Source organism: Schistocerca piceifrons, chromosome 7 (genome assembly GCF_021461385.2).
Source record: "Schistocerca piceifrons isolate TAMUIC-IGC-003096 chromosome 7, iqSchPice1.1, whole genome shotgun sequence".
In the NCBI taxonomy this organism is placed as follows: Eukaryota; Metazoa; Arthropoda; class Insecta; order Orthoptera; family Acrididae; genus Schistocerca; species Schistocerca piceifrons.
In genome coordinates this window covers 359,370,940-359,443,028 of record NC_060144.1, presented here as the reverse complement: position 1 = coordinate 359,443,028, position 72,089 = coordinate 359,370,940, and positions in this window count along the sequence as shown.

Genomic DNA, 72,089 nt, shown 5'->3' with positions numbered 1-72,089 from the left:
CAACAGCGAGTGTATGTGTCTCCATTCTATTCGCTGTTGATTCGATTCGGGCGCGATATGCGAAACCCATGTTTCGTCTCCAGTTACGATCTGACTAAAGAACCCGTCACCTTTTTCGTGATGACATGTCTAGAACTTCATCGCATACTCAAATCTTTGGTTTTTGTGGTACTCTGTTAGGAGTTTCGGGACCCAACGGGAGCACAGTTTCCTAACTTTAAGTGTTCAGAAACAATGTTGTAAAGCACTGATCTCGACACGTCAGGAAATTCGTTTGAGAGACCTATTATTGCGAAGCGCCTGCTCTCGCGAATCCTCGCTTCAAATGAAGCCAACAGATCGTCTGTAATCAAAGAAGGGCGACCGGATCAGTCCTCATTCTGGATATTTTCAGGGCCATCTTTGAATTCTCGTACCCACTTACGCACTTTGCTTTCACTCATAACGGTATCACCGTACACTTCGCAAATCTGTCGATGAATTTCTGATTCCTTACTGTCAAAAACCGTATCACTGAGCGAACCTCACACGTGGGGGGCGGGCGAGTTGATAGTCTTACACATTTTGAAACCACATAACAGAACCGTATAGGTTAGCTACAGAGCTGAAACTGAGCACAGTCGTTCCGGAGGCATACCGGTACACGACGCACGCGATCGTTGCGGTATGCGCGCGATCTACTAGTACCTACAACAAAGCGGACCTTACTTAAAAAACACGCCTCGTATTTATCGTAGGTACTAGATGGACACTACTCCACAAATTACAGTGGTTTGATTTTCATCAAGTACGTGTGTAACGCACAGTACATCCGTTTGTCAATTTTAGAGAGTTCCCCATTTAAGACAATCAGTTACTCACAGTATATTAATAGTTTTCTCAAGTTTATCTTTTATTAGACTTGCGTGTATACCATATTTCAGTTCAAAAGATATAGATGCCTGAACTGACATAATATTATTATAGGCTTAATCGTAGAGTTCCCAACCTATGTAGCCTATGTTTTGATCAATCGCCACACCTTTTTTCTTAGATGAAAATGAATAGCTCTTACGGCTCTGTTACAATATTAATTGTTCAATTCACTTTTGCAGAGCAATACTCCGCTGAGTCATGTTGTGAATATATGAAATATGTGTCTGTACTATCTGACCCGCTCGGATAACCATGCTTGTTGAAGAGCAGCATCCAGGATCGGAGGGTGTGCCAACATCGGATAAAATCCGCCTTGCGGAATAATTACGAGAGAATGTGAGCTGGCCAGCTTGGATTTAGTTCGAGGCAGTTTTCCACATCCCACTACGTGAATACTAGACTTGTAACTCAAGTCCAGACTCAGTTACAAAATTCAAAATCATACAGAGAACATTCATTCCCCTCCACACAAATAACACTCCCCAACAGACACCTGGAGTACACGTATCTCATTCCACGTGGTAAATGGGTCGTGACGAGAAGGACTTACAGCGAGCCCTTTAATTCACCGTGCCAAATCCGTAAATAATCATGCTGACCCTGCCACTATGTGTGACAAAATCAAAAGGAAAGGATGGAAGAAGAATACGCATCTGCACTATCTGATAAAAATTAGTCGGAAATCTATTATTGGACATTATTGTCCTTCGTGTCACCCTTCGTCTTTGTAAAGGTATGAATCCTACTGGGGATACTTTCAGTGAGTGAATGTCCGTATGTAGATGTCAACCCATTTTTCCTTAAGAGCCGAATTCAGACGGGGCAGTGACGTAGGGAGCTCGGGTCTGGAGAAAAGTAGACGTTCTAGTTCATCCTACAAATTTTCCGTTGGGATCAAGTCGGAACTCAGGTCAGGCCGATCCATTTTAGGAATATTATTGTCACAATTATATGCCTCAAAGACGCTGCTCTATGAACGGCGCATTCTTATTCCGATACAAATCATAATCCTTTCGAATAGCCAAAAATGTTTCAAAACGTGTTCATATCCTTTCTTAAATGCTATGAGGGAACCGTACACTAACCGTGTAAACCACCCCAAGATCGTAAAACCGCCTACTCCATACTTTGCTGCTGGCACTACACATGATGTCAGGTAAAGTTCTCCAGGAAGTCCCCAAATTCAAACGGATCCATCGGACTGCCATAGGATACAGCGAGTCTAAACTCTTGAAATCTGTCGCTTTTTATCATCCGCTGTCGAGTAGTTGCTTACAACACCACAGTCGTCTCTTGGCATTGATACCAGAAATGTGTGGCTTATGAAGACCTTCTCGACTACTGTACCGCATTCACCCCATTCATTTTAACTCTCTCTCGGTACATTGTTCTAGTTGGACTGCTGGCAGCCTTTGCAACTTACGACACATTCCTTCCGCTGATTTTATTCAATTTTGTACAGCCACACTCTAGAATGCTCGATAGTCACCATCCATCAGTACATGATATATACCTGGTCTTGGTTTAGCTGTGGTTGTTGCTTCTCGTTTCCACTTCACAGTCGCATCACCAAGAGTCAATTTTTGTAGATGTCCCTGATATATTTGTTACTCAGGTGGCATCCAATGATACGTCCGGAGTTAACGTACCCTCCAGAACGACCCGTTCTCTTGTTACTCTTCCCTACTTACATCGACATCAAAATATTGCTCGCCTTATTTTATAAGTATCCGGTCACGTCATCGTTAATTACAGTAGCCTTTTACGATGTTCGGATTCATTTGACCAAATTGTGTGTTCAGTAAGAAGCTCAGACAATACCAGGAACTTAAGTTTTGTACTAGCTGACTGTCTAACCAAGAACTTCATCTACACTAGTAGCTATTAAAATTGCTACACCACGAAGATGACGTGCTACAGACGTGAAATTTAACCGACAGGAAGGAGATTCTGTGATACGCAAATTATTAGCTTTTCAGAGTATTCACACAAGGTTGGCGCCGTTGGCGACACCTACAACGTGCTGACATATGGAAAGTTTCCAACCGATTTCTCATGCACAAACAGCAGTTGATCGGCGTTGTCTGGTGAAACGTTGTTGTGGTGCCTCGTGTAAGGAGAAGAAATGCGTACCATCACGTTTCCGACTTTGATAAAGGTCGGATTGTAGCCTATCGCGATTGCGGTTAATCGTATCGCGACACTTCTGTTCGCGTTGGTCAAGATTCAATGACTGTTAGCAGAAAATGGAATCGGTGGGCTCAACAGGGTAATACGGAACGCCGTGCTGGATCACAATGGCCTCGTATCACTAGCAGTCGAGATGATAGGCATCTTACCCGCATGGCTGTAACGGATCATGCAGTCACGTCCCGATCCCTGAGTCAACAGATGGGGACGTTTGCAAGACAACAACCATCTACACGAACAGTTCGACGACGTTTTCAGCAACATGGACTATCAGCTCGGAGACCATGGCTGCGGTTACCCTTGACGCTGCATCATAGTCAGGAGCGCCTGCGATGGTGTACTCAACGAGGCACCTGGTTGCACGAATGGCAAAACGTCATTTTTCGGATGAATCCAGGTTCTGTTTACAGCATCATGATGGTCGCATCCGTGTTTGGCGACATCGCGGAGAATGCACATTGGAAGCGTGTATTCGTCATCGCCATACTGGCGTACCTCCAGGCGTGATGGACTCTACATTTCAGCAGGATAATGCACGACCGCATGTTGCAGGTCCTGTACGGGCCTTTCTGGATACAGAAAATGTTCCACAGCTGCCCTGGTCAGTACATTCTCCAGATCTCTCACCAATTGAAAACGTCTGGTCAATGGTGGCCGAGCAACTGGCCTGTCACAATACGACAGTCACTACTCTTAATGGGTATCGTGTTGAAGCTGTATGGGCAGCTGTACCTGTACACGCCATCCAAGCTCTGTCTGACTCAATGCCCATTCGTATCAAGGCCGTTATTACGGCGAGAGGTGGTTGTTCTGGGTACTGATTTCTCGCGATCTATGCACCCAAATCACATGTCAGTTCTAGTATAATAAATTTGTCCAATGAATACCCGTTTATCATCTGCATTTATTCTTGCTGTAGCAATTTTAATGGCCAGTAGTGTATTACAGGCTGACTGAAGGTTCCCATATAACATGACAGCCACAAATCCATCTGTAGCTAGTTATTCAACACATAACAGCCAAATAAAAGTTATACATTCTAAATGTGACTGTGAAACTAATCCGAAAGTGATTGAATGCTGCAGCTTCTTACAACTTATTTATTGTTGCATTTCAGTATTCCTAAATGTTCCGTTCTACATACACTTTGGGTCATGAGATATGACCAATATGTCTTTTCCCTTTCGGTTAAAACTAAACTCTCAAGGCTTGACAAAAGAATGACAACAGTTCATGTGTTGAAAACCGAGTTTTATAATCACTTTGAGGAGTAGCAGGTCAACATTGACACTTAATTCTCTGTGTCACCCTGTACACGAATACTGCTCGATGAGTGACTTTCCTGATTCAGTAGCGAGTATCGCTAGACAGTGGCACACTCCACTTCAAGCGATATCGCACTGTTAGGATCGTTCCGAGAAATCAACAGGAAACAACGTCGACGTTAATACAGACCTCTGCGCAATATCTTAATGACGATACGATGTGGAAATTCTATAATTTTGTGATTGTCTTGGAGACGAAGTATATGTACTCGTAGTAAACCACATGTCATTTTGTCGGGGAATTATTATTTAAAGTTCACAAGAAGGCGGTCTGAAACTAAATATTTATACTCACATATATCGTTGTTCTTTATCCGATGTAAACGGATACGTTTCTCCATTACATACATTTAGTCTTAAACATTTTTTTTAATACTTGACCATTCGAACCCTACAATGTGGGGAGAGAGGGAGAGTTTTAGTTTTAGTGAACCAATACTTACGAAGTAAATAAGTACTTTTTATTTATCCGTAACGATTTTCCACGTAAAAATGAGAACATGGATTTTCTTGAATTACGGCGCCAACTACCAAGAATAAAAAAAAAGGTTAAGACAAAATGTTCGTAGTTCTTTATATAGAATCTGATTCTGCAGTAAAAAATGGGGGTTCCCATTTGAAATTTTGAGGTTGCCTCCCGCCTCACCCCTAGGGGCTGGGGTGGCGGGCTAATATTATCACCAGCATATGTCCCCCTCGAAAATAATCAACTTTGGATTCTACACATTTTTTTTGTGTGAAGCTTATTTTTCGATTTATTCTCGTTTGTCAACTTAAAATTTACACCCTGTATTTGAGTGCTCTTTGTGAGTTCGGAATTCGGTGTGGTGCAGCATCTTGCCTGTCCTTGTCACTTACTACATTACATTCTGTAGAATTATACCACATCTGAGGAGCGCTGCAACATATGTAGCATAATGACTCATTCTACAAAACTCATAGAATTTTCGTGAAAATGAGCGCCGGAACGTTAACCGATATACAGAGTTTGGAAGTTCATCTGGCAGCGATCCAGAAATTACATGGAATACTTTACTCATTAGCCCATGAAATCTCCACGCAGTTCATCATCTTAAGTATATACCAATCTGTGGGATACAATCTGTTTGATATGAAGCACACAGAGACGTATCCTCGAACGAAGGAATATGTTTCATTGGCGTGTGAGATGATAACAGGTTTCAGGTCCTACCCAAGTAAAGTGCCGATTTTTGGTACGTAGCAATGTTGGTGAGGTCAATACAAGACTTGTCTTCTGTGTTTAGGACTCAGTTTCTTCAGCAAAACATCCACATTACATCTCCAATTCACCTACTTTATGAAAAGCAAGAAACAGTTTTTGTGTAATTAAACAGATAATGATCCAATAGATAATTTGAAATGCGATGACGCTTGACATACTCGAATTTCCTTCGTTATTTTATCATTCTCGGATCGTTAATGTTTATTTATGTTAAATTACATCAAATTCAGCGACATAAGCCACGAAATAATGAATCGTGAGTAAAATGCTCACATACCATAAAAATTAATGTGCATATATATCTTTTATCCACATGTCCTACTAAACGACTGAAATGATTTCAATCAAACATGGTACACTTATCAATTACTACCTGGAATGAATCGAGGTGGGAATAAGAACCATCCGTCTACCAAATGGGTTCTGTTGGGGGTGAAGAAGAAGTGTATCCCACGACGCGCGAATATTCGGATGTTATTCATCTAGTATTAGACAATGACAACACTTACTGACTTGCAACATACCTTAGACACAATTTCAAGCCTTTGCGAAACCCATATCGCTGGCAATACATACAAAATGATGAAAGCAAAAAAATTCTTTCGCTCACCGCATTTTCGATCGTTGCACGACACATATCTCAGGAGATATGACGTCATAAACACTGAGATGAGTGGAAAACTACCACAGCATGCACGAGATTTTAAATTTATTACTTCTTTGCTCCTAACTCTATTCGCAACACATTTCTCAGGCATTATTCACGTATGCAGCTGAATGTACCTACAAAACTATATTATTGTAGACACATAGTTCAGGAGATATGACGTCATAATCATTGAACAGCGTGAAAATGGGCATAACAGAGGATAAAAAACCCTTCTTAAGCCCCTGGATCGACATCAACCAAAGTCAGTACACATATTACTTACTACCTGGAGATAAATTCTATGGGTGTAAAAACCAGCAACTTCCTATTGGCGAGGGGTTGATGACGTGGAGAGATAGCAGGGAGGGTGGAGTTGGACAGACAGAGGTGGGAAATCAGAAGGCAAATATGGGGGAGAAGGAGATGGACAGCAAGAGGAGAGGACGAAATCGACAGAGAAGGGGATGAAGAGGATATAGAGACAGAGGGGTGTAGGGAAGGATCAGTAGAAGGAAAGAGAGGATGGCAACAAGGAGAAGGATGTAAACAAAGAGTGGAGAGTAGGCGGAGATTGGGTGAGGGGAGGATTGAGGGGCTTAGAAGGAGATAGACGGTGAGGAGAAGAATGATCAGATGGACAAGAAGGGGAGAAGCAGATGGAGACAGATGGGAGGAGCAGACAAAGTGGGTGAGGGTAGCAGAAGCAGGAGAAACAGAGAGATGGACAGAGAGGTGAGGGGGTCGAGAAGACGTACAGAGATGTGCCCTAATACAGTGTTTCTCAAACTGTGGACCGCAGAGACTTGAGCGCCTCATGGCTTAACCAAGGGTCCGTGACGCATAAAAATTTAGATGTGCTGTAATAAAATGGAGCTCACAGTTGTTATGCAAATGTTTTTTTTTAACTACCAAAAAAAGAAGCTAGAAATTATAGCTGCGTTTCTAAATTTAAAGTTTTTCCTACTTTACTAAATTTCTGCCTTGAAGACAGTCAATCATTATATAGGACTAATTCAAGTGAGAGCAATTCCTTTTTTTGCATGGCACTTTTTCAGAAGCAGTTGTACGTTAACTACACAAAGCTTTCTAATTTCACGGATTTCATCTTCAAGTGGCGGAAAGCTCCCCCCCCCCCCCCCCACTACCATCAAATCCAGCTCTTTTCTTTTCGTTTCTTTTTTTTTAATAGGTTCTATTCATTCCTACGCTAATAAACATTAATATTACTCTCTCCCAGTTCTGTGATTTCTAGCAAAACTATGAGAAAATGAGAAACATCTCACGAAAATACACTACTGGCCATTAAAATTGCTACACCAAGAAGAAATGCAGATGATAAACGGGTATTCATTGGACAAATATACTATACTAGAACTGACATGTGACTACATTTTCACGCAATTTGGGTGCATAGATCCTGAGAAATCAGTACCCAGAACAACCACCTCTGGCCGTAATAACGGCCTTGAAACGCCTGGGCATTGAGTCAAACAGAGCTTGGATGGCGTGTACTGGTGCAGCTGCCCATGTCGCATCAACACGATACCACAGTTCATCAAGAGTAGTGACTGGCGTATTGCGCCGAGCCAGTTGCTCGGCCACCATTGACCAGACGTTTTCAGTTGGTGAGAAATCTGGAGAATGTGTTGGCCAGGGCAGCAGTCGAACATTTTCTGTATCCAGAAAGGCCCGTACAGGACCTGCAACGTGCGGTCGTGAATTAACCTGCTGAAACGTAGGGTTTCGCAGGGACCGAATGAAGGGTAGAGCCACGGGTCGTAACGCATCTAAAATGTAACGTCCACTGTTCAAAGTGCCGTCAATGCGAAGAAGAGCTGACCGAGACGTGTAACCAATGGCACCCCATACCATCACGCCGGGTGATACGCCAGTATGGCGATGACGCATACACGCTTGCAATGTGCGTTCGCGGTGATGTCGCCAAACACGTATGCGACCATCATGATGCTGTAAACGCAACCTGGATTCATCCGAAAAAATGACTTTTTGCCATTCGTGCACCCAGGTTCGTCGTTGAGTACACCATCGCAGGCGTTCCTGTCTGTGATGCAGCGTCAAGGGTAACCGCAGCCATGGTCTCCGAGCTGATAGCCCATGCTGCTGCAAACGTCCCCAACTGTTGACTCAGGGGTCTAGACGGGGCTGCACGATCCGTTACAGCCATGCGGATAAGATGCCTGTCATCTCGACTGCTAGTGATACGAGGCCGTTGGGATCCAGCACGGCGTTCCGTATTACCCTCCTGAACCCACCGATTCCATATTCTGCTAACAGTCATTGGATCTTGACCAACGCGAGCAGCAATGTCACGATACGATAAACCGCAATCGCGATAGGCTACAATCCGACCTTTATCAAAGTCGGAAACGTGATGGTACGCGTGTCTCCTCCTTACGCGAGGCATTACAACAACGTTTCACCAGCCAACGCCGGTCATCTGCTGTTTTTGTATGAGAAATCGGTTGGAAACTTTCCTCATGTCAGCACGTTGTAGGTGTCGCCACCGGCACCAACCTTGTGTGAATGCTCTGAAAAGCTAATCATTTGCGTATCACAGCATTTTCTCCCTGTCGGTTAAACTTTGCGTCTGCAGCACGTCATCTTCGTGGTGTAGCAATTTTAGTGGCCAGTAGTGTATGTTCCTAGATCTTCCACTGCGAGTAAATCTTGACTCATATTCGGGGCGGTTAATGGAAAATTGTCATGTTAGATACATCGCAAAAAATGGTTCAAATGGCTCTGAGCACTATGGGACTTAACATCTGTGGTCATCAGTCCCCTAGAACTTAGAACTACATAAACCTAACTAGCCTAAGGACATCACAAACATCCATCCCCGAGGCAGGATTCGAACCTGCGACTGCAGCAGTCGCGCGGCTCCGGACTGAGCGCCTAGAACCGCGAGACAACCGCGGCCGGCTGATAGATCGCAACGGAGGAATAAGATCGTAGTTTTTATTCAATAAATTTTCAAAATAATAAAAATTTTAAAATGACATACACACACCACATTGGTTTTTAACCGCTTCCTTTCCAACCAAGGAGAGAAAAGCTCTGACACAATAACATTTCACTTTGGTCTTACTATTGCTGAAGTAAAAATTTGTCCGCTTTTTTAATTTTCTATGAGTGATCAATTAAAAAGTAAAAGAAAGACAGTAGAACGTGGGACTTGCTGTATTGTTGAGCAACAAGAGAAACTACACTCGATGCTGTTCTTTTTTCATCAGTACCAAGATCATGTGATTAGATACGAAAAGCATGATTTAACTGCCCCCCACCTTTTTGAAGGTCAGTTTCAAACTCTGGTGTTTTCGAAGCTGGATACAATAATAAATTTTATTATGCGCATTATCTTTGTCAAGTTAACTCAAGGGAAATTTGAGCGCCAAAGAAACTGGTATAGACATGCGTATTCAAATATAGCGGTAAGTAAACAGGCAGAACACTGCGCTACGGTCGGCAACGCATATATAAGACAACAAGTGTCTGGCGCAGTTGTTAGATCGCTTACTGCTGCTGCAGTGGTATGCTATCAAGATTTAAGCGAGTTTGAACGTAGTGTAGTAGTCGGTGCGCGAGCGATGGGACACAGCATCTCCGAGGTAGTGATGAAATGGGGAATTTTCTGTACGATCATTTCACGAGTGTACCGTGAATGTCAGGAATGCGGTAAAACATCTAATCTAAGACTTCGCTGAGGCAGGAAAAAAGTCCTGCAAGAACGGGAACAACGATGACTGAAGAGAATCGTTCAACGTCGCAGAAGTGCAACCCTTTCGCAAATTGCTCCAGTTCTCAGTGCTGACTCTTCAACAAGTGTCTGCGCGCGAATCATTCAGTGAAACATCAACGATATGGGCTTTCGGCGCCGAAGGTCTACTCGTGTATCCTTGATGACTGCACGACACAAAGCATTACGCCTCACCTGGGCCCAGCGACACCAACATTGGACTGTAGTTGACTGGAAACATGCTGCCTGGTCAGAGGAGTCTTGTTTCAAACTGTATCGAGGGGATAGACTTGTACGGGTAAGGAGACAACCTCGTGAATCCATGGGACCTGCATGTCAGTAGGTGATTGTTGAAGCTGGTGGATTCTACGTAATGGTGTGGGGAGTGTGCAGTTGGAGTGATATGGGAGCCCTGATAAGTCTAGATACGATTCTTACAGGTGACACGTACATAAGCATCCTGTCTGATCAGCTGCATCCATTCTTGTTAATTGGGCATTCGGCCGGACTTGGGCAGTTACAGTAGGACAATGCGATACCTCACCCGTTCATAATTGATACAGAACGGCTCCAGGAACACTGTTTTGAGCTTAAACACTTCCGCTGGCCATCAAACCCCCCGGGCATGAACATCATTGAGCATATCTGGATGCCTTACAAAGTGTTGCTCAGAAGAGGTATGCACCGTCTCGTAATCTTACGGATTTATGGACAGCCCTTCAGGATTCATGGTGTCAGTTCCCTGTGTGTCACTATTTCAGACATTAGTCGTGTTGCGGCGCCTCTGCGTGCAGGCGGGGGCCCTACACACTATTAGGCAGGTGTACCTGTTTTTTTTTGGCTCTTCAGTGTGATCATGACGGCACCAGACACACGTCCAGCGCTTGTCATCTTTTTCCCCTTCAATCTTTCATCAAACTAAGGACGAGGGGAAACGTTTCATTCGATAAAGTAGATATTACACGCAGTCTTAGATGTCGCGTATTTATCGCATGACACATGCCACGTGACTGTAGAGGGATAAACAGCAGAGATATACACAATGATTTGTTATCAGCCATTTGTCTCTTGAGTTGCTCAACGTTCTCTAGTGTGGCGATATTGGTTAAGTTCACAATGGATCGACGGTTGCAATCGTGTCCAGTGAAATTAAAGGCTGTTGGTGATGTTACGTCCTACAATGCTTCTGAAAGTAAGCCTTTATGTTCTCAAGCTACTGTAAGTAACGTGAAGGAAAGATATGAAAACTACGCAGTATTTCTGTGACTAGCATCATTATGGATGTACACACGTAGGCAGTGATGACTGTCAGAAGCCTCAGTGTGTCTTGTGTTATGAAGTACTGAGCAGCGAGAGCATGAAACCTGTAATTCTTCGAAGACATTTGGAGGAGAGACGTGAGGGACACGTTGGTAAGTCATACATTTTTTGAATAAAGACATTCAGAGAGATGAAACACAGTAAAAGTGTAATGTCAAAGACTGTAGTAGTTGGCAATACTAATGTGAAAGCTACTTTATCGTCACATCATGTGTCATTGCTAATTGCAAATCTGGGAAACCCCATACAGCTGCAGAAAATTTAATCCTACCGGCTGCGGAAGTTATGTGTGAAATTATGGTAAGTGATACAGCTGCTAAGGAATTAAACTCAGTTCCACTTTCCAACGACACAGTTAAAAGATGAACAGGCAATATGTCTTTCAATGTGAAAGAACAATTAATTTCAAAAATTTAAGGCAGCTCATTTTCTTCCTTACAAGATGATTGTAGGGCAGAGTTAGATGGAAAAGCAAATCTGCTGGTTTACAGCAGTTTTGAGTGTAAAGAGACAATTTGCAAATCGCTTTCGTTCCGTACGGATATTCTTCGAACAACAGCAGATGTTTCCAGAATGAGATTTTCACTCTGCAGCGGAGTGTGCGCTGATATGAAACATCCTGGCAGATTAAAACTGTATGCCGGACCGAGACTCGAACTCGTGACCTTTGCCTTTCGCGGGCATGTGCTCTACCAACTGAGCTACCCAAGCACGACTCACGCCCCGTTTGGAAGGTAGGAGGCGAGGTACTGGCAGAAGGGAAGCTGTGAGGACGGGGCGTGAGTCCTGCTTGGGTAGCTCAGTTCGTATAGGCCTAATGATTCGTGTGAAAGCCGGCACGGTATCTCAGCATGTTCGGTCTGTAATAAAAAAACTGAGTTAATGGATCAACAACGAACTGAAACGGGTGTCTTTCGACGTCCGTCCAGAGCAGATACAACGAACGAAAACGAACAAAATCAGATTAAAAAAAGAAAGTTTTTAGAGCACTTGCTCGCGAAAGGCAAAGGTCCTTAGTTCGAGTCTCGGTCCGGCACACAGTTTTAATCTGCCAGGAAGTTTAACAGCAGATGTGTTCTGTTCACTTTACGAGTTCATGTTAAACAACAATATTAGGTGGGATATATGTGTAGCTAACACTCTGGACGAAGCAAGTACTTTTACAGGTTTGAAGATAGGCCTAATGTTTCGTGCGAAACCTTTAGCAGAAAAAATAAAGTTTACTCATTGCTTCACACACAGAGAGACTTTAATGGAGACAAAAATGCATCAGGATATGAAACGTGTTCAATATGAAGTTACAGAACTTTTTAATTTCATTAAATCACGTTCGCTAAATTCCCATGTTTTCACAGTTTTATGTGAAGAAGTTGGCAGTGAACATGCTCAACTTCTTTTACATATTGAAGTGCGGTGGTTGTCAAGAGGGGAAATACTATGTCATTTCTTTGTGGTGCGTGATGAAGTGCGCTTGTTCCTTTTAGACAAGCAACATTCTTTGTGTTATTTTGATTGGTTGTGTAAAGTGGTATATTTGGTGAATATTTTCTCCTTTCTAAATGAATTTGTCTTGGGCCTGTAAAGAAAAAACCTTAATATCTTACAGGTTGAGAGCAAAGTTGAAGTATATAAAAGTATCTGCATGGAGTGTAGTCCATGTATGGAAGTGAAACGTGGACAATAAAGAGTTTCGAGAATAATAAAAAAGAAGCTTTTGAAATATGGGATGCAGAAGAATGCTTAAGATTAGGTGCGTAGATCAGCTAACTGTTGAGGGGGGTACTGAGCAGTGTTTCGAAGAAAACTAAGTTCTGGCGCAAACTGATTAGAAGAAGGGATTAGTTGATTGTGCGAGGTGCCGGGGCAAGCAGTGTATTTAACACTAAATTCTTCTAGAATCTACATATGTAAATGATGCTCTAAGCCCCCCCCCCCTATTCTAACTCCGACTTCTGCTGTTGCACATGCATTAAAAAATATACGCGAACTGACTGTAATCAACCCTGCAAGTGGAGTAGAAAAGAGTTTGGCACCTGCAATAATTTTATTTGATAAATAAGTTAAATAAAGGAAGATTTCATTAATCTAGTGAGAAATGATGGGTTGCTCTACCGATTAACAGAATGAAAGTTCTGTCCAAAATAACAATATGATTTATTAAGACTAAACACAAAATAATAAACAAAAACACATGAAACATTTATAATACATCAAATTGGCTCAAATTGCATACTCAAACAAACGCTGTGAAGGTGACGTTGTCCCTAAATTAGATTGTGAGGTTTATGACGAAGTGGTATATGGAGCCAATTCCTTGCCACTCAGATCTTAAGAGAGACACACAGCTAACCCAACATTAATTGTTGCTACTCAAGACAGAACAAAGAAAAAGACGAACAAGCGCTCTGCTGAGCTCTGATTATCACCTAGGAAAATCCCTATCTGCCGGTGCTGCAGACATACATTACCAAACTGTCTTATTAACTGCCAGAACACGATCTGGCGTACCAGAAGCGATGGCTGGTTACTTCGACGTCCTCGACTGGCTGGTTACTTCGACGTCCTCGACCGAAAGGCGAGAGCCGACTACTCCTGAGCACCCGTACAGGCCGAACACAGAACATTCCCGCCCCCACGACAGTGGCCGAGGTTAAACGTTCCAATCAGCAACTCGAAAACCGGTGGAAAATTCCACTCCATTGCCGGAGCACTACCATTCCACCAATGGAGATTCTTGGCGCCAATTTCTGCGCTGATTTTGCTACGTCACGGAGCTATGCCCTGAGCAAGCCAATCACAGTTACTATTTTGCAGAAAGCGCGGGACTTTTCCCGCCACAACTGCCTGGGTACACAAGTCATTCCCACGCCTCGCTGGTAGCCCGCCAGAAAGTGTTTTCGCTAAGTTTCTGCGAAGTAACGGAACCTCTAGCCCAGCCGCTACTTCAGGCCCCTCTGGGCATGTCTTTTGACAATGTCGGCGTCTGGAAAGCATTCACTCGACTCCCTCACACCCGTCAGCTTACCCTTTCAAAATCAGCAGTTCCCGCCTCTCACCGGACCACCCGGGTGACGAGAGATGCTGCGTGGGAAGTCCGCGTGTGAAGGAATAGCAACTTTCCACCACATGCAATTAGAGAGGAGAATCGTAAGATAGAAATATGAGAGGGGGCTCATGCCACCTCTCATTGCCCCTACGCCATTTTAGATTGTAATTGGTGAGCGTTTGGCTCACTTAGGAGCAAGGTAGTGAGTCAATCGCCCAAGAACAATCTTGCAAACTGACTCCACATGCCGCACTCTATAAAGTAAATCACTGCAACTGAAAAATGCAGGTCACAGAGGGAGGACTATTTATGATGTAGCCAACTTCACCTTCTTAATATGGCACTCTAACACTCACATCACACATCCATACCTAGGGAGCCCCTTCCAAACACCGATTCACACAGACATTCACGCTCTAAATATGGCCCGGGCATGTGAGCCAAATATGGAGCAATTTATTCTTTACAATCAGAGTTGGAGTGCTCCGCAATTAAATGCCGAAGATGTTACAACAATTTGTATCATTAAACTAACCTGAACCCACTCACACATGATACTATTTAAGTTAACAATCTCTTTTTGAGCTTTCAGAATCTAATTACAACCTCCGATTCATTCTGTCTCCCTGCAGCAAGAATAACCTTTACAAAATGTTCCCTGAACTGATGGTCCATTCACAATGACAGTGGTGGTATCTCCTTCAGTTTATGGGGACTTCAGGCACACTGTGTGCATACACACAACAATAAATACAAAATACAAAAAAACAACATGGTGTGGAGAACAATACAGTGATTTGTAATTTGTGCGCCCTACTCTATTACTTACATAAGAATTACAGTGTAAAACACAAACACATATAAGGTATAACATACATTACAAAAACAACACTCGAGAAAGAAATTTAAGAAATAAAAACAAGGTTCATGGGGCGTCAAGTTGTGCGTGCACATTGCACAATGTTCACGACTGTGCTGAGAATGAGGCACTAAATCACATTGTTAGAAATATTCGAAGCACTTCACAAATTCCACAGTACTGACATCACATGGGCTAAACGCCGGGTGTTGTTGCTACGTTGTTGCAACAGCAATAGGGTGTGCTGGAGCATCTGCAGTACTCTGTTGAGATTGCAGCAAGACCCACGGATATGATCACCGCAGTACGGTAGGAAGACACAGTGGTAGGCTCTCCTCGCGTCGATTAATTGTCTCTGAGGTCTACTTGTTGGGATACATCAATAGTCTAGGTCTCTTCTCTCGCTGGACAGTACTTTACGTTTCCCAGTATTGCAGTTCGACGAGGGATGATGGCACGTGGTGTGACTCCACAAGTGTGTGAGGTCATCCATACAGAATCGAACTAGTAGCGACGATTGCTACAACTGCTCTCTAATAGAGAGGAGAAGTTAGAAATGAGACAATTCATTTGTTAGAGTTTGTGGCACGATACTGCTTTGTGTATGGAGATCGGCCAATGCTAGTGAGTTGTATAAACCCAAACAGGTGAGTATATAGCGTCCCTTTCTGCCCTGAAGCACATGAGACGCCGGTTATGACACCATATGTGATCTTCTTCGTGTACTCACGACAACGTGGTCTGCTGCAGGGAATCCCTCCAAACGTCTGCCGCGTCCGGAGAGCTAGCTGGCTGTCGCGTGTCAGAGTCAACGGCCAGCCTCACTTTCGCTTGTGGCCCGGCGAGGGCTGTCTGCCGCCTAATCCCTCAGGTATGCGGCCTGGATACTCTCGCGCCCTTCACGTCAGGTGGTGCACTGACGCTCTCCTTCTTGCAGGTAGCCGATGACCTCTTGTTTTTGCTGCGGCTGGCCTCTGCATTGCCACGATACCCATCATCTGCACGATTCTGACAAAAATCTTATGCCTAACTTTTTCCCATTACCTTCTATGTTATAATAAATTTACATAACGACACATTGATGGTCTGTCATTTCAGACACTCTTATTTTACTTCTATAGTTTTTAATCTATGGCTATCATTATAACAAAATCTTGGTGTATCTAATCTAGACATGGAAATGATTTATCTTGATATTTGTGTAGAGACCGATCTCACTATTGTATATGGTGTGTGACAACTGATGCTATGTATTGGATGAACAACTAAATGTGTGGGCCCGCACTAATATTACTATTAATTATATAGATCGACAGTAGACATGCTCAAGAATTAACTATCATTTGCCAACGATCTACATTCTATGTCTTTTAATTAAATTATGTTGTTATGCAGGTCTAAGTTTTACTGTGCTATAAAAAATATGCAACTATTCTACTTTCGCTCACCCATCGTCCCTCCATCTCGGGGCTGTGGTTTGGTGACCTGAAAAATAGCATCCCAACAGGCACCGCCACAATATTAAGGATCTAGTTATTGTAAAATCCTAAAGTTTAATTTATCCTAGTATATGGTACTCTCTCTATTTTTTTTACCTTATACAACACTCTTACATAATTCCTGTTATGCTGAGATGTCTCGCTGCTCGCCGCTATTGACGACAGTGATGTGCGCGCAGTACGACATGGCCTCCGAGTTCTCACTACACCTCACTGAAACTCCAGAGACTGGGTTAGCCATGGCTATACAAGACAATAAATTTATAGTTGCAACTTCTTTTTCTATGTTATGCTGTATTCGCGACCAAAGCACACCTTTCCAGAGGCAATGTAATATGACCAAGCCAGGACTGGTTCCTGTTGAGGATTCCGTCGCCCACCACACACCAGCTACACAGTATGTCACGAATTTCTAAGTATAATTCCTTGGTTATTCATCTGTGACAGTCACAAGCAGCACGCTAAATCCCCAACCAGCACATTGGCATGGTAGGCTTTATGCCCGCATTTCTACCGTCTAGGCCCTAGGGCACCATTGGAGTCAAACGCTCACAGGTTTACCCCGACTTGCAAGACAACGATGCTGGCGCATCACTGTAAAAACTATACTGCACATGTTCATCCTCGAAATCACGCAATATACCACACTTTGCAGTGCACTGACGCGTGCCTGCAAGCATTGGTATGAACGTCTCACGAACTGGTTGTGGCCGCTATGGAGCGTATCACGACTTCTCAGAACACTTCTAAGAGCACGTTCTTGTATGCGCCCGTTTGTGCGACATCTCCTCACTCATCACTATCCCTCAACATGGACACCAGACAGGAAAGAACTAAAACATTGCTCATGGAAAGATGGTGTCTCCTACTACACCGACATTGGAAGTCACGAACAGAAACAAAAAAAGGATAGCAGCAGTATATTCTTATACGAGACAACGCAGCGTATTAATACTTTAGCAATCTTAACCTATTAATGCAACGAATATCGTTCCCCGAAGAAAGGTTCATTTATTTGCCTATTCTACTATGTACACCACTTACACTACTACTATATCAAGGTTCATGTATTTGCCCATTCTACTATGAACACCACTTACACTACTACTATTCCACAAACTCCTTTATGTGAGAGACGTGGTGGAGTCCTATGGACTTCTTTCCTTTCAGCGTCTCCAATTCATAAGCATTGTGGTGAGCTGCTCTCCTTATACGGTACGGGCCGTTGTAAACAGTATAGAATTTTTGGCATTTCATTTTTTGTTTGTTCGAAAGTCGGAAAGACTTCACGAGCACCTTTTGTCCAATTTGGAAGAGTCGTAGACGAGCTCCCCTGTTGGCACGTCTCTTCCTGACCTCTGCTGCAGCCCGTATCCTCTTGAGAGCCCAATCCACTATGGCTTGGTGCTGCGTTCGCGCCCTTGGTGGGAAGTTTACGACCTCGGTTATCAAGTCCTTAGGAATCCGGTTTTCCAGTGCTGTAATGGGTGCCAATTTTGTTATCCCATGGGGTGCCTCACTGATCACCTCCTGGAAGTCTTTAAGGTAAACGTCCCATGTCGTGTGCTGTTTGTTACAGTACAACCGGCACAAGTTTCCGAGTTCCTTAATAACCCGTCTGCAGCATCCGAGCTCGGATGGTGTGAAGATATAAAAATGGGATCAATTTTACATCCACGCAACGTCTCCTTCCATGTTCTTGACTTAAACTGTGGCCCGTTATCAGAAATAATTTTACTCACATGACCAACCTGTGGTAGGAAATCTCGGATTAGGGCTCGTGATACAGTTCGTCCTGTCGCCCTCTTCAGTGGCGTAAAGGTAATGTATTTGGACGTTAGTTCAACAAACACTAATACGTAAGTATATCCTCTTCTTGTTCTTGGCAAAGGTCCCATCAAATCTGTTGCTGCTAATTGTCTTAATTTGGTCGGTACGATTGGGTATAATGGTGCCTGCATGGTCACAGTGGTGTGCTTAGCCTTTTGGCAGTGTTTACACACCGACAGTACCCTCCGAATTCGACGCTCCATGTTTCGAAAGTAACACATGGTCCTTAGCTTGAGATTGCACTTTCGTGGTCCGAAGTGTCCATAGCTGAGGTGAGTATGCCATATAACTTTGTTTATTAGGTGTTCAGGGATGCATACCCCCCATTCAGTGTCATTGGCATAATTTCGGTGGAAAATTATGCCTTTCCGCAAGAGGTAGAACTGCCTGATGGTGGCGTGTCTTCTGTCTACCCATTTCTGTTTCAATAACACTAGGGCAGGGTCCTTGTCTTCCTCCTTCTTGATGTCCTGCATACTACAGGTAATAAAATTTTCAAAGGATACTTTCTGCATATAGAAAAGGCAGTAGTGATTTTCCTCCAGATCTTCTTCCATGTTGTGCTCAAATCCGATCGGTGACCGTGATAAGGCGTCTGCAATAATGTTCTGACTGCCGGGGATACATTCTATCGAAAAGTTGTACTGCTGCAGATATGATGCCCACCTAATGAGCCGCCTGTGATTAAGCTTTGCAGTCATCAAGAACTCGAGTGCCTTGTGGTCTGTGTAGACCCTCGTCTTGCGACCAAACAGAAGGTATCTGAATTTTTCAAACGCCCATACAATAGGCAGCGCCTCTAACTCGATTACTGAGTAATTCCTCTCACTCTTGGCTAGTATTCTGCTACCAAACGCAATTGTCTTCCACACCCTGTTTCCTTCACGTACATAGTCTTGGAACACCATGACACCCAGACCTGAGTATGAACTGTCCGTTACTATGCAAAGCTCTTCTGCTAAATTAGGGTGTGATAGGATGGGTGCTTGTAATAATGCGAATTTTAATGCTTTCCATTCAGATTCGGCCGCCTCATCTCATTCCCAAGGAATCTTCTTTCCTGTAAGTTGATGCAACCTAGGACTGCTCTGAGTTTTGACATGTATAAAGCGGTTGTAAAAATTTATGATCCCCAAGAACCCCCTTAACTGCTTCTTTGTCGTAGGAATGGGAAACTTTTCAATCGCTTCGATCTTTTCGGGATTTGGCGCAATGCCCTCATCCGTGATGATATGTCCCAGAAATTTGACAGAGGACGTCCCAAAATTCGATTTTTCGATATTGATAGTCACTCCGTATACCTTGAATGTCGCAAGGAGTTCACCGAGGACCGCATTGTGCTCTCCCCAAGATTTCTCCGCGATCAGCAAATCGTCCACATAGCTGGTGACATGACGTTTCAAATTATCGCTTAGTATGCCGTCCAGCTCCCGAATGAATGCGGCAGATGTAACGTTCAAACCAAATGGTAGACGACGAAACCGGTAACATCTTCCAAATGCTAAAAAGGCTGTGTACTGTCTGCAATTTGGATGGAGCTCGATCTGCCAGAAACTCGATTTTAGATCAACTGATGAGAAGATTGATATTCCATGGAAGTTTTGTAAGAGTTCCTCTAATCGTTCCGGTCTGTCTGTTTCGGGTTCTATTATGGTATTAATTTGTCGCGAGTCCAAGACTAAACGAATACTACCATCTGCCTTCTCGACTACTCTTAACGGGTTATTATAGGCTGAAGCCGTAGGTTCTATTATTCCTTCACTCAGCATTCGCGTAATTTCAGCTGCTACTTTCTGTCGATATGCCAAGGGGATTGTATAGGGTGGCACACGAAACTGGTTGTGCGGACGTACACGAAATTCATATTGGAAGTTCTTTATTGATCCTGTCTTGGGAAGGAAGACCTCCGCATGTTCTACTAGTAATTTATGAAGTTCTTTGCGGTGGTCGCTTCCACTTTTTCTCCTATTTTCTCCTTTATTTCTCCCATTGTTCCGACTTCATTCTCATCCGTGTCCTCTCCCCTACCCGCAACGTCGACCTGTTCTTCCTTTCTGTCTTTCAGACACGCATAGTTTATCCGTACACAGTTAGACGGTAGTTGAGCTGGGATCAGCTGGTCGTCGAACTTAATGTGGACGGGATTCCCTTTCCTCAAAACCACTTCACCTCGTCCTAGATCAACTATCGCTTCATGTTCATTTAGGAAGTCCGTTCTTATTATCATGTCGATCGCCAGATTTGGCACGATCCAGAAGTTAGACTCTATTTTGTGTCCTTGGCAGGAGAATTCCAGTCTTGTTTGTTGGGTGACTTCCGTATATTTACCCGCTAATGCACCTTTTATTTTGGTTTTCTTAACCGATAGGACAGGCCAGTCCATCTCCTGAGAGCACCTCTTGTATGCTGCCTCAGATATTGCTGTTCTGTAGCTTCCACTATCTATTATCGCATTCATGCTCTTTTCAGCTATTGCTACTGTGATAAGAGACTGCCGATCTTGTCGAGGAGTTGCTTTATGTTCCTCGAGCAGGATTTCTGATAAATCTTCGTAATGTATCATCCGTAGTTGGCCAGGTCCGAGATTATGTGCGAAATTCCGGCGGCCTGTGTTCGCACTAGTCTGGCGTCAATCCCTTGTTAAGCTCCCCCTCCTCTGACGTGCATTAGGATTTGCGGGTCTAGTTTCAATCTCCTGGTTCCACTGTTGTCCTTGGTTTCGCTCTCTCCAATTACGGTCGCTTTGCCGTTCGTTATTCCTCCTATCCCAGATTCCTTGTCTAGATTGACCCTGCTCCCTGACGTTCTGGTTTCCGTGTCTTTGGTTTCCATAACCATGAATAGCGTAACCTTGACTTCCGTAACCCTGGTTTCCTAACTGACCTGTGCGATTATGCGATCTGTTCGCGCAATAGACTTTTGAATGCTTCTATGTCAGATCCACACTTCCCGACAAGTGTCTGTTGGTACCTAACTGGCAAATTGGAAAAGCAAAATTTAATGATTTCTCCGTTGCTATATGGACTATCTAAAAATTGATTCTTCTTGAATAAATCATCAAGAAATTTGGTTGCGCTCCTATGCCCAGACACTTCCAGTTCAGGACAAAATATTATTTCCTCTTTAATCCTGTCTTGCGTTTCCTTTGACCAGTAGGTCCGCAGGAATGCACCAACAAATTCCTGATAGGTCCGACACGTCACTGCCACACCCCGCATCTTTTCCGCGGCTTGGCTTTCGATGTGTCCACACATGAATTCTAATTTTGCCTGGGTTGGCCATGATGCCGGTAATGAATTTGTAAACTGCATCACCCATCTCTTCGGATGCATCGACCCTCCATTTTCTTTGAACTTCTGGAATTTTAGTATCGACAGGAAGTGATTGTGATCAAAATCCTGTCTGATCCTCGCACTGGTGTTGTCACTCGTTTCCGATACTTGCACGTTTGCTGAGTGTCCTGTTCTATCTTGCTGATAACTGTGATGTGCTACCTCTGTATCACAGTGGAAGTGGCACTCAGAATTCACTCTCCTAAGTGGGCTATAATTATTGGAGCTATTACTCGCTGTTTCTGCGTGTGCATTGTTAGTTCCGCACTCGGTCATTGGGCTAGAGCACGGCGGGCTTTTCCTCGGAGACACAATTCTGTGTATTCCATCACTGGTATCCGAACGCGCAGTGCTCGTGTGCCCGTTTTGCTCTAGTTTTGCTATCCGACTCTCTACTTCTTCCATTCGTTTCGTGGTGTTCACAACCGCGATATTACCTTGAGTTTTTAAGAATGCTAGGGATTTTGAGTGGGATTGTGTTGTACGCCGCAAGCGCCCTGCGAGTTTAGAAGTTGCTTCCGCGACTTTCATTGCCCCTGTTGCTGCCGTTTTGGCCAGGCCTGCTACTTTTTGTGCAGCCATTGACATTTGTTTTACCTCTCCACATTCTTTCTTCATTGTTAGTAATTCCTCTCGAATTTCTCCTATATGCGAAATTATTTCCTGAGTGTCCTTCTTACGCTGTTCGTCAGCTTCTTCCTTCTCCTTCTTACGTTGTTTCTCATCTTCTTCCTTCTCCTTCTTACGTTGTTCATCAGCTTCTTCTTTCATTGATCGTAGGAAGCTCAGTATTGGGTTTGCGTCATCTTTTTGATCCTCTTCAAACGTGGGAGATGTAACTCTGGACACCTGGGCGCTAGAGCTCTGACGTGGCCTTGCTAGCCCCTGTCTGCTCTCGTTCGTTTGATTATAAACTTCTGGTACCGTCTCGACCTGTGTGCCTGTCTCTGTTTCATCCTCTACTTCACTATCTTAATCACGGCCGCAACGCTGCTCTGAGATCGCGTCCAAATCACCTTTCTCATCAATGACCCTGGCGTCCTGTTGTGCTAAAAATGTGCCCATCTCATCTTCGAACCTATTCCCGTCAGTAAACTGCCCCTTATCCATTATGCTATCCTCTTTTGTTTTAGCTTCGCTCGATAATAGTCGTGCCTTACTTCTCGTTATCATTCATGAAAAACAAATTTATCTAAAATGCACAATAAAATTAATCTACTCCATATATTTTTACACATAGACATAATATTTCAACAACGCCTCTCCAACGCTGTAATTATACGCACGATTTGTTGTGGTACAGAAACCGCACACAAACCCGACAAAGTGTGATGTGATACGGACACACCATCAAAGGAACACAAAAACAATGAACAAAAGAATATATACACTGAAAACAAAAACTGTAATCATGCGCTGCTACTTAAAACTAAACGCGGAACTACCTGAAAAAAAACTTGGGTATTAATCAATAAAAAATTAAGCAAAAAAAATTCTGAGTGTCCCTACTACTAATAATACTTGCTTATCAGCGATTCACAGGAAAGATCCTAGGCTAAGGGACGCCATTTTATGTGAGGTGCCGGGGCAAGCAGTGTATTTAACACTAAATTCTTCTAGAATCTACATATGTAAATGATGCTCTAAGCCCCCCCCCCCCCCCTCAGTCTAACTCCGACTTTGCTGCTGCACATGGATTAAAAAATATACGCGAACTGACTGTAATCAACCCTGCAAGTGGAGTAGAAAAGAGTTTGGCATCTGCAATAATTTAATTTGATAAATAAGTTAAATAAAGGAAGATTTCATTAATCTAGTGAGAAATGATGGGGTGCTCTACTGATTAACAGAATGAAAGTTCTGTCCAAAATAACAATATGATTTATTAAGACTAAACACAAAATAATAAACAAAAACACATGAAACATTTATAATACATCAAATTGGCTCAAATTGGATACTCAAACACACGCTGCGAAGGTGACGTTGTCCCTAAACTAGATTGTGGGGTTTATGACGAAGTGGTATGTGGAGCCAATTCCTTGCCACTCAAATCTTAAGAGAGACACACTGCTAACCCAACATTAATTGCTGCTACTCAAGACAGAACAAAATTAGAAAAAGATGAAAAGGCGCGCTCTGCTGAGCTCTGATTATCACTAGGAAAATCCCCATCTGCCGGTGCTGCGGACATACATTACCAAACTGTCTTATTAACTGCCAGAACACGATCTGGCGTACCGGAGGCGATGGCTGGTTGCTTCGACGTCCTCGACCGAAAGGCCAGAGCCGACTACTCCTGAGCACCCGTACAGGCCGAACACAGAACATTCCTGCCCCCACGACAGTGGCTGTGGTTAAACGTTCCAATCAGCAACTTGAAAACCGGTGGAAAATTCCACTCCATTGCCGGAGCACTACCATTCCACCATTGGAGATTCTTGGCGCCAATTTCTGCACTCATTTTGCTACGTCAGGGAGCTATGCCCTGAGCAAGCCAATCACAGTTACTATTTTGCAGAAAGCACGGGAATTTTCCAGCCACAACTGCCTGGGTACACAAGTCATCCCCACGCCTCGCTGTTAGCCCGCCAGAAAGTGTTTTCGCAAAGTTTCTGCGAAGTAACGGAACCTCTAGCCCAGCCACTGCTTCAGGCCCTCCAGGCGTGTCTTTTGACAATGTTGGCGTCTGGAAAGCATTCACTCGACTCCCTCACACCCGTCGGCTTACCCTTTCAAAATCAGCAGAGCCCGCCTGTCACCGGACCACCCGGGTGACGAGAGACGCTGCGTGCGAAGACCGCGTGTGAAGGAATAGCAACTTTCCACCGCATGCAATTAGAGAGGAGAATCGTAAGATAGAAATATGAGAGGGGGCTCATGCCACCTCTCAATCGAACGCATTTTAAGACATCAAGGGATCACAAATTTAGTAAAGGAGGAAAGTTTGTGGAGTAAAACTAGTAGAGGAATAAAGAGATGAATACATTAACAATGTTCAGGAAGGTGTAGGATGTAGTAGTTGTTCGGAGCTGAAGAGGATGCACAGGATACAGCAGTATGGGGAGGTGGATCAAACCAGACTTTGTCTTATTGATACATTATTCATCTTATGACTACGAAGTCTTCTGCGACAGAGTCCTTGCACAAAAAGTTCTCGGTTTACTTGCTGTGTCAAATTTGGATAAAATCCCAAGCTTTCGATGACTACCTCCATCATCTTCGTCAGGGGTAAAACTGACTGTCGTGGACCGGTGAGGCTTCGGCTTTTATAAGTAGTGGACGGCTTCTCATTGGCTGGATGACGTCATGGTGAAACCGATGCGTACTGAGGTGGCGGCCTCTATATCCATAGATTTTGTTTGCGCGCTTTGTTCATCGTTGCTTGCAGCGCCATTCATCGCAACAGGCGGAGAACTGCGAGGAATGTAAGAAGTCTCCCTCTGCGCTCTTTCTATATCAATTGCGCGCTTCCATGCATTGCTGAGTGCATAACCGGAATCTCTGTTGAAATTATTTTCACAGAGTCTAATTTCAAATGCTTCCCTGATGACAGAGTCCCAATAGTTTGAAGCGTGAGCAAGTAGACTTGTTTCATCGAATAAAATCTTATGTTTATTTAACAAACTGTGCTCAGCCACAGCTGATTTTTTTAGATACCTGTATTTCAGGTGACGCTGATGTTCCACACAGCGATCGGTGGCAGTTCTTATAGACTGGCCCACATAACTTTTGCCACACTCGCAAGGAATGCTATAAATTCCCGGTACTCTCAGGCCAAGACTATCCTTCACCGGTCGCAACATTTCCTTAATCATCCTAGGTGGCCGGAAGACTAGTCTGATTCCCTGCCGGCTCAGGACTCTGCCGATCTTGCTGGTCGTTGCACCGCAGAATGGTAGCCGCGCGATGTGTTGGTCCTCTTGATCTGTTCGAACAGCGTCCTTTCTTGGTTTCTTCGCCAGAGTAGATCTGATATCACGATCAGAATAACCATTTTTTATGAATAACGTCGTCGGATGGTTAATCTCGGAGCCGAGATGATCCTTGTCCGAAATAGTCCTTGCTCTGTGTACCAAGGTGTTCAGCATAGCTCTCTTCTGAGCTGGGTGGTGAAAACTACGCGCGTTTAGATATAAATCTGTATGCGTCGGTTTTCTGTGCACAGAATGTCCAAGACGGCCATCTGATTTTCGCTCCACCAGTACATCTAAGAAGGGTAACTTTCCATCCTTCTCCACCTCCACTGTAAATCTTATGTTCTGATGTATACCATTCAAATGTTCAACAAACTGCTGCAGTGCCTCATTGCCATGTGGCCAGATTAAAAATGTATTGTCAACATACCTGAAGAAGCAGGATGGACGCAAGGGAGCACAGTTTGTTAAATAAACATAAGATTTTATTCGATGAAACAAGTCTACTTGCTCACGCTTCGAACTATTGGGACTCTGTCATCAGGGAAGCAGTTGAAATTAGACTCTGTGAAAATAATTTCAACAGAGATTCCGGTTATGCACTCAGCATTGCATGGAAGCGCGCAATTGATATAGAAATAGCGCAGAGGGAGACTTCTTACATTTCTCGCAGTTCTCCGCCTATCGCAGTGGATGGCGCTGCAAGCAACGCTGGATAAAGCGCGCAAACAAAATCTATGGATATAGAGGCCGCCACCTCACTACGCATCGGTTTCACCGTGACGTCATCCAGCCAATGAGAAGCCGTCCACTGCTTATAAAAGCCGAAGCCTCAACGGTCCACGACAGTCAGTTTTACCCCTGACGAAGATGACGGAGGTAGTCATCAAAAGCGTGGGATTTTATCCAAATTTGACGCGGCAAGTAAACCGAGAACTTTTTATGCAAGGACTCCGTCGCGAAAGACTTCGTAGTCATATTAGTTTCCTCTACGGGGAGGATGTAGCGCGCAGCGTTCGTCGGCTGGAGAAGCTGCGCTTGAAACAGTCACAGCTGCTGAGTAATCTGGGTTTTCTACAACGTTATCGTGACAAGGAGGTTGTACCAAATTTCGCAGTTGTCAAACATCACATCCGAACTGCTGCAGTGAATAGAATTTTGCGGAAGACAAGTAATGCGATCGTCAGGGAGAGGATACATCATACGAGGTATGAACTGGATGCCAACGCTCGCTCTTTATATAGTTGCCATCTGTTTTTGTCTGCAGTCACCTTGGGACTGGGAATGGGTAGACACGACCTTGGCTGCACATCAGCGAGCTAATTTAAGCAACACTACAGCAAAACAGGCTGATAAATTTGTGCGCCTAAACGGGGGAAAAGGAACTTCTGGGTCCAGAGACGCACATCGCACTGTTATCAACTTCTCCGACAAGAAAATTGACGACTCCACCATCTCGGTTCTCAGTATGGGACTGAACTTTTCTCCAGCTCCACAAAAGCTACCAGTGGCCGAGATTATCAGTGGAGTAGAACAAGCGGTGGCACCTTCCTGAAGAGGCAGCAGATGAGGTAAGGCTTGCAACTAGTCGGATTTTAGCAACAGCCAAGCCTCCTAAGCCCAATGTGAGCAGAGTGGAGAAACTGGCATTGAAATCGTTGGGGAAGGATGAAGAGTTAGTTGTACTACCAGCCGACAAAGGGATGCCACAGTTATCCTCAATGCTACTGATTATCATAAGAAAGTGGCCATATTATTGGAAGATGCCACGTACCGTATTCTTAAACGGGATCCTACAGCAGCACTTAGTAGGAAGACAGGGGAGCTACTGAAGAACTCTGGCCTCCCAGAAGAACTAGTCAAGAATCTACGACCAAGAGCACCAAGGCCACCCAGGTTATATGGTCTACCCAAAGTCCATAAGGATGAGGTTCTGTTGAGACCAATTGTTAGTGCTATTGGGTCTCCTACATATCGGTTGGCAAAATACTTAACCAAATTATTAGCACCTATAGTCGGCCACTGTATCCATCATATTACTAACTCAAAAATGTTTGTTGACATTATAAAGCAGATGAGGATAGGTCCGAATGACATCATGATCAGCCTAGATGTGGTCTCTTTGTTTACAAAGATTCCAGTGGAAGATACGTTAAAAATGTTGGCTGCTCATTTCTCTCCTGAAATACTGAAGTTATTTCGACACACTTTGACGACCACCTATTTTTTGTATGGTGGAAAATATTATGAAATGATTGACGGAACAGCCATGGGTTCGGCACTGTCACCAGCCACAACTAACTTCTTCATGGAGGATTTCGAAGAACGGGCGTGGAACAGTGCTCCCTTACGTCCATCCTGCTTCTTCAGGTATGTTGACGATACATTTTTAATCTGGCCACGTGGCAATGAGGCGCTGCAGCAGTTTGTTGAACATTTGAATGGTATACATCAGAACATAAGATTTACAGTGGAGGTGGAGAAGGATGGAAAGTTACCCTTCTTAGATGTACTGGTGGAGCGAAAATCAGATGGACGTCTTGGACATTCTGTGCACAGAAAACCGACGCATACAGATTTATATCTAAACGCGCGTAGTTTTTACCACCCAGCTCAGAAGAGAGCTATGCTGAACACCTTGGTACACAGAGCAAGGACTATTTCGGACAAGGATCATCTCGGCTCCGAGATTAACCATCCGACGACGGTATTCATAAAAAATGGTTATTCTGATCGTGATATCAGATCTACTCTGGCGAAGAAACCAAGAAAGGACGCTGTTCGAACAGATCAAGAGGACCAACACATCGCGCGGCTACCATTCTGCGGTGCAACGACCAGCAAGATCGGCAGAGTCTTGAGCCGGCAAGGAATCAGACCAGTCTTCCGGCCACCCAGGAAGATTAAGGAAATGTTGCGACCGGTGAAGGATAGTCTTGGCCTGCGAGTATCGGGAATTTATAGCATTCCTTGCGAGAGTGGCAAAAGTTATGTAGGCCAGTCTATAAGAACTGTCGCCGATCGCTGTGTGGAACATCAGCGTCACCTGAAGTACAGGTATCTAGAAAAATCAGCTGTGGCTGAGCACAGTTTGTTAAATAAACATAAGATTTTATTCGATGAAACAAGACTACTTGCTCACGCTTCAAACTATTGGGACTCTGTCGTCAGGGAAGCAGTTGAAATTAGACTTGTGAAAATAATTTCAACAGAGATTCTGGTTATGCACTCAGCAATGCATGGAAGCGCGCAATTGATATAGAAAGAGCACAGAGGGAGACTTCTTACATTCCTCGCAGTTCTCCGCCTGTTGCGATGGATGGCGCTGCAAGCAACGCTGGATAAAGCGCGCAAACAAAATCTATGGATACAGAGACCGCCACCTCAGTACGCATCGGTTTCACCGTGACGTCATCCAGCCAATGAGAAGCCGTCCACTGCTTATAAAAGCGGAAGCCTCACCGGTCCACGACAGTCAGTTTTACCCCTGACGAAGATGACGGAGTAGTCATCGAAAGCTTGGGATTTTATCCAAATTTGACGCGGCAAGTAAACCGAGAACTTTTTATGCATTATTCATCTTGTGTGTTCTGTCGTAAAAAAAAAAAAAAATGGTTTACAGCCGAGACAAACACTGACGGTAACAATCATGGCACAGCTAGCAGTCGTTGCTATACTGTAACAATTTATGCCCACTGCTAGGCAAACTGTCTTATTTATATATACCAGAATGTCTAACAGTCCTGTTTCGTCTGTCTATTCGGAATAAATTCTCGTAGGAATATTGTTCTGAAATAACTAATGTTGCCTTCGTTCTTCATTATATGCTGTTTTAATGTTACTCGTTACGTAAGCACGCCTATTACTCCCTTTTCAATTTGAATTTCATCTTTCCTTCCTTATATTAAGTTTTGTACGTATTTCTGTTGTCCTTTTGCGTTTTTCTTTCGGTTTTATCTGTCGTACGTCCAAAATTCATTTGCAAAAGGCGATTAATAGGAACTGTCAAAATTACATGATAGATATGGAGTGTAACCTTGCAGTGAAACTTTAATGATTAGCAGTTTAGACAAGAAGAAAGTAGAGGCTTTAAAAATATGATGCTTTAGAATAATATTAAAAATTAGCTTGATAGGTCGAATATTTAATGAGGTGGTATTAATCGAATTAAGGAGAAACATATAATTTGTGGGAGAACATCATAAAACAATCATTAACCCATTTTTTTTAATGAAAGGAAGTGTGTGGGATTAGAATTGTAGATGGAAGTATAGACTCCAACATAGTGAGCAGGTTCAAATTGATGTAGGGTGCTGTAGTTACGCAGAGACGAAGAGGCTTCTGAGATTACAAATTGATGTGTTGCTTCACTGAAAACCTAGATGTTGGACAAACGGCACATCAGGATGAGATGAGGATAAAAGAGCCACATGAAAACCAAAAAGACCAAATGTGTGATTATGGCATTTATTAAGGTACTTGTTTCTGACATAAAAGGTAATAAAACCTTTTTCCTGCATCTCCCGCTACTTCCATTTTTAAGTGTAGAAGAACGTTTTCTGCTGAATCATTGCAGATGTAAGGGTGAAATTTTCTACAGACTTTGTATGTACTATAACACAATTTGGTGGTTAGCGTGAGCAGCTGATATTGCTTATCTTGCGCATGGACTACTCAGTTTGTATATTTTGCTTATTTTTTCGTTGTTCCACACAACTTCTTCCTGTTTTCTCGATTGATCTGTGTTCAGTTTTTCAAGACCTATCCAGTGTGCCAACTTATAACTAAATCTGAAGGGGGTGCGATAAATTTTTTTTAAATGCCTTACAGTGAGATCTGTTTAAATTTTATGAACTAAAAATTGCTATGTGTCATTCACATAACTTCAAAAAATTGTTTAGACAGTTCTGAGATTGTATTAAGAAACCTGTACACAGATTCGTTTATCTATTTACTAACAGGGGAACCGCCCCATCGCACCCCCTTCAGATTTAGTTATAAGTTGGCACACTGGATAGGCCTTGAAAAACTGAACACAGATCAATCGAGAAAACAGGAAGAAGTTGTGTGGAACAATGAAAAAATAAGCAAAATATACAAACTGAGTAGTCCATGCGCAAGATAAGCAAAATCAGCTGCTCACGCTAACCACGGGACCACGGCGCTCCTGAGGTCGGATTCTCCTTGATATTGCCTATCTTGCGCATGGACTACTCAGTTTGCATATTTTTCTTATATTTTCGTAGTTCCACATAACTTCTTTCTGTTTTCTCGATTGCTCTGTGTTCAGTTTTTCAAGGCCTATCCACTGTGCCAACTTATAACTAAATCTGAGGGGGGTGCGATGGGGAGGTTTCCTTGCAAGAATAACCTACCACATTTTGAAAGTGATATGTAAAGTAGCATTTGATAGTATGCTCTAAAAGTATTTAGCAAGGTTTCATCAAAGTATTTGACAAAAGATTGAAAATATAAATTGTATTGTAGCCAATAATATAATGACAACACCTGCAAAATTTGGTTCCACTTACTACCAGCTAGTAAAAGTTAAATCAACAAAATAAAACGATTAATCTGGATAGTAAAATGACAAGTTCTGCTGGCAGTCTGTAGTTGTAATAAAATAATAATGTTAATTTGTAAAATGTTTGGCTTGTTAAGTGGGTTACATATCTTCCAGAAAAATTTGGTTGTATTTCTGTCACTCACTGTAATGTCATTAAGATTCACTTGAATAAAGCTACCAGTCATTTTAGCCAACAAAGGCTGATAGTAATTTTTATGTCTCTTCCCCCTTGCTTCCGATCACAGTTATGTATGCAACGGGCATTTGGGTATTTTAGCAAGCATATGTGAGGCTAGACTATCATCTCTCGTTGGAATGCGGATGCAGCACGTATTTACATATCCCATAACACTCCACTGCCGATGAAATGTACTGGTCGGATTTAGAAAAATGCACAATGGGAACTATTTCCTCTGGCCACTAGATGGTAATTACGTTCTCTAAATATATCCGCCAGCAGATTTTACATTTCGCTTCGGAACCGAAAATTCTCTGGCAGTACGAAAATGCAAACTGTAGTTATAATTGCCTTCCGATGTTTGCTGAGGACGGTAATTGAAAGCAGAAATGAAAGTGAAGGAGTAAAAAGGTCTGAGCCAATGGCGGCGCTATTTCGGATTGGAGGCAGTTTAATCCCGCGTTCAGCCACCAGCGACCAACCACTACGAGGAGGAAACCTCTGCGCTCGCCCATATATTTCCGGCAGCGCGGCGGCGTGTGTTGTGAAAATTGTGTTTCACATTTCCACCGTAATAACTTTGACTTACGGTGGCACTAAGTTGATTATGCGTTTCCGGTAGCTACTTTTGCGAGACGAGAAAACTGCGCGTTGTAGCAGGAAGTGATGCGGGAGGAAATTAAATCCAAGAAAGCAGACACGGGAAGAAGACGTCGCATCCAAACAAAACAAAGGAGTCACTAAGGCGGCCAGCAAAGCGCTGACGTTAGAAGTAGATGATTTGTGCGCCTTTTTCTTTTCCTCCTTTTTCGAGCCTTCAAAAATACGCAAATTGCTTTTCGGTAAAACGTCACTGGAGTATAATGTCCTGCAAGAGGATTTCAGAGTCCTGTGCTTCATAAACTTCCCATGTGGAGCGCACTGGGTTACTCTAGATTACCTCTGCGAAGATGAAGAGAAGAATAACAGAAACTGTGTTCTCGTACGAAATACTCCGGCTATTTATGGAGAGAAATGGCAGCGGAATGCAGAAAGTGAAACGTATTCTATCAGATACTTAGCTTTTGCCCCACCAAAAGTGAACTACATCTATCTCAGATGGAAAAAATGAGCGCTAATGCTATAATAAGGAGAAATTCACGTACTTACAATCTTAACATTCCATCTTAATACCTTTATTACTGAGTAAATCATGCTAAAAATCTGCCAGCAGGAGATAATAGAATAAGAACTATAAGTAGATCAACCTCTCTCCTTTTTGTGCACTTTCCTGTCCTATTCATAGTCACTATTTCTAGTCAGCTTCTTCCCCTTCCACCATTCTAGAGAGTCGTCATCCGTCGTCTGCATTTCCCTCTGGTTCTCTCGAATGCAATTTGTCCACCAGTTTCCGGACTTTTTCCCTGTAGCCTTTCTCTTCCACCTCAACCATATCTCTTACAATATCACCTTAGGCTCTCCTCATGATATGCCTGCATTTTTTTGATCACTCCAACATATTTTATGCTCCATAAGATAATCAGATCCATTCTGGTGACGTCCACCTTAAGATCTTCACCTCAGTTATATCTATCCTATTGCAGCGATTGTTAGTTTTTGCCCAGGTCACTGCTCCATACAGCAGCACTGTCCTTACGACTGCCATCTGCATCTTCCCCTTCAATCTAACATTTGTATCTCACAAAGGATTCTAAGCATCCTCTTTCAGTTCCTGAATCAGTCTTTGTCATCTATCTCAGACCCTTGATTTCAGTTAGTTGTCATAGTTGATCCGAGGTAGTTGAAGCGATATATCCTCGTTAGGCTTTTTCTATTCATTCTGAATGTGTCACCTTCCTCCTGTCCCGTACATAATTACCCCATTTCCATAATTTTGAGGCCTCTGCCCAGTACTCGCCTCCAGTCTTCTAGTTTTCATTCCCCACCACCTTGGTTGGTGCTGCACAAAACAATATTGTCTGTAAACACAAGTACCTTGGAGCTTGACCTCGAATTCCTTTTAACGGAACGTCAATAAGATGATCAAAGACATGACTGCCTTCGCACTACCCTTCTTTTGAGACGTCAGTCTGATGATTGGTTTGATGGAACCTGCCACGAATTCTTCTCCTTTGGCAACCTCTTCATCTCAGAGTAGCACTTTCAACCTACGTCCTCCATTAATTGCTGGATTTATTCATATCTCTCTCTTCCTCTACAGTTTTTGCCCTCTACAGCTCCCTGTAGTAACATAGAAGTCATTCCTTGGCGTCTTAACAGGTGTCTTCTCATCCTGTCCGTTCTACTTGTCAGTGTTTTCCACATACTCCTTTCCTCTCCGATTCTGCTCGTAACCTCATCGTTCCTTACGTAATCAGTCCACCTAATTTCCAACATTCGCACCACATATCAAATGCGAGGATTCTCTTCTGTTCCGGTTTTCTCAGAGTCCATGTTTCACTAGCTTACAACACTGTGCTCCAAATGTACTTTCACAGAAATTGCTTCCTCAAATTAAGGCCGGTCTGATACTAGCTGGGTTCTCTTGGCCAGAATTGCCCTTTTCGCCTGTGTTAGTCTGGTTTTGATGTCCTCCTTGCTTCGTCCGTCATTGATTGTTTTGCTACCTGGGTAGCAGAATTCCTTAGCTTTACATACTTTGTGACTAAATTTCTTGCTGCTCTCATTTCTGCTGCTTCTCATTAGACTCTACATTCCATTCAGCAGATCATGTAATTCTTCTTCACTTTCACCTCGGATAGCAATCTCGCCAGCGAATGGTATCATTGATATTCTTTCACCTTCCAACATTGCTTCATCGATGTACAGATTCAACAGAAAGAGGGGGTGGGGGGGGGGGGGGGAGAGACTACATCCCTGTCTTAAACCCTTTTTAATCCGAGTACTTCGTTCTTGATCGCACACTCTTATTCATTCGTGGCTCTTGTACATCTTGTATATTATCCTTATCTCCCAATAGCCTACCGCTATTTTTTTTTTTTTACAATCTCGAACATCTTGCACCATTTTACATTGTCGAACGCTTTCCCAGGTCGACAAATCCTGCGAACGTGTCTCGATGTTTCTTGTCTAGCCTCCATTATCAACCGCAAGGTCAGAATTGGCTCTGTGGTGTCTTTACGTTCCTAAAGCCAAACTGATAGTCAGCTAACACATCGTCAGCTTTCTTTTTAGTTCTTCTGTATATTATTCCTGTCAGCAACTTCGATAGATGAGCTGTTAAGCTGATTGTTGACAATTTTCGCGCTTGTCAACTCTTGCAGTCTTAGGAATTGTGTGGATGATATGTTTCCGAAAGTCAGATGGCATGTCGCCAGAGTAAATAGTTTTGTTGTCACTTCCCTCACGGGTTTTAGAAGTTCTTTTTGAATGTTATCTATCCCTTCGGCCTTGTTTGACCTCAAGTCCTCCAGAGCTCTCTTAAATTCTAATAGTGGACCCCTACCTCTTACAGTCCGACTCGTGTTTCTTCTTCTATTATGTGAGACAAATCTTCCACCTCATGGAGGCCTTACGTGTACTCTCTCCACCTCTCCGCTCTCTCCTCTCCATTAACAGTGGAATTCCCGTTTGCATTCTTAATATTTCACTGATGATTATTTTGACTTTCCTGTATGCTGAGTCAGTCCTTCCCACAGTCATTTCTTTTTCGTTTTCTTCACATTTGTAATGGAGCCATTTCGTCTTATCTTCCGTGCACGTCCTATTTTTTTGTTTCTCAGAGACTATTTCTGTATTCCTGAATTTCTCTGAACGTTTTCGTACTTCCTCCTCTCTTCGATCAACTGAAGTAATTCGTCCGTTACCCACGGTTTCTTCACAGTTACCTTTTTTGTACCTATGTTTTTCTTCCCAACTTCTGTGATGGCACTCTTTAGAGATGTCCATTCCTCTTCAACTGTGCTGTCTGCTGACCTGTTCCTATTTCTGTGGTTATAGCCTTAGGGTATGCCTCACAATGCAGTGTCTGATTTCGGAATTTCTGTGTGACCATGAAGTATTCTAACTGTAATCTTCTTGTTTCACCCGGCCTTTTCCAATTAACGTTTCTCATCTGTCACGAGCCTTGGTTATCCAAATTACGTTTGTTGCTCCTCTTGTATCTCCATTTTCTCCCAGACTTCATTCGACGCCACCATCCTGTTTCCAACTGCTCTTAGGTTTTCCATATTGTATTACTATATAGAGCTTGGAATCAAGGTGGCCGCGAGGAAATATCTATTTGGTTATGTCTACACTGCTTGTCACTCTTATCAGCTTTTCTCACTTACTCCACGCCGCGTGGAGTAGCCGCATGGTCTCAGGCGCGTTGTCACGATTCGTGCGGCACCTCCCGTCGGAGGTTCGAGTCTTCCCTAGGGCAAGGGCGTGTGTGTTGTCCTTAGTGTAAGTTAGTTAGATTAAGTAGTGTGTAAGCCTATGGACCACTGACCTCAACACTTTGGTCCCATAGGAACTTACTACCACCACCACCACTTACACCATCTTATATCATGCCATGGCACTTTGTCATGATCGTCCTTTGCATCTATAAAGATTTTTCCTGATTTCTCTGGCTATGTTTCTCACAAACTGACTAAGTACGAAGACTGTATCTGTTTTCTCCTGGCATAAATCCATACTGTTTCTCTCCTACCAACGTTTCGTCTCTGAGCCGTTTTTCTCAGCTCATATTCCAGACATTCCAAGTGCGTGACTTCACTTCAGTTCCATTACAATTATCACAGGCTTGTATACCCCTTTCTCTTGTATACGGCCATATTTCCACCGTCAGTCCATTCACCTGGCAGTCTCTCTCGGTTATAGATTTGTCTCACAATGTCAAATAGTAAGTCTAATCGTATAACACCGAGACAATTCCAGCCGTCTATAGTAATTTTATTTAGTTCAGTTGTCTGCCTCGTCCTGCTTTTCCCTGCTGCTGACTCAATGTGACCCATGTCATTTTGTGGCTGGTGTCATCCTCCTCTGAGATGCTTGTTAGGTTTTACAAAGTAATTTCTCAATCGAATGGACAGCACTCTTTACTTGAGAAATGTGGCTGAATTACTTGGGCTTTGCAAACTCTTACTGCTCCCTCTTTTATCACCACTTTCCCATAGACATAACTTTATACAAGAATCGCTCTCCCAGCTGCTATTCTTGCCTCCTAGGTTTGTCATATTGTATAGCTGTAGGACTTAAACTGATCCAGTTTCATCCCACATCACCTTGGCATTTAGTTTTTAATTTTGCAGCATACTACACTTCATTTTTCCACCGCCACGTTTGTTAATGGGGACATCCTTCCGTGAGGTTTTCGCCAACTGTTTTCCACACAATCTTTTAATTTGCATTCATTTCGCTTCCACCATTCCAGGATTCCATTAATTGGATCTAACTATTCTAATACCCTTTCTTTGGAAGCTTTGCAGATTTATGATTTGGTCAGTCTCCACTGCTTAACTGCAGAACTTGTTCTTCTTTAATCATGTTTTCTCTTTGCAGGTTTACTCGTACTCGGTTACTTCTAGTATCTGTTGGCTCCATACATGTTCTCCCACTAAGACCTTACATTTCTCGAATTCCATCATATCCATTGTTTTGCTCATGATGGAGTCTTATATCTGCCTTTGTCTCCCACCACGTGAATAGGTTAGAAGGAGTTTTAACGACTCGTGAAGAAGGGTATTACATACCCCTAGGTCTCTTGTCATCGCAACACACCCACAACCCTCACCTTTTTTTTATTCCTCTCATCCAGCCTGCGGTCCATATATCCGCGTTTTAGCACTTCTTCTCATTTACTGACTCATAGGCGACCGTTCAAATCTCTGCCTGGAATAATACCTCCAACTTAAATAATTTAAAGTTTTTGATTCAAATCATTACAGATATTATCCTTTTCCTTTTCATCACAAGGTCAGTGGATACTATTAAACTGAGTTGTCAAACTGTTACGGACAACATGTGCCATGTGTGGGGCAGGAATATTGCGAATGAATGTAGTACATGGCATGATTGTAGACAGGATATTTGAGAAGTGTGTTAAAGACAGCTGTGTATGGTATATGGTAACATGTAGTGAGTTAACTGATGAGTTAACTGACTTTCAACATGGGGTAGTAATCGATAGATGAAGAATCCGGCATATCTCATTGGAGATAAAAGAATAAGAAATATAAGGTGAGGCAGCGTTCATAGGACGTTATTAAAAACACAACATCAGGCAGTAACTGTGATTTACTTATTACCTCTTATGTCAATTAATAGTTAAATGTATGCCATTTACTATTGTGTAAGTCATTGTCCAATGCGTGGATTACATTTTGAATACGACTCCTATCAAATGATGCCCCCTCTGCACAACACATTCATGTAGGTGGCGGTGGAGGCTTTCCATAACCCGGAGTAACGTATTCTCTGGGACATTGCCGACGGCAGTTCTGAGGCGATCCTTCAGCTCAGGAATGGTGGCACAACGTGTTCGGAACACTTCTTGCTTCAGGTAGCCCCAAAGCAAAAAGTCTGCACATGAAAGGTCAGGTGAGCGACGCTGCCAGGAAATGTCATCAAAACGGGAAATTACTCTACCGGAAAATGTCTGTCGCAAGAAATCCATGCAAATTCTGGCTGTATGCGAGATCACTCCATTTTGTTGATACCATAATTGTTCCACACCCACATCGGCCATATCTAATTGGGGAAGAATGAAGTCTTGCAACACATTTAGGTAGCATTCACTAGTGGCACTGACAGCCACACCCCTGCCATCCTCAAAGAAGTAAGGGCCAATAATCCCAAAGGAAGCAACTCCACACCACACTTCGACACGAGAACTGTGCAAGGGCTCGATGTGCAGTTCATGCGGGTTTACGCCACTCCAATAACGCATATTCTGTTTATTCACTGAACTACATAACTCGAAATGAACTTCATCTGACATCAGGATGGTGTACAACTTTGTCGAAGGAGATCACGCATGGTTAAGCTAATGTTTCGCGTGAAACAAAATCGTGAGGCCTTATTTCCTGAACAATCTGCGGCTTATATGGGTGAAAATGGAGATCTTCATGCAATATTCTCCTGAATGAGCGATCGGACATATGCACAGTTTGAGCAGATCTTTTTGGGCTACGCATAGTGCAGCACGAACATTTTCCACGGCTTCTTGTGTCCGCGCAGTCTTTCACTTCTTCCCGGTTTGCCATTGCAATCAGAACCTGTTGCTTGAAATGCACGTACCCACCCCACAATGGTCCGTTCCTTTGGAACTTTGCCATGACGTTCCAAGTTGATTGGTTCAAATGGCTCTGAGCACTATGGGACTTAACATCTGTGGTCATCAGTCCCCTAGAACTTAGAACTACTTAAAGCTAACTAACCTAAGGACATCACACACATCCATGCCCGAGGAAGGATTCGAACCTGCGACCGTAGCGGTAGCGTGGTTCCAGACTGTAGCGCCTAGAACCGCTCGGCCACCCCAGCCGGCGACGATGTCTACAATGACTGAACTATAGCGAGTGCCCCACACAAATATCAGTAGCCGACGTCTGACTCGTACCACGATGCCTCCCAGTGACTTCTGGTAAGTCAATCTATGATGCCTGCCCTGACACACGACCAATAGTTTCTGAAGTCCAAGTATTCGCTTAATTTCCAGCACCATATGTGGAATTTTGATCCTTAAAAATTGATACAAGCCGTCCACTATGACCCAAGCTCATTTACTGACATTTAGGTGAGCACTTGACACAGTTTCCAAAAAGAAGACAGTCCACCCTCTCACTATCTTTAATTAAATCCAATCAGTTGAATGTCACTCGCTTGTTATATTGTGCTCAACATATCGTATAACTGGTGATGTCCTCCGTTGTTACAGAAATCTTTTATCAGTCGTGCAATAGCTGTAGTGCACTATCATTCGCTAGCTTTCATGCATGGAAGATAGTCAAGCTTGCTCTGACGTTGAGCTAGTTTTCAGATCTTTTCCTGTTATGTCGCCTCCAACCTAGCTGCTAATGCAGAGGTGTACCACTTTGTCAGGTTTTATTAATACTGGTTAAGATACCAGAGACATCAGTATTTCCACCATCCACGTTTCACTCATGAAATGATTGATTTCCTTTCCTTTTCACTTCCTATTAACTTCTAAACTCTACATAAAAATTACCGAACACAACAGTTAAAATTGAAATACTCTCTTAGATAAGAAATAGGACACACATCGAAGGGATTATCCGAATGGGACACAAATCGGTAGACGCGATGTACGTCTACAGTCAATCAAATGATTACAATTTCAGAAAAATGTTATGATTTAGCAAGGAGAGAGAACTTCACTAATTGAGAAAGTCAATATCGCTGTAATCCACGTCTGTCCCGAATGCAATAACTTATTCGGTTTGGCATTGATTGACAGAGTTGTTGGATGCCCTCCTGAGGGCTATCCTGCAAGAGCTGCCTAATTGGCACTTAAGATATTGAAAACCCTGCGCTGCTTGGAAGGCCATGCCCGTAGTGCTCCAAATTTGCTGAACTGGAGAGGAGGGATCCGGGCTCATTTATGGCGAGGATGGGGTTTGGAAAGCACGAAGACAAGCTGTGGAAACACTCGCGGTGACGTGCGAGCATCTTCTTCCTGGAATGTCAGCCCAAGTTGGCTTCCCAGGAAGGGCAACAGAATGGGGACTAGAATATCGTCAACGTACGGCTGTGTTGTAAGGGTGCGGTGGATGGTAACCAAAGTGGTCATACTATGAAAAGGCACCCTACACCGTTACTCCAGGTTGTCGAACCCTATGGTGGGCAACAGTCTATTTGGTATCCCATCGCACGTCACGGAAGCCCGTACTACACAAGTAAATGAGATTCCACCCACAATGCACGTGACACCAGTACAGATGGGCTCGTGAGTGTACAGTAGTCGGCGCAAGGAGCGCCGTGAACTCATGCCCCTGTCTGTGAGCCACTTATTTATGGTCGTTTTGTTCACAGTAGCACCAGTTGCACGTCAGATCGTTGATAATGATGATTCCGGGGCTCTCAGGACCCCTCTGACGTTTGTTCGATCCTCACGTTCAGTCGTCTCTTTGCGTCGACCGCTGCCTTCTTGAAACAGCGTTTTGCCGTGGTTCACCCGGTCTTGTCAGCATCTTTGAATAGTGGCATCGCTGTTATTGAAATGACAGATTCGACCATGAGCTCAATCGGGTCTTTGAGCCATTCTACACGTCTTCTCTCAAGTGCTGACATCTGCGTTTATTGTTCACGCGCCTACCTGCGAGGCCTATCTTTTTTACAGCTGAGTATTCGGAGTGAAAATAGCAAAGACTTAATGTCCGGGCATCGACATATTCCCTATTTACTGTCCGTGCTAGCTGCACTGTGAAATTGCACTGCAGCGTGACACAATCATCCATCGGCCACCAAAGTATACAAATTAGTATTTTCCGTCGATACCTGTGACCAATTTGCACAACTCCTTCGTGATGTGCCTATTTTTCAGTCTTACTGTACGTCGTACGGTGTATTTTAAATATTTAATCAAACAAATGTAATATAGTCATCCGCTTAGCCTCATATCTCGTGTTTTTATGATACTGAGAGTGCAGTTATATCAGCAAAAAACATTTATTTAAGGGCGTTCTTGAGTTTTGTTTAATTGGCAACAAGGAACAAGTATGCAACCATTATTAGAGTTATCTACCACACTACTGTGCCAATAAAGTATAATGGCTATAATTTTTTCTTAATATTAGCCCTCTGTCAATTACATTTACTCTTGTTGTACCAACTAAGACCTTCCGAAAATATTTTGCGAATATTCCACCTTGCTCCGAAACTCGTGTCACAGAATAAATCTGCATTCCGTTAAAAGGATTATGTAGTATGCCATAAGATGGTTTAATGTGTTGCGGTTATCGAACTACTATATCACATGGCGTGTCCTTAATTTTCATACTTCAGCTACTATAGTGAGTGCGTTGTTCAAGACACAGCAAAGGGCAAATACTGGTACGGAGGTAAATCGGTTGTACTACTCTGTTCTCCGCAATTTCATATGTCGCCCTGCCTACTATTCTTAAGCGTAGGGTATAAACCAGTCTTCCGTAAGGTCCCAGCTGTAATATTTTAAATTACCAGGTCGTACGCAGTAACACTTTGAAACGAGCTTCAAAATCGTCCGTTTTTATGAGATCATGAACGAAGTGTTTGGTCTTCCATATCTCTCTTTCTCTCTCTCTCTCTCCGTGCAATAATCTGTACGCTCAGTGCACCATTTTAAATTTAGCAGCAGGTGGTATTTCGTCCTTTGGATACTATTACGTTGCACGGTAACATTAATACCGCGCAACAGAACGATCGACTAGCGAATACGAAAGAGTCAGCAGCATTTTGGCATTTAAATACTGACTTCCCAGTTTTTATTTTGCTGTTTTGCTTCTATTTACTGCCTGAGTATCAGGCTTTTCCTGGTGTGTATTTATCCCAGTTTCAATAAGATCAGCAAACTGGCAAGATGAAAGCTAAACTTAAAATTGACGTCTGGTCTCAAGGCCTTATAATCAGAATCACAATAGAACCAAAGTTTGAATTTTTGCTTAAAACTGGGTGCCCAGAACTAAAAACGAAGGTAACATTTTTTTAAACAGCTTTGCAAAATACATCACCAACCGTACCGTGCTGAACGGGACTCTCGGGCTCACGACGCTAGCACCAGCAGATCCGTGCGCCAGCAACCCTGTGCAACTGCTCCACAAGAAGCACGTAAGGTCCGCCGCATACCACCCCTAACCGTCCACCTAGACCATTTCCTTCCTTCCTACAGCAGAGAGAACCAGCAAAGAAAGTGTTCAGCTCGGCGGCCACGAGCTATCGATCTTGCAGCACGGCTGAGTCTCCACCCTTAAACTGAATTCCCAGGGAGAGGAGGGGATTAGTTAGTACTAGCTGCTTTAACTTGACTCACATGTACTTTTTGCTCATGGTTGGTAACTGACTGGAGTGGAGACCTGAAGGATGTGTGACAGACCCGCAAAACGTGGCTTAAACTTACTTGATGCCTTGCCCCCTTTGACACGTGCTCCAAGGTTGTGAGCACATACCATGCCCCCTTCCGTTATTTGGCAGACTATCCCCACAATTGCAGCGTGCACCTTCCCGTTGATGGAACGCCGCATGTTCGTTCTTACCCTCTGCCAATTATCTCTAAGAACATTGGGAGTGGTCTGATCAGGAAGCAAGTCCTCTGTTTGCCGCACGTTGAACAGTGGCGAATTTACAGGATGGCAGATCATTTAGGACGCTGGTAGAGTCTGATGACCCTCATGCCTTGCTGCGTTAAAACCAAAATTAAACCCTGGGAGGAAATGTCCCCACTTTGACTGCGCCTCTTAGTTTGTAACGTCCCCCTTCCCTTCTATCGACCGTGTTAGAAATATATGACCCTGTAAGCATGTGCCTTAACAATTGGAATAAAATTTTGAAAAGGCTATCGTTCCGAAAATTCAATATAAAGTCGATAAATGAGGGGGAGGTTAACAACAAGATGCCTTCAAGGATAACTTATTCCACCTACTTAATTAATGTAAAATTAGGTATGGTTGTTCGAAAGGTTTGTGCTATCATTCACGTACTGTGCCAACGTGAAGGGGCACCACGTGGATCAGAAGGGAATAATAAGAGTTACTGAAATAATTATAGCTAAAAGAAATACGGTCGTCAGCCCAATTGGGCAAAATTTCTGTTCGGTAGGTGAATTTGTGGTGTCACAGCCAGACACCACACTTGCTAGGTGGTAGCCTTTAAATCGGCCGCGGTCCATTAGTATACGCCGGACCCGCGTGTCGCCACTGTCAGTGAGTGCAGACCGAGCGCCACCACACGGCAGGTCTAGAGAGACTTACTAGCACTCGCCCCAGTTGTACAGCCGACTTAGCCAGAGATGGATCACTGACAACTACGCTCTCATTTGCCGAGACGATAGTTAGCATAGCCTTCAGCTACGTCATTTGCTACGACCTAGCAAGGCGCCATAGCATTTGATATTATTTTATATTGTGGTTATAACATGTACCGTCAAGAGATATGTTCTACAATTGTGGATTAAAGTTAAGTATTACATCAACTACGTACTTTATTTGCTACTATTAATTCCTTTAACTGTTCCAGACCTCACGCCAATCTGCGTGAGCTTAACGCGTGCCTTTCGGCTTCCTCTCATTGTGACTTGGCTGTCTTGCCAAGTCACAACAGAATTAATGAGCCGAACAGTCAATGTCAAGAATTACTCAAACACGCAACAGAGGGCTGCACGCACGTTAGCAAAAACTATTGAAACATTTACGTAATAAAGCGAGAAAGAAAATAGTTTGCACTCGAAACATCATTAACTAATAGAGCTGAAATTTTTAAAACATACAAGGTAACACTTAGATTAATGGTTACTTACTGTTGTAAGTGACAATGGCGCTACCTCACAATAACGTCTACTATTTTCAAATGAATTTTGGAAAATGGCAAAAAAGTAATTAAAAGAAACTCTATTGACTTCTGAACAGGGAAGTAGAAATTGATAATTACTGTATCAAAAGGTAATTATTATACTTTAGCACGACTGCATGTCAAAATGTGAACCAGAACTTTACTAACAACAAATTACAATAATCAATGATATTTGCACTCACTCATTAATTCTAGTTAGTGCTTTTGTTCATAGTGCCAGGAATCGTTTTAATTTGATTAGTAGATTTACTATTTGCAACAATTAGATCGCTTAGATGAAAGTTCAAATTCAGAGTTAGTGAGACTGAAATTACTGAATGCTTTAAGTTCAAATCTTTAATCTAACTGAATCATTTAGTTCGTAAGCAAAAATAACTGGCACTGAAATTTTCATTTTTCATAAACGGTACTTGGATTATTGTAACAATAGGACAGGACAGGATCCTACTTGGTGAATGATTTTAGGAGAATCACAGGTAAACAGGTTTCATTAAACTATGGTAATTATTCACTCGTAAAACACCACAAAGCTGAGTAACGCCGTTACAAAACTAGTTGACAATAAGCTGTGATGCAGCAATCTTACTTCAGTCCATTCTCGCCGTGACGAAGCTGCTGACGACGATACTGCTGCTGGCTCCTTTCCATGATAATTAGCGATGTTGGTGCAGCCAATATTTCCACCGCCCACGCTCATCACTTGCCACGTGCCGCTAAACAATCACTCCTCCAGTACAGTGCACGCCATCCATTCGTCCGCACTTCACCAAGTCTCACACCAGAGTTCTCTCTCTGTGTAGCGCGCGCTCTGACGTAACATCCTCCCGCGTCCAGAGACGCCGCTACTCCAACGCTACTTATTCGTTGACAAAAACCTAACGTTTCCCTAACATGCCCTCAGCGATTACTCAGCGATATTTACATAATATACATAACTGATTATATAGCAAAATAAACAAATTAATTCATACATTGTGTACATATAAATTTACATAAAGATAAAAGCAAGTATATATACAATAATAAATGGTCAAAGAGCACATCGGCATGAAAGTGTTACAAGTTGCAAGTTATAAGTGAAGCTTTCAAGTTCTTACTAACAAGGGTAATAGGAAACGGTAGTTACGTGGTGGATCTCATGCCAAAAACAAAACCTACAGGAATCCTGAGACACGAAGGCTGGGGCATTGTTGTTGACGAGAGTAACGAGAAGACTAAGTAGCCAGATAATTTTACTAACATGTTTCGTAACGATGAACCTATCACCCGAAGGGCGTCCAATTCCCCTAACACACACACTTCTATTATCCTTTTGAGCAATCCCAGTGACCTCAGTAACCAATTGCTGTAAGTCCTGATACATGACAACACCTGGGAGCGATCCTCTTGATTGCACAATTTTACCCTGAAAGTTGCACATCGAGAGCAAGGGCGACAGTACGCAGTAATGAGCTCCACAACATTAAACACATCTTGACTGTTTAACTCATTCCTGACCTAAGCAGATACTATTTGCTGAACGATCATGGACGCAAAACAGCCTTACGGACTAGGACACTACTCACCATTTCATCTAAAGAACCGTTACATCAGAGTTACGTGATCTGAAGTACCAAATCCCAAGTAACTACGTAATCTTACCTGTAGATGTAGTGACTTGCTTCTCTTGGTTTACGTAGAACCACATAAATTTCGGCAACTGATTAATAGTATCTACAGCAAGATAATGTATGCTCTTAATCATGCGAAGGAGTGGATTCGGAAATTTGGTAGAAAAGGCTGTCTCACTACGCACCTTGTGATCCACGGAAATGTGAATTTCCGCCCGACACTCCGCTGTCACGCCAATCCCCTCAACATTTCGGGATCCTCTGTCCTATTGTAAGACCTTTAGCTTTCCTTGCACCGACACCACCTTGATCAGTAAGTCATTCACTTTATCCTCAGAGGGAACATCAGAAATTATCGAGCCCAAGCCTTCCACTCGGTTGAAGAAATGCGTAGAAAGGGCTTGCAGGTATTTCTCCTTTCTTTTATAAAAAAAGGGGGACCAGTGCCAGCCCAGAACTGCAAATCTTTGTTTAAGCCTACCAGGGATGCAGAACAGCTCGCAATCACTGCTCCAACCTGCCTATGTGCTCCACCCCGAACTCCACAGAAAGCGTGGCTGCTGCACAAATATGTGTGCATGAATCACTGTCGTCACCCTCCTCGCTTTGCTCTCATAATCCGTATTTAGGCTAATCCTTCTTGAAGGTCCCAACACTGACCATGACGTGACCTTCCATGATAGATAGGGTACTGAAAAAGTAACCAGGTATGAACAGTTTCGAAGCAATACAAAGGTCACACAGTAAAAAAGCTTACAAAAGGAATTATGTTCAACAATGAAAGGGTAAAACAAAAATAAATCTTTTGGCCTAGCTCTGAAAGATATCACATTTAGAGCAGAAATAAATATGGAAGTACCCGCAAATCAAGGGTCATTTTGAAACTTCTTAGTAAATTTTTTTTCCTTAAACTGCTGAATGCTTACTCAATAATCTTAAGCTGCTGAGTGAAATTGACTGTACTGTCTCTTTGCTATTTTATCATTTCAACACTGATCCACAATATCCTAGCGCGACGCAATCTGACTGCTCTGAAATGATAACCTGACTTCAAATAATTAATACAAAAGAATGGCCCTGAGTTAGAAGAAATCCCAACAATAACCCCCACATATCATAAGTCAGTTACCTCACAGAAAATCTTCATGACACGAACTAAAGCAATACAAGCGCCAATATTGCCAGCTAAGTAAGAGATTCTATCAACTGAAGGCTCTAACTACTAATAGGCATGTAGTTAGCAAAGGAAAGGTTTTGTTGCAGAACAAACAATGTATTTAACAGATTTTACCTTAATCAAGTAATAACCAATATATAATCATCAGTAATAAATTTCCATGAGTCCGCAGCTCGTGGTCGAGCGGAAGCGTTCTCGCTTCCCGCGCCCGGGTTCGATTCCCGGCGCGGTCAGGGATTTTCTCTGCCTCGTGATGACTGGGTGTTGTGTGATGTCCTTAGGTTAGTAAGGTTTAAGTAGTTCTAAGTTCTAGGGGACTGATGACCATAGCTGTTAAGTCCCATAGTGCTCAGAGCCATTTTTTGAAATTTCCATGACGGATACACATTCAGATCGTCCGCTCGCGATAATACTGCAGACCTCCAACATTGCTAATTATTAATGTCTAACCTCCATCACTGCTGACTACTCACTCCCCACCTCCATCACTGCTGGTTGTTCACCTCCAACTGCTAGTACCGCCAGCCATAGAGAGTCTGTTGCAGACTGTACACAGTGCTGTCAGAGTTAGTAATGCAGTGCGCTACATAGCGCTGCCAACATACAAATACATAAACAGCCTACTTACAATTTATACTTTAAGTATAAGTATTTAATTACCATATAAAGGATTCCACTTACCCCACTGGAGTATGGAGGGAGATATGATACCAGGTGCAAGAACCGTCGCGGACACTGATTAGAGAGGACTCCATTTCATAGGTTCAGCACAGTGTCAAGAAGAAATGTAAACTTAAAACCGACCACAGATCTCAAGGCCCTTTTTCTAAATCACAAGAAAAATTACTTACAATTTGGCGCAAAAATTAAGAAAAGCACATAATCCTAACAGATACGCCAATTTTCTATTTAAAAAAACTCACCAATTAAATGTAAACTGCGGGAATGAAGGATGCTGAAGTCGGAAACCAAGTAGAAGACAAGCGCCAAGTTACTTCAACCAAATTGCGGACTACTGAGATAAGTTTCCAGCGAACATTACAGATGGGTCTCGCCCACAAATAGAGGGAGCCAGGATGTGGCTCTCTCCTCGTCAGGAAAATGAAAAAGATGTTGACCCAGTGACCGGAAAAATCCCATGTTGAAGGCGTTGCGAGCGACCAGGACAGACTGAAGCACGATCACGTCAACAACCATACTGAGCTGTAGGGTAAACACCGGCACAAGGAAATCCGTGCGCCAACTATCCGGACCCTACTGCTCCAAAGAAGTATGTACGCTATGACGGACGCCACTCCCTACCGTCCAATTCGACCTCCTTCTTCCTTCCTACTACAGAGAGAGAAAGCAAAGACCCTAGAACCGGCAAAGAAAGTGTTCATCTCACCGGGCGAGAGCAATCGACCACGCATCGCGGCTCACTGATGAGTTACGTGTAAATTAAAACGACTTTAGTTTCTGACAACAGACCTCACTTACTGGAAGTGAAGCGACGACCCGACAAAAGTTCCAACACGTGGCCTCTAACCCTGTTCTGGGGCTGGCTTGCCGAGCCATTACTTTTGTGACAGGACAGCGACAGGAAGCGACGTCTCACGCTGCCGTGTGACGCAGAGTAATGGCTGACCCGGTGCGCCTGACCGTATTGTAATAGCTCCGTCAGCGCGGCCTTCGCAGCTCTGATGTATTAACGGCGTGAGGCATAAGCAGGCCTGAAATATGCCGCCATAAATCAGCACCGTCTGTTGCGCCGACTCTGCGTGTGAGCTCGCCGGGCTGGAAGATCGCCTCTGGCAATCCGCGAGGGCTTGTGTGGTTTTCACGTGGATCCCGCAGTGTTGAGAACGTAGAGTCATCGTATTGTCCGTATCAAGAGCCAACAGACCCACGGAACAGCGCACACGGCAACTGGGTGCAATTCAACCGTCACTGTTTGCCTAAAGGCACTTCCTCGCCTCGGCAACATCTCCTGCCGGAAAGGCTACGTATGGACAATATATGCTCGCTCACTGTCTATGAGTGACCATACACGCGTGCGTTACGTCCCAGAATAACATCTAAAAGCAGCTGCAGCTGTTAACTAAACGTAGAGCCTATGGGGCTTATGGCAATGAGTACTATCCCAAGGAATAGCATAAAAATCCAATCGTTCGTTTGTTAAAAAGATGTTCCAAATGGCAAAAATTGAGTAATGTGAGCTGGCCGTCTTTGATTATTAATGAATTTTAGCATACAAGCATTCGATATAATGTTTAAAACAAAACCGAAAATAATCCACTAATACCGGATGGTTGTAATATTAAAGTGCTGCTGCTCCTAGAGGTACAATGTGGGCTGTATTTATCAAGTGGCAGTGAAACGTAGTAGATATGCTAATGCATTAATGTGGAACTGATGTACGGTGGAAAAGACATTACTTCTAACTGCTGCCACTAGGTGCAAATTCGGAGCTGTACACTGTATGACGATGTGACGGGACGCTAGGCCGAAACGTGAGTGAAGGATATGGCTGTCGAAATGAGAGATTTTGCACTGTTAGTCAAACGGTTTTATGGGAACGGAAGTAATTGCAGTTCTGCATTGAGAGAGTATCGCTGCATGTAAAGTACGAGCAGAGGTCTTATGTAATTAAATGCCTTAATGAAGGTGATAATGAAATTCGAAAACACGGGTGAGCTTAGAGTGGTGTCCTACCACGGTTGAAGTTATTGACAAGGTTACTGTTGCTCTAACTTACCATCCAGCACGTACCCTGGATAGTCCTAATACTTGTGCAGTATCTCGAGAATTTTCCATTCCATAGCCAACACTACGTGTAAGTTTTACGGCCTATTTCACACTAGTACCTGTACAAAATCCTGAGACCTCACGATCCGCAGCAACATTCTGAATTTGCTTTTCGTTTTTTGGCACTGATCGAAGTTCGTGACATGTGAATGGAAAATATTCTGTGGAGTAAGAAGGCACATTTTAGACTACTGGTTGCAATGAATACATAAAACTGCCGATTTAGGGGTACTGTTATTTCAGGTGTTGTACACGAAGAGCCGCTGCCCTCTAAGTATGTGACTGGATAACTGTGGATTCACAAGTACCTTCATTCTCGGTCTATTCTTCTTTGAAGAGCATACATCCAGTGGCGCATGAGGTGTACCGTGACGTCTGCACAGTATCAAGACCTCCCTGTACGGTATGTGCTTCCTGCTTTGGACGGTCGCAACTGTGTGAAAATCATTGATCCCACGCAGTGTCGAGGAACACTTTATGTTGCTCGCCCAGTGAAAGATCTGCTTAAAGCCTTCCACGAACATGTTATCTCAAGAGGTCTTCCAGATGCATGGCCTGCAAGATCACCTGATCTAAATCCTAGTGGCCTTTTGGGTCTGGGGATATTTAAAAGAACGCGTTTACGAGGGCACGTTCGGTCTCTACGTGGTCTGAAGGCCAGTACACAGGAACACGTTGCTCAGCCTCCAGTGGAACTAACGCGAGCAACTGTTGATCTCATCATGCTACAAATGCAGTATCTCGTGGATACCTCCAGTGCTCATACTGAACAAACCTATTAATCGGTAGGTAATAATACCCATGCGTTTCTCACTTGTTTGATCTTTTCTGCCCACGCCCTGTTCACAGTCCCTTACATATGGGAACATTTGTATGCGTCTTTCTTGTATTCACAGCACCAGATTTGCTCCTGGGAGCGATAACTTACATTAATATTCTTTCAGCTTAAATCGGTTTCGCATTAACACCCTAGAATATCTACCAAGTTTCGCTTCCACACGATAATTACAGCACTCACTGAACCTTTGTGAATAGCTACGCTTTAATTACACTGTAACCACACAGTGGGAAATCAATGTTTGCCGTTCGGGATTAGCCGAGCGGTCTGAGACGAAGCAGTCATGGACTGTGCGGTTGCTCCCGGCGGAGGTTCGAGTCCTCCCTCGGACATGGGCGTGTGTGTTTGTCCTTAGGATGATTTAGGTTAAGTTGTGTGTAAGCTTAGAGACTGATAACCTTAGCAGTTATGTCCCAACAGATTTCACACACATTGGAGCATTTTTTTAAATCAATATTTACTTTCACTATTTCATTACCAATGCTCGATAAAACAGTCATCAGACAGCCTTTCGAAAATAGGAAACGTCTCTTCATGTCTAATGTGGAAGTATTAAACTACTGACGTGATTTTAAGAATATAGTTCTATCTGTAACGTTTCTAAAATAGTCTGCATTTTTAAATTATCACATGATGCTACAGTGGTTTAAACTCTCGAAGATTTCCTCAGGTTCCACTCACGTCAGTTATCGTAAGTACGTCTCCTACAGTCAGGCAATGATTAAAGTTTTATGTAGCTCAGATCATGACAGTTATCTTTTGGGCCAGGGTACAAGGGATCTTCCTCTATTCAACAAACAGGGCAACAATATTACTTTTATATATTTATATATTACCTGCTTGGGTAAGAGAGTTTCGAGGCTGAGCGCGAGATGATGGCCTGATGATGGTACCTGGTTCAAAACCAGTAGTCGTTACAGAATATAAATCAGCGACTACGGACTGTAGCAAATAACTTTTCCTGTTGTATTGATGGCTGTTCCTTCCAGCATTATATAAGGTATGTGTAATGGCACATTAAAAGGTGTGTTTAGAAATTTAGTAGTGAACACTCTCATAGGATGGACCAGCATACCAGACCACATGCAGTAGACAAATGATTGCCACCAACCCATAGGGAAGAGGATGCACTGATTCAAATAAAAAAAAACTGCCCACCTGAGATCAGTTTAACACAGGAAACAATGCTACAGAGAAACCAGCTGCCCTACTCATTCTTTCAAAGAGGGCTTCGATATTGGCGTATTTATCAACGTGGATTCCATCCTCCTTCACCTGGTGAAGCAGTTCACATGCACAGTGATCGTTATGACAAGAGCTATATCAAGAAAGATATGACCGATCCATTGAAGACTGAGTGGGTATTTTGTACTACCTCAGCTATTCCAATTATTAAGTTTGCACTGTCAGCTTCACGTGTGGTGAGTGTGAGTGGGACTCTGATGCAGCGCCCTATCTTTGATGTAAGGGGTCCCCAAACAGTTTCGTTGATCTATGTTTTCCCCAAACAGTTGTACCAGGAAGTACGACAGCGGGTATCATCACCAGAGCATCACCTGAACGCACTATGGCCAGGCACCAGGTTCAACAATGGGCTACACACCTAGACGAGACCGAGGGAGGCGATGTAGCTATGCGGCGGGAGGGTCGGTGGACTGTCGTCGTATATAGCGTCATGACCGTCATATGGGAGCCCCCATTGTCCGTTGTTCGCGCAATCTTCAGAGGAAGGCACGCATTTAGAATCTGGATAACCGACACACACCACAAGGAGGGAATTCCAAAACAATGTCTGTCACGCGCACACAGGTCCAACGGCAAAGGCGGGGACCATCCAGCAGACTGGTTCTACTTTCTGTCTAACGCCTCGTAATTAATAGTACCATTGGCAGGTAATCGCATGACATGGATTGTTACGGCGCCCGTCACATATCTGCAGCGTAGTGCCCGAACCGCCACGTGTCGGCTGCGACGGACATGGGGTTCTGCACATTGGGGTCAGGTCATCAGTAACGTCTCGGCCTTGGAAGCGATGACCAGTGGGTCCGTGTCTCGAGACACAGTGGACAGCGCAATGAGGAGCAGTTTATGGTCTCCCATAACACGTCTCACTAGCTGGTATCTGGAGGCATATCCTATGAAACCTGTTCGGTGTTACTGTTCCTAACAAGCTCCGTAAAAAGACGTACAATACATGGAGATGGTCCCGCAATAGGTGGCTCTGCTGTTTTGAACACCCACGCATATGCTCCATTTCAACAGAGCAAAGCTCGCCCTCATACTGCTGCAGCCTCTCGAACGTGTCTTGAAGCCGTGGATACCCTGACATGGCCAGCTGCATCGATCAATCTCGCCCGGATCGAGAATCCACTATTCTGCAGGAACTGCGTTCTCAGGTGAAAGTGGCATGCGATGGAGCATCACAGGACTACATCTGATACCTGTACAGCTTTATGTCGCGACGTCTGGACGCTTGTATTGACAACCATTGGGACCATACGCAATGTTTTGTGGCCATACAGAGCAGTAAATATTGGTCCTTAAAAGTTGAAAGTTTAATCTTCTCATAAGTGTGGTACCATCTACCTGCCTGCCAACAATGATCGCAAATCTCCTTGTCCTTCTGAGTGCAGCTATTTTTATGAAGATCTGTCGGACAATTGCATATGGCGTATACGTCCTCTTAAGATCGTTGTGTGAGAAGAGCACATAGGAGAGATGCACCGACACTTTTTAGTATCTGTTAAACAGGAGTTCCGACGACAGTCCGAATATTCAGCTTAAAATTGAGTTCTGTTACTATAGGTTATCCGTCTTGAGGGACTCCCGGTTTTGCGCTCATAGGTAGCACACCACCCCCTAGTACACGTCCACCGCGGCGCTCGTGGGCCACAGCACAGTTGCGACACCTGAGGATGGGCTTAAGAGAGCCCGAAACGGGTCGAAATATCATGAATTTATTGTACATCCTTGCATTCATTTTTCCATGTTTCCAAAACTGCATTTTGCGTTCGAAATATTTATCCCGGCTTGTACAACGGGCAGAGGTCAGAGGCTGTCAGTAGGAGAACATAAGCTATAACATGACAAATATTTTCAGCTGCAGTAAGCACTTTAGGTCGTAGTAGCAATAGATAAATCACAATTCACTGCAACGATGACAAATATGTTTGTCGTTTCGGAGAGTATATTTGTTTATAAAAGTCAACTTATACGACGGATAGAGATAATGGACTACGGTTATTGTCTGTATTATGCTCTATAGAAATGTTCCGGTTAGTAAGTGCTTTAAGACAAATGAAATAGTGTTACTAATAAGATAATGTGAAAAGAGAGTCCCTTATACGTGCTTTATAAGTTAACTTCGTAAAATAGGTATTAAGCTTGGCATTCATGATGTCCTTTTTGCCTGTGATAGTTAAGAGTCACATTTATGTCAAAAATTTCCACAAATAATAAGTTTTAGTTCACAATCGGTATTCAGTTTCGGAAGCCGGTTAAAAACTATTCTAACTGTACCTCACGCATCCCTGTTAGATTAATATACGTTGAGGAAAGGGACATGGAATTGAGAAGTAATGTATATATGTTTAGTTTCGTATTTAATTACAAAAACCTACATCGAACATTCATTCACCCTTGAAGAGTACCTACGCCAGTGAACGTTCATTCATTCTTCCGTGTGTGATTACAATTCTAATGTTTCGGCACATTACATTACAAGAGGTCAGCTGTAATCTCTTAAGACACTTCTCGGAAACCATCGAAAATTTCGTTAACTTTAACGTGTGTGTGAGAGTAAAATCGAAGAGTTTGGTGATCGGCTGTCGATAAGTGCTTGGCGACAATTTAATCACTGAACCGTTCTTGTCCGCAGCTCGTGGTCGTGCGGTAGCGTTCTCGCTTCCCACGCCCGGGTTCCCGGGTTAGATTCCCGGCGGGGTCAGAGATTTTCTCTGCCTCGTGATGACTGGGTGTTGTGTGCTGTCCTTAGGTTAGTTAGGTTTAAGAAGTTCTAAGTTCTAGGGGACTGATGACCATAGATGTTAAGTCCCATAGTGCTCAGAGCCATTTTGAACCGTTTAGATAACTATGCGCCCCAATGCTCGCTCCTCACCCCACCCCGAACCCCAATCTCGCAATTCCGCTCATGACCGACATTTCATCTTATGCTAGCTATAACAATAACAAATCTAAACTAGAAGGTATATACAATCTATGAGCGTACAATTAGTTGCCCTCTTTGTTACGTTTTAAAATTATAGATGGTAGTTCAATGTATCTTAATTTCTTTGTTTAGGAACGATTAATTAAAGTTACTCCATTTTAAGTACATAAATAAACCTTTAAGTTATGATTCAGCGCCATTACGCGTATTCTATTAATTTTTTGCTGGTCTTTCAGTTAGTGTTTTTGGAATTTTAGTACCTCGAACTGTTTTACGTAATTAGAATAATAAACTTAGTTAATGAATAAATACGTTAGGCAGTAGTGTATATATGAAAATATGTGCATAAAATGCTTTCACAAAGTAATTAAACAGTTAATATACCTGTCGCATACCGTCGCATGTTTCTCTCAACTGAATGGCTATGTAATGGATTAATTAAGTAAGTAACGTGTTTTTTCCTCCAACGACTCTGCATTTACGGATGCCGGTAATGAGGTAAAATGATCTCAAGGGCTATCAAAAATTATCCATCTGAGGGCGTAGCTGCAGTGCATAAGCAACTTAGGGCGACTTCGATTCGGATAAACGAGGCTATACAGAAAGTAAGGAACGATCAGTGGTGAAACGGAAAACCCAGTGAAAACATTGTTTTATCTGTAACAATAGGTACACCTTCCAGTTAATTCTCTACATAGTCGCCGTTCCGACTTGGACATCTCTCGTAGCGTTGTGCCAACTTTGAAATACCCCGTTATAGAAGGCAGCCTCCTGTGCTTTCCAATAATTTTCTGAATTTGGACTGCAACTTGTTGTATGTGCCAAAATGTTGTCTTCATAGCCAACGGTGTAAGGTGTCAGGCAAATCCAACACCTTCCATGAAAACCCTGACATGATAAGCAAATCCAGTAGTATGTCACATAGCTCCGAATGAATCGTGACATTAAATTAACCCAAGTAATACGAGTAACGAGTGAGCAAATGGAATACCACAGACTAACACAAGAATGCATGCAAGAAAGCATGTCGTACCTTCCCACCGTGAGACAGACGCAGTTCCGAGGGGAGAAACGAGAACAGAAACCGAGAGCAGAACCGTGTTAAGCGAGAAGGCCCTACGATAAGGGACGGACGGACACCCAGGTCACCAGCTAACTGCTAGGACCACACCACCCGCAAGTTCTTTAGCGTGAGACTTTTTCGCGTCTCTGTTACGTCAAGACCACCCCCCAGCCCATGTTAAAAGCTAGAGCCCTCCAGAAGAACAGTATAGATCTTATGATAACACAAAAAGGGCTACACCACCCGCAAGTTTTAGCGTGAGACCTTTATCGCGTCTCTGTTACTTTAGGACCACCCCCCTCCCCCAGCCCATGTTAAAAGATAGAGCCCTCTGAAGAACAGTATAGATGTTACGATAACGCTAAAAGGACCACACCAGCTGCAAGTTTTAGCGTGAGACTTTTTCGCTTCTCTGTTACGTTGCAAACTTTCAAAACATTGCCCCACCACGAAAAGTATAACGTTTCTCATTGGATAGACAGGATTTTTGTAGGCGGAGCTTAAGGTTAACATTGAGACCCTGATTGGTCAGATGAAAACACAGCCAGATTGTATTTTTTAAACCAACTTCGGTAAATTGTAGTAAGGAGAAGTTAGGAGAGAGTTGCTTCCGAGAGGGCGAGCTGGACGGAGCTGCGCCGGCCGCAGCCCCCTGACGAACACCGACAAGGTAATGAACGCACGTGATGCCGCATTTTTGAGCGCATAAGGCTTCACTAAGAACTGCAGAAGTCTCATCTGTTACATCCCCTTTACGTAATACTAGTGTCGATCGTCAATTAAAGCACATGGTGTTCACATTTGCCACTTGAAGTAAAAACCTGAAACTCGATGATTTTTCTGTTATATAGTTCTTGAGAAGCCACATCAGCCACTGTAATTTACGACTAGTTAGATAAGTAATTAAAGATAATTGAGGGTCACTGTAGACCATTTTGATAGCTTTCTCTCTTGTGAAACTTAATTTAAACCTAGATTATAGATGTGATATGGCATAGGTCATCCTTCGATCCATTGCAGAACTTGGAAATCCATTCAGGGAATATTCGTTCACATTTTTGTTGAACGCAGTTGGTTTCTACCATCCTGTATTAAAACATTTCCTTTTATCAATAGTGCAATTTATAAACAATGTTTTGTGAGTAGAATAAAATTTCCAATGGTAAACTTAAATACTTTTTCGACGTTATTTTACCAGTTAATTAAAAATAGGAAAGCCTTGAACCCCTTCCACTAAATTTAGTTAGTATTAAGATTCTTTTACAGGGAGTGCAGTGGAGCTGACGCTGAAATCATTAAGTATTTGGTTATATCATAGCTAGTCTCACTGGACTCTTCTGAATTCTACATGTCATGTGTGGTCTGGCGTCTCCTTACCAGCAACAGGTCCCAGGTTCAAACTAGTCAATTCCCTAAAACACACGCTCAGAGCGTCGTTGCGCGAAAGTGGTAGGGAGACACGATATAGAACAAACAGACACCACGCAGAATGTGTAGAACGGTTCATTGGCACGGAAATGAACATGAGAGGGAACCACGTCTAGCTGATGGTGGGCGATGAGGCACTTCCCATCGAAAACGCTGTAGGAGAGTCTCCTTTGCCCCTTCAATCTGCGGCCGAAAACGGTCGTGGAGAAGGAAATGCATGACAGTTGCGTTATTCAGGACTGCATGAAATCAAGCGAAATCTCTCGACAGAAACCCATATTGGCGAGAGTCATTATTTTCTAAGTATTCTTAGGCGCTCCCTCTGTGCTCCGAATTGAGGAGAACGACGTATCACTATCTACGGGCATACTAAGAGATTTCGGTCAACACATGTGTGCAAACGTTCGTCGGATTTTCACTGTTGTTTCCATTTCGCGACCGATCGTTCCTGACCTTACGAATAACCCAACTATAAGCAGCGACATGTAGGCAAAGAATTAATGTGGCATTCGTGTCTTTCCCATATGTGTGCGTTATATGTGGAAACGTGCACTATGAAGACTTTGTTACGAAATGCGTCCAAACAGGAACAGCATGCTGTTATTCGTTTCCTAGTTGCCGAATAACAATCACAGGTAGACGTCAATCGGAATATGAGGGATTCATATGAGGCAGTATGTCCATTCAGAACCACCTTTGTGCAATGTTGCCCCAACTTATATGCTGTTCGCGTTTCGACATAAGACTCCGGTCGATTTGGCAGGCCAGCCTCATCCATTACTCAAGTGGAAGACACTTGAGAACCCACCCTGTAGTCCGGATTTCATCCCATGCGATTATACGGCATCGGTCCCTTAAAGAAAAGACCCTGATAGATCGATGATTCCTGTTAGACGAGGATGTGCAGCAGGAGGCACTTAGGGACTTGTTCACGTAGAATGTTTTACGAATCGGTTATCTTCGACGTGGGGCGTCGGTGGGATTATTGCTTCAAAGCTCAGTATGATATTGACTGATTGGCCTACCGATTCTGGACCGTACGGCCTTCGAACGGAAATTTTCTTATCACCCGTTTTTGTGTTACTGAATGTTTCATAGTATTTTCTTACACTGATCAGCCAGAACATTACGACTACCTGCCTACTATCGATATTAACCTGTTCAGGAGATAGTAGCCTAACCTGGTGAAGAGTGACTCCTAGACAGACACACGCATGATGCATGTAGTAACAGCGAACTTGTTGTCTATGTGTAGAATGTGAAAGGCGTATGATCCATCTGAGTTTGACCTACGGCGTATTATTAAGGCCCTGATTCTCAGTACGAGCATTTCGGAATCTGTACGACTTGTCGGGTGTTCGAGGAGTGCTTTGGTGTCTTCAACACGTGGCGAAACCAAGATGAAATTACTTCTAGGCATCGTGGGTTTGGGCTGCCACTCCTAATTACAGATGTCGGACTTCGTAGGATGGGCACACTCGTAAAACATCACCGGCAGCAACTGTGGCGGAAGTATTGCCCAACTTTAATACTGGGCAGAGTACCAGTCTGCCTGAGCACACAATGCACCGAACGCTCCTAACGATATGGCCACGTGACTATCGGCACTGGACATTGGTGCAGTGACAGAGCGTTGCGTGGTCTGATGAATTCAGATACTTTCTTCATAAAGCCGTCGTCTTCCAGGTTTACAGCCCCTTGACACCCGAACAGTTGGATGGAGGAAAGCTAGCAGCGGCTCCGTTATGCTCAGAGGAACTTTCACAGTGGGCATCCATAGGTCCAATGGAGCTCGTGCAAGGCATCATGACGGCCTAGGAGTATCGTGCACTTCTTGCAGACGACGTACACCCCTTCATGACGCTCATGTTTTCCGACGTTAGTGGCATTTTTCAACAAGATAATGCACCATGTCACAAGGCCAGAAATGTGTTGTAGTGGTTTGAGGAACACAGTGGTGAGTTCCAGCAGTTCATGTGGTGCCGCCCCCCCCCCCACAATTCACCAGATATGAACCTAATCGAACACATATGGATGTAATTGAAAGTGGCGTCAGAGCTCATCGCCCCCCTCCCTGGAATTTACGGGGAATTTGGTGACTTGTGCGTACAGATGTGGTGCCAGCCCCTTCCAGCCACCTACCAAGCGCTCACCGCTTCCATGCCACGAAGCGTCGCCGCTGTTATCCGCCAAAGATGGACTTACCGACTATTAGGTTGGTGTTCGTAATATTCTGGCTGATCAGTGCATATTGTGGTTATAGAGTTTGTGACAATTGCACTAATTAATGTTAATTATCTATCTGAAAGAAATATTTGACAACATTGGCTACGACGAATAAGCATGGTGCTGATCTTATGAGTGATAGTACTGGTGAAATCTTGCCATTCTGTCTGCTGCAGACGTAGCGCACATACTTGAACACGTGAGAACTTACATCATGAATTACTTTAACTGACGACATCAACCATTCGGTCATTTCTCTTCTGTGGCACGTGGTTAATTTAAACACTCCCAGAACCTCGTCTAGTCGGCTGGTCACATTTACTTCTCACCCAAGTTTCATGGCTTGCATTTTATTAATTGTTGCACTATTTGGTTCAATGAACAATTATTTAATCATTTATAATGAAAGTATTTGCCCAACGGTAACCCTTTACAAACAACTGAGTCCACTCCAATCCTCTCCCCACTTCGCCGCCTATGCTACCTGTCTGTCGTATACCAAACTATTATTGTTATTATGGGTCTTAGGTGGATAACACAGAAATTATTATGCATTTGTAGCTGGAACGGAAACAATTTGGGACATCATTTTCAAGAACTGTGGAGCAGAAGGTACCACAGAAGATTAAAAACGTTGGAAAAATACACGTCACACTAATATGTTGTAATACTTGGTTTTCGATCGCTCATCAGCCTCGCTGTACAGTACAAACGACAAAACTGTAGAAAGGCGCCATGTAACGTCGCAACAGAACACGAGATTAAATGGGATCACATAGTCAACTTGAAATAATTACAAAAAAGTTACAGTCACAACACCCCATGTCATACATTTATTCATATTCGAAGCACAACTTCTCATAATCAAAATGTGTAAAATAATGAACGTAATTTTCAGTACTAAAGTAGTATGATTAGATTTCTGGCAAGCAATACACTGATTGTGAAGCATATAAGCCCGATTCAGTATATCAACATGATAAAAGGAGTCCAAAGATCATACAGATAAACATATTATATGTTATAGTAAAATAGAAACATTCCTAGAAAAATTATGTCATAAGCTAGTTTAAAAGTTCAACAAAAAGACGGCCAGGTACACAGTAGGGCTATTGTTTCTTCTCTGACAGCATTATCTGTACAAGGCGCACACATTATTTCTATATAATGTGCCATACTAACATAATAGAAAATACTGTGCGCAAACATTATGTATAAGGAATAAATTCCAAAGCGACAAAACTGCTGAGGCCATCGGTTAAGGTATAAGGCATAAACTGAAACCGGAAAACCTAGTAACATTGCACACTTGAAAATGAACTACAGTTCTGATGTATGAGATGTGCAGTAAATATGTTCCAAGTGCTGTGTCAAGTCGTTAAAAAAATAATAGTATAGTAAATAGTGTGGAGTGGCGGGTGGTATGATTGTTTATGTATAATGTAGAATTGTAATGTATAAAAAATGCTGCAATTTCCAGGCCGATTAGCACCAAATTGGGGCGGCGGGTGGATTTAATTGTTGTTAATAATAGAATGTAATGTAACTGCAGAAAAGATGCATTTCCCGGCCGATTAACCACATGTGGGGCGGCGGATGGAATTTAATTGCTATTTAATGTTTGGTTTGTAATGTAGAAAAGATGCATTTCCCTGCCGATGCACCAATTGTGGGCAGCTGGTGGAAATTATTTGTTATATAAATGTTCCTATTATTTATGCTGTCTTTTGCCGTTCTCAACACTGGCTCTCTAACTACAATGTTGGCAACCAGAAAGTGATTAGCAAAACATGAAGCCTGCAATTAGAATTCCTAGTGCCCACTTCATCTGAGAAATACACTTATAGGTACAGCTTATAACTCTGAGGAATTAGGAGATTGTCTGGGACTCATAATCAAAAACGATCCTGTAAAAACGTTGGCTATATTCCGAAGGTCACAGATCAAAAAAAAAAAAAAAAAAAAAAAAAAAAAAAAGAATCCACACAATCCAACTACCAGAGCAGTTCAGAGTCTAATGCGCTGATGCAACTGTCCAAATTAAATGTTTAAGTGAATGCTCGCCATAATTTGATGATAATGTTCATCAAACGCCACGCTAAATAATGGTAGAATGTCGGTCCCGCGGCGGCACGTGAAAATACGACATACGCAAACTGAAGATATATCGTTAAAGTTATCCCAGAATTAACACTTCACTCGAAAACGATTTCATGGTTACACGTATCCCGAGTAACTTATTACGGCATCCGAGGCTGTTTATAGCAATGATACCGACGCGACGCGACTCCCGGCACAGGTGGTGTGCTATTCTGCGTCTGGAGAGAACTGGGGCCTTCCTCTTTCGCGCAGCGTTCTTATATATAAAGCCGCGGTGCGGACGGCTAAGGGAACGCCTGATCAAATCGGCTCTCCCGAGTAGCCGCTGGGCTAGTAATGCACCACTTCAAGTTATTGAATAAGTCATCGCTTCCTTTGCTGATGGCCGATGAAGCTCACAATTTAAATGTGCATTCAGCACACCAGTAAGTAATCATAATCAAAGTCTGACGTGGCTAAGTCAAATATTTTGGGCGAGAGAATTAATTTAATTACACTACACGCAGTAGACGAGCTCTGAACTTGTCCTTTGGAGATACGCTATCGCTATAGTTTTATAGTTATTCAATTGAAACTTCTCACATCTATATGATTATAGCGCATCTCCCTTCTATTTAAATTTAAACATCCTAGCCTTATTTATTAGCCTACTTAATCTATCTTGCTTCCTTAATTTTTAAGACAAAAACCAGAAAATCATGAATTTAAACAATAATTTTAATTTGTGAGATCCTGAATACTGTTTCTACTAAATTATTATAAAAAAGGAATCTAAATGTAAATTTTTAAGTCTCTAGCTCTTTTCCGTTGCGCCAATGGTTTTTTACAGAAAAACGTCCAAATATCGAAAATGGTTAAAGTTATTGAACTGATATTCAACACATATTGATTTAGTATTACTCCTGACATGCTAGAAACCTTTCAGGTTATTTACTTGATTTTTAAAGTATTGCGCAACATTTTTGACGTCAGAGCTAGTTATAGTGGACTAGGCTGGCACACAATGGAAAGACTGATGTGAATTTTATACGGCGTGAGTAGGCTGCTTCCCTACAATAGAGAAAGCGTAATGAAACTTATTCTAATAAAAATTAAATGTATAACATACCATTCATTCCTGTAATGGAGTACAAGAAAGTAAAAGACAATCAGTATCAAGAAATTAAGTAATTTATGTCCGCCTTCCCTTCCTGTACTAAAGTACAGGATGTAATAAACCAAGCTTGACGAAAGTGAAATCATTAAACCCACTTAAATCGAATATTACGAAATCCCGTTAGGGAATACAGTAATACATCCATGTCCATTATTACTTAGGTCCACAACATTACGAAGTGATTGCAGTGCACGAGTGAATAAATGCGTAAGTGAAACAGCAAACCTTCCAGAAGTATATGTCAAATCACATTAAATTTCAAGACAACATAAGGAGCTTCATAATGTAAATATACATCAGTTAGATTACTAGTCTACTTAATCCAAGGGGGTGGATTGTGGGTGTGTGCGGGAGGGTGGGATGTGGAGAGGACGTGAACTGCCAACCTTTCCTAAAGGTGACACAGAGAGTGTATGTCATTATTGCGTATGCATAATGATTAACTGCGAAAGGAACTATTCACAATTGAACTAAATAGTGGGCACAAAAATAAAATTAGACCTAAATGTAATATATGAAGCTCATTAGTTAGTTAATTATAAACTCATACAGAGTGTGAAATGGGAATAGTTAACCAGCAAAAGAATAATAATATACTCATACTCCTGCGTAACCTACACATACAGTTCTTATTGCACTGGAAACATCATTAAAAATTGTGTGTGTGTAATATATAATTATAGGGAGGAATTATTGGTTGAAAGATCTCGAAAACTTTATGCTTAATACCCTAGTTTACGTTTGGATTATATGTACTTCACAGTGCGATTCCTCACATGGTAGCAGAACAAAAATGTTTGTCACAGAATTTTGCCCTGCACATTTTTCTGGCAGTAAATCAACGTTAAAGACTGTCAAGACTGGCAATCTGCCAACACTATATTCACATGTGTAGTAAATGCCTCTATCAGCAGTGGCAGAGTGCAGCTGTGCAATTGGTGTAGCGGATAGCGTTCTGGATTGGCATGAACGAAATTGAAGGTTCGAACATGAGTCAAGGAATACTTGTTTTTACTTGCTACGATATCTGGCGTCCTAATCGTTGTATAGCATTTGCAGTTACATACTATGAACACAGAAATAAAAATACAACTGTTTTCATTCGACAGCTTTTAAAGAAACCTTTTGCACGTCATGGACGCGCATTCGTTCGCACCACTGCATCTACTAGATTCAAGACTTTGTTTTGTGTGTACCCTCCCCCAATAGCCCCATAGATTAATATGAACTATTATTCTTGCACGTTCAGGTCTATTATATCTTTAGGGCCTTACGTCACCAGTAGGGCTAGCAACGTGGTTTGCAAATAATTTCGATGGGCCCATTCGGGGTGGATACACAGAAAACAGGTTTGGAATCTAGCAGATGCAGTGACGCGAAACAATTCACGTCCACGATGTGCCAAAGGCTTCTTTAAGAGCTGACCAATGAAAACGATTGTACATCCATTCCTCTGTTCATAGTATGTAACTGCAAATATTTTGTAGAAATCTAACTGTAATCACTGTATGACGATTAAGGCACCAGGTATCATACCACGCAGACTAGTTTTAGAAAATAAAAACAAATAAGCCTCGACCCAGAATCGAACAGTCGGGCTCTTGCATGCTAACCCAAAACGCTACCCACTGCGCATATATATATATATATATATATATATATATATATATATATATATATATATATATAGAGAGAGAGAGAGAGAGAGAGAGAGAGAGAGAGATTATAATTAATCTTTGAAACCGCTGTAGAAATAACACCACTGGTCAGAGTGACGTCAAATTGCAACGGAATGTTATAGGTGCAGGGGGAAATCTTATGACAGAAGAAAGATAAATAGTTACAAAATGCAGCAATAGATGACGCTTAAGCATCACAATTTCGTAGTGGTCGACTACAAACGACAAATAAAATTTACAGCAACGCCTAAGGTGTACGTTTGACGTTAAACAAACTGTACTACTCAGCGCGCATCCGTGTGTAGATAGGTGTTAGTTATATAAGCTCATCCACAAGGTCATACCACATCGGATGGGAGAAATCGGTTTTTAATTGTCCTGAGATCAAAGACCGCATATAAAGCATCAATCACGTCGCTTTTTGATTGTCCTGAGGCCAAAAACCTCAAAAAAAAAAAAAAAGCTTCAATCAAAATCAAATCGGATTATTAATTTGCGTGTGACTGGTGCAAAACTAGTTAATTATGCTGTCTACCGTTTTCTGCAACAGAATGGTCCACAACTGATCGAAGTGTTTACGGGGTCACGTTCAGAATGTGTTGCGCAATTCATGCCTACAATGCAGCTAAGTTTGCAATCGGAACGCTGAACACAACATCTTACAGATAGCTCCACAGTCAGAAGTCACACAGATTAAGATCAAGTTATCGGAACGGCCAGGCTGTAGGGAAATGGCGGCTGATAATTGTAACATTTCCGAAATGGCACTTCAGCAGCTACTTAACTGGATTTGCAGTGTGGAGAGGTGTGCCATTTAGCATAAATATGATCCCATCTACACATCCACGCTGCTAGCGAGCTGGAATGACGTGGTTGCGCAAAAGACACTCATAGCGTTTACCAGTGACGATACAGATAACAGGACCGAAAGGACCTGTCCTTTCGAAAAAATATGGCCCTGTGAAAAATGGTGCCTTAAACCTCGCACCACACAGAGACCTTTTCAGTATAAAGTGGTACTGTTTGATTTGCGTGTGGATATTCCGTTGCCAGTATTCGACTATTCTGTGTATTGATATATCCTGTCAGATGGAAGTTGGCTTTGTCTTTCCGCAAAATTTTCCACTGCCAATCATTGTCCGCTTCCATGCGAGCAAGAAATTCTAAAGCAAAGGTCTCTCTTGCTGACGGGTGAACAGGAAGCAGTTCCTACACATGGGTAGTTTTGAATGGATAGCAAAGAAGTATGTTTCGTAGAACTTTACTCACCGTGCTCACGGGTAGGTCTAATTTTCTGGGAGCTTTCCGTCCACTACACGTTTGCACTCCATCACGCGTTTCCTCCTGCACTGTTGTGGCCATCGCTCCCACTGTCGTCGAATCAATTCGTTTCTTCCCTCTACCAGGTTGCATACCAAAAGAACCCGTCTTTTCAAACCTCCATATCATTTTCTCCAGACCCACGGCAGTCATCGGACTGCCGTGAGAGAGAGACAGGGAAAGAGAGATCACTTATTAATTTTGTTACCGAAAATCTCCAATTGTACTCGATCGGTTGTTAAAATTCATGGTAAATCCTTTCACTTTCTTTTATTTTGCACAATTCGCTACTATTTTCGGTAAGCGATCATTATCAAGCTTAGCTGACATAAACGGCAGGAAACTTATGAGAGCTAAGCTCGATAACAGTCATTGTCCGAAACTAGTAGCGACTTGTGCAAAATGTAAATAACAATTGAAGGTTTCGCTACGAAATTTAACAGATATTTGGCAGCTGAAAATTCCCATCTGCAAACATACATGTACCTGAACGACGTATCTGAAATTTCCACGCAATGTTATAATGAACATTGCCGGCCGAAGTGGCCGTGCGGTTAAAGGCGCTGCAGTCTGGAACCGCAAGACCGCTACGGTCGCAGGTTCGAATCCTGCCTCGGCCATGGATGTTTGTGATGTCCTTAGGTTAGTTAGGTTTAACTAGTTCTAAGTTCTAGGGGACTAATGACCTCAGAAGTTGAGTCCCATAGTGCTCAGAGCCATTTGAACCATTTGAATAATGAACATTCGGACAGACAAAGACTATTTTTTGAAATATGTATAGCATATAAATAGAGGTTTAATATAGACAGTGGAATAGTTGTTACCAAAATTCTCAAAAAATACTTGACCGACGTACTTTAAATTTTTGCACGATATTGCACTGAACAAAAGTAGACTGTATACTACATAAAGGGTAAACGTTGTTACAAAACGTCTCGAAAAGTTATTGACATAATTACTTCAATATTTTACAAGATACTCTAACAAACATTCATGAAGACATACACTATGTGATCAAAAGTATCCGGACACCCCAAGACCGAGCTAAGTTGCGCACTGGTTAGCACACTGGACTCGCATTTGGGAGGACGACGGTTCATACCCGCGTCCGGCCATCCAGATTTAGGTTATCCGTGATTTTCCTAAATCGCTTCAGGCAAATGCCGGGAAGTTTCCTTTGAAAGGACACTGTCGATTTCCTTCCCCATCCTTCCCTAATCCGAGGAGACCGATGATCTCGCTCTTTGGTCCCCTCCCCCGAATCAACCAACACCCCCAGAAACAAACGTTTTTCATATTAGGTGAATTTTGCTGCCACCTACTGCCAGGTACTCCATATCAGCGATCTCAGTAGTCACTAGAGATCGTGAGACAGGAGAAGGGGCGCTCCGTGGGACTCACGAACTTCGAACGTGGTCAGGTGATTGGTTGTCACTTTTATCATACATCTGTACACGAGATTTCCACACTCTTAAACATCCCTAGGTCCATTGTTTGCGATGTGACAGTGAATTGGAAGCAGCTCAAAAGCGTACAGCCGACCTCGTCTGTTGGCTGACAGAGATCGCCGACAGTTGAAGAGGGTCTTAATGTTTAATAGGCAGACATCTATCCAGACCACCACACAGGAATTCCAAACTGCAACAGGAGCACTTCAAGTACTATGACAGTTAGGCAGGAAGTGAGAAAACTTGGATTTCATGGTCGAGCGGCTGCTCGTAAGCCACACACCACGCCGGTAAATGCCAAACGACGCCTCACTTTGTGTAAGGAGAGTAAGCATTGAACGATTGACCGTGGAAAAACGTTGTGTGGAGTTACGAATCACGGTACACAATGTGGCGGGCCGACGGCAGGGTGTGGGTATTGCGAATGCCCGGTGAACATCATCTGCCAGTGTGTGTAGTCCCAACAGTATAATACGGAGGCGGTGGTGTTATGGTGTGGTCGTGTTTTTCGTGGAGGTGGCTTGTCCCCATTGTTGTTTTGTGTGGCACTGTCACAGCACAGGCCTACATTGATGTTCCAAGTATCTACTTGCTTCGCACTGTTGAAGAGCAATTCAGAGATGGCTATTGCATTTTTCAACACGATCAAGCACCTGTTCATAATGCACAGCCTGTGGCGGAGTGGTGCACGACAATATCATCCCCGTAGTGGACCAGCTTGCACAGGGATCTGACGTGAATCCTATAGAACCCCTTTGGGATGTTTTGGAACGCCGACTTCGTGCCAGGCCTCACCGACCGACATCGATATCTCTCCTCAGTGCAGTACTCCGTGGAGAATGGGCTGTCATTCATCAAGAAAGCTTCCGGCACCTGATTGAACGTATGCCTGCGAGAGTGGAAGCTGACATCAAGGCTAAGGGTGGGCCAACACTATATTGAATTCGAGCATTACCGATGGAGGATGTCACGAACTTGTAAGTCATTTTCAGGCAGGTGTCCGAAAATTTTTCATCACACATTGTGGGCTGTGTGTTTTTCCGAACAGCAGTCTACAACTTTTCTGTTAAAAACGACTACGAGAAAGAAAATGCTGTGCATTTGTCTGCTGTGAACATCTGCGGTTTTGTTTTCTTTCTTGCCTACTATTTAGGGCATGTAAACCACTAGAGAAACTGTTTCACCCATATATATTCCTTCCCATTATACAGGATGTGTCTTAAGAAACGTGAGGTGCATTATCTCTGATTTTTCGACGGATATCTGCTATTTCATTTTCGCAACGTGTAGCGGGACTCAGCTGAAACAAATGCTATTCATCACGTCTTTCTTGTTACGCCCAGTGTGTCGATTTTTCTCTTGTTTCAAACAAAATTATTTTTAAAAACCATTTTATGTGCCCATTTGGCATAGTGGTTGCAAATTAGTCTACTGCGATTTTTGTTTTAACGTTGTGTACTAACAGGTAGAGGAAAACCCCAGCAATAACCAATACTCAATCAGCGACAGCATCGCCTCGGCCAGGGCTGACTGCTACCGCCATAAAAAGAAGTGTGTGTGTGGGGGAGGGGGAGAAGGAGATTAGGACGTATTTCCTGTTCTCGTACATCTTTAGCAATTGCGAAGGATTGCCGGTTTTGCTGGCATACAATATTTACGTGAACCAACACGGGACAATAAGACTGAAAGACCAAGAACTAAGTTTTCGGATTAAAGAGAGTGCAAGACCGGAATCAAAGAAGCAATGACGGAAGTAAGGATCCAACAGCGGGAGTAAAATTCAGGGTGAAATGCTATCAATGATAAGGTTCTCAGATGACACTGCTGTCCTTAGTCGAAGTGAAGAATTACCTGATATGTTGAATGGAATAGATCGTCCAATGTTGTAAGTAGCCTGTTTGTATGTTGGCACCGCTATCGAATGTGTTAATATCGCTGAGAGCGCTCTGCGCCCTCGGCAAGAGATTCTGTGGTTGGACAGGCTAGCAGTTACCGAGTGCATAGAGAAGTGTATGAACATGTATTTCATAGTGGAGACTATGTTGGTAGGACATGCATTGCTAAGTAAGATGCTAAGAAATGTAGGATGATGGATGTTGTTGATAGTATTTGGGTAGTGGAATTATTGACAACTATATAATTTTAGGAAGTGGATATCACACGAATAAGGTAAAATTTTCTAAATACATTGTTTCCTCTTCAACAAAATCTTTTTTTTGCTAACCATACGTCTCCTAGTAGTTAGAGTCTATAGTAATTAGGATACTTTTAATTGGGTGGCTGTAGTTGCTGCTTGCTGTAGTTCGTGTTATGAAGATTTTCTGTGAGGTAAGTGATTTATAAAAAAAAAAAAAAGGCATTCGTGATGGAAATGAGTGTAGGCAATTAACAGAGATGGAGTTAGCTTCATATTTACTTTATTTAATATTTTTTGGACTTTTATTATTGTTAGGATTTCTTGCAATAATTTCACAAGGCTACCCTGGCAGGATTCGAACCTGGAACGCCAAGTAAAACTATGCCTTTAGTTGTATTTATTATTTAAACACTGACCTACAGAGTTTCCCCTGGCAAAGACAATTCAAACTTAACCTACTCATTTGTGAAACACAATATACAAGGCCAAAGCAATCTGACTGCTACACATTCACAACATAACTCCCAATGATTCCAATGGCCCTGAATTGCAAGAAATCCAAACAATAATAAAAGTCAGTAAAATATGAAAATAAAGTAATATGAAACTACCTCCAACTCTGTTAACTGATTAAACTCATTTAATCAGGAACCCCCTTTTTTTATAAGTCACTTACCTCACAGAAAATCTTCGTAACATGAACTACAGCAGTTACAACAAGCAGCAACTATAGCCAGCTAAATAAAAGATTCTAACTACTATAGACTCTAACTACACTACTGGCCAATAAAATTGCCACACCATGAAGAAATGCAGATGATAAACTGGTATTCATTGGACACATATATTATACTAGAACCGACATGTGATTACATTTTCACGCAATTTGTGTGCACAGATCCTGAGGAATCAGTACCCAGAACAACCACCTCTGACCGTAATAACGGCCTTGATGCGCCTGGGCATTGAGTCAAACAGAGCTTGGATGGAATGTACAGGTACAGCTGCCCATGCAGCTTCAACACGATACCACAGTTACTCAAGAGTAGTGACTGGCGTATTGTGACGAGCCAGTTGCTCGGCCACCATTGACCAGACGTTTTCAATTGGTGAGAGATGTGGAGAATGTGCTGGCCAGGGAAGCAGTCGAACATTTTCTGTATCCAGAAAGCCCCGTTCAGGACCTGCATCATGCGGTCGTGTGTTATTCTGCTGAAATGTAGGGTTTCGCAGGGATCGAATGAAGCGTAGAGCCACGGTCGTAACACATTTGAAATGTAACGTCCACTGCTCAAAGTGCCTTCAATGCGAACAAGAAGTGACCGAGACATCTAACCAAGGGCACCCCATACCATCACGCCGGGTGATACGCCACTATGGCGATGACGAATACACGCTTCCAAAGTGCGTTCACCGTGATGTCGCCAAACACGGATGCGATTCATTAAAATAAAAAAATGACGTTATGTCATTCGTGCACCCAGGTTCGTCGTTGAGTACACCATCGAAGGCGCTCCTGTCTGTCTATCACAGCTTCCAGGGTAACCGCATCCATGGTCTCCGAGCTGATAGTCTACGCTGCTGCAAACGTCGTCGAACTGTTCGTGCAGATGGTTGTTGTCTTGCAAACGTCCCCATCTGTTGACTCAGGGATCGAGACATGGCTGCACGATCCGTTACAGCCATGCGGACAAGATGCCTGTCATGTCGACTGCTGGTTATACGAGGCCGTTGGGATCCAGTACGGTGTTCCGTACTACCCTCCTGAAACCACCGATTCCATATTCTGCTATCAGTCATTGGATCTCGACCAATGCGAGCAGCAACGTCGCGATACGATAATCCGCAATCACGATAGGCTACAATTCGTCCTTTATCAAAGTCGGAAACGTGATGGTACGGATTTCTGCTCCTTACACGACGCATCACAACAACGTTTCACCAGGCAACGCCGGTCAACTGCTGTTTGTGTATGAGAAATCGGTTGGAAGCTTTTCTCATGTCAGCACGTTGTAGGTGTTGCCTCCGGCGCCAACCTCGTGCGAATGCTTTGAAATGCTAAGCATTTGCATATCACAGCATCTTCTTCCTGTCGGTTAAATTTTGCGTCTGTAGCACGTCATCTTCGTGGTGTAGCAATTTAAAGGCCAGTAGTGTACTAGGAGGCATACGGTTAGCCAAAAAAAAAAGATTTTGTTGAAGAGCAAACAATGTATTTAGAAAATTTTACCTAATTCGTATGACATCCATTTCCAAAAATTATATAGTTGTCAACAATTCCATTACCCAAATACTATCAACAACGTCCATTATCCTACATTTCCTTGCATCTCACTTAACAATGCATGTCCTACCAGCACAGATTCTACACTAAGAAAAACATGTCCATACACTTCTCTATTCACTGGCGAACTGCTAGTCCGTGCAACCACAGAATCTCTTGCCGAGGGCGCAGAGCGATGTTAGCGATATTTACAGTCTGTTACTTTGCCAACATACTGTACAAAAAGGCTACTTACAATGAGTGCAAAATATGGACTGCAAATCACCCAGAAAAAGACGTAACTAATGTAAAGTAGCAGAAAAGACAATAGAGAGAAGCTTAAAATTAAATCTGGTGGTCACAATGTAGACGATGTTAAGGAATTAAACTATCTTGGAAGCCAAGAACAACGTTTGACGGACGGAGCAGAGAGGACATAAAAAGCGTACTAGCACTGGCAAGGAAAGCAATCCTGACCTGGGGAGTTTACTGGGAGCTAATATAAGATGTAGAAATCTCTGAAAATTTACTTCTGGAGCACAGCATTGTGTGATACTGGACCATGGACAGTGAGAAC